The sequence below is a fragment of the Dysidea avara genome, chromosome 14 (assembly GCF_963678975.1).
Source record: "Dysidea avara chromosome 14, odDysAvar1.4, whole genome shotgun sequence".
Classification (NCBI taxonomy): domain Eukaryota; kingdom Metazoa; phylum Porifera; class Demospongiae; order Dictyoceratida; family Dysideidae; genus Dysidea; species Dysidea avara.
Window position 1 is genome coordinate 4,710,700 of NC_089285.1, and position 72,089 is coordinate 4,782,788.

The window sequence follows — 72,089 nt, forward strand, 5'->3', positions numbered from 1 at the left end:
CACTCCCGTCTTTGCCATTCTCAGCCTAACAAGTGCTATCAGGGTCTCCTTCGAAAAGCCTAACACAGTGTTGAAATTCACCACAAATAAAACAGAGAGTATAGGTCTAAATTGGCCAATAAAAGTCTTTGATGCCTGTTCACCACTAGTAGACTAAAATCATATCTTTTATTATACCATCAGATCTGTCAGTGTCATCTGGAGAAATTGGTATTTATACTTGCAAGATGGACAATCCTCTTTCATTGCTGGCGAAGTCCACATAATCCTGATATACCTTTCAAAATCATATCCTTTGTTTTTCAAGAATGTTGCAAGCTTAGGACTGAACAGATGTTCAGCATTTACCACCGACTGTTTCTGTGAGCCTATTATGGTTGGATGTGTTGGACCAGAACTGGGATCACTGAGTGCCTCTGGTTATTGCTCTAGTTTCAGCTTTGCTGGTCCACCACTTCTAGCATGACTTACAATACACTACAATTTAAATATACCATATTGTCATGAGCACACATATTTCTAAGTTTCGTTGATTAAGTGTGCCTCATCTTCTCTTTCAAAAAATACATCATTTGTCAATGGAATTCCAGGACATACATATACACGTTAAATAATATCCTTTACCTTCAAATTTTCTGACTTCATGTGCATAATGAAACTGCCAAAACTGATCGTAACTTGTCTCCAATGCTCCTCTTTACCTAAATTTGTTATATCCAATAATAACCCATGAGTATCAGACATGCATCATTTACATGTTTTAGCAGGTACGGTAATTATTCACGCATCAGAGTATCGGGATGTATCATTGCATATCGCACCTTCAATACATGTATGATATTCATAACCTGATGGCATGGCCCTGGCCACAAGCATTCCGCAATATCTTTCATGTCAATGTCCTGTCCCATCCATCTGTTATTATCATGAAGAACGTGCTGTGGAACAATCTGACATTATCTTCTGTTGATATCATACCATCTGCTAGTTGTTCTATTGAAGCTACAATGTTAGATGCAATTTGCCATGAGCAGTACGTAAAACTCATGTTTGGGTGTGATTATTGCCAACATTCTGCATACGGACATTTGCTGTACTTATTACGAACCATACACCTTATCTGCAACACAGACAGCGGATGAGTTATATACACACACATACACACACATAGTGAGTACACTGCAAATAAATGATACAGTATTCATACCAACTTTGGTGTTTGTCATATGCCTCTTTACCCATGTATGTTGCTAGAGATACCTACAAGTGGACAAAATAGCAAGTGAAGTGTGTTGTTGGATTCTCACTCACATGCTCACACTTACCTATCCATAACTGTACATGTCTGCTTTTACAGAAACATATGCCATGTCAGTTTCATGTGCTGCGTATCCTGATGAATGAGAAACCAAAGCAGCAGTGATCACAGATCAGCAGTAATCACAGATCGTCCATCTGTTAGTTTCACTACCATAATTATTTCATCTCACATTTTCACATCACCATGCATAATGGGAGATTCGGCTGCATGAAGCATCTTTTACATATTCTACTTCCTTCCTTCCCGCCAAGGTATCCGAAATGCTGTGTAACGAGTTGAACATAGCTGACAATAAAGCGTAATGGATATGTCACTTTTCAGATGATAATTGGTGTGCGCAGCGTCATTTTAAATGCAGTATGCGTGGGTTCACCAGTCATAATAATTGTTTACAAAAAAAAGATAACAAGCAAGTACACAGAAAAATTTGGAATTTTCAACTAGAGTAGGGACCATAGCACATCAATAAAAAGTACTGAAACAAGTTGGAGTAGTGCATGATATTAAATCACAGTAAAACAATAAGAAGTGTTATATCCCTACTGTGCATTTCCATTATGGTATCTTGAACACAGTAGGGATATAAATAATCAACATTCTTCAGTGCCTACATTTTGACAAGTCAGAGGATTAGCAGGTTGATGTATCCATAAAAATATAATAGCTATCACATCAACATTTTTATAGTATGCTTTTTGGTAGGAGGGACGGGGTAAGTAAAAGAGTACTCTCTGTACGCTTGTGAAAATGCTGATAATTATGGATGACCCCTTAAATAATAGTTATACGGGCACAGTGTGGAGTCTATGAAATTTATTAACCGGAAGGCCCAGGCTGTAGCGCACGAGCGAAGTGAGAGCGCTACTAAGGGCCTGAGGGTTTATAAATTTCATAGACTCCACATTGTGCCCGTATAACTGTTTTAGACTCTATTTCACATTACACTCAGATTACTTACCTCATCCACGGCTGTTTCTGCTGTAGGCTCGGCAAAAGCGGCTGGTTTTCTTGCGATAATACTTGCGCCATGGCAACTATGCGTCCTCACGTGACAAAATAATAACGCTCGTTAAATCACTGCTCGTGAACAATGCATAGCGATTGGATAAACCTAGATTTTGAGCATATGTTATATTGTGCCTGAAGGCGTGGAGTATATTAGAAAACAAGGTGGAGTATATGAGATTTATTACCCACCCAAAACAGCCTAAGTAGAGTCTAACTACATGTATTGTACAACTGATCTAAACATACTGTAATGGTAATAAAAAATTTGTTATTCCTGACTGTAGGAGGTATATGTTGTAAAATAGCACAAAGTTCCAGTAAAGTGTGAGGTCACTAGATGTCATGATGCTTATTAAAGAAGGAACCATGTGTTGTTGTCTGTTGACCATATTTGGCTACAAACAGTATAATAGTGAACATCATGTATCTAGCTTTAAAATGACACAGTAGGATTTACTCCAAATACACTTTTAAATTTTAAGGTCTTGGTTGACATTTTCATGGAATTGCCCATATGCTGTGTGCCTGTATTTGCCAGGCTCAGCAAACTTGGTTGCTGTTATTATAGTTCAATTTGTTATTTCACAGGATAAGATCTCCTATAAATTTTTTTGTTGGTGATCATCGGATAGACAAGAGGCTGAAGGAGACACTGGAACAGTTAGAAGATGTCCAAACAGAGAAGCTGGTTGAGATACAATACCAACCACAGGCCAGGTTTAAGGTTCAAGCAGTGACGAGGTGTACCAGTAATATGCCAGGTGCGTCTGTCTGTGTGTATGTCCATTTGTAGTGTGTGCATTAGTATATGCTTGTTCACCATGCAAGATGGTTTTTACTGAGTCTGTACAGCATACAAGAATAACCAGGAAAATAATGGAAAAATACGGAATAATGCAACATTTTAGTGCTGGCAGTAAAGAGATGCAGGTGGTGGATGCGAAACAGAGAATTTATTTGGAGTGGCCTACACAGTATACCGTAATCTGAATGAAGTGTGTATATGCTGGACTGGGATTATCATGTGATGTGTTTAGTTGTAAACATGTCCACATTTTGTGGGGAGTCTCAGAGGTGTTCCTGTTAGACTATTACTACAGCTAAAAGTTCATACTATGAACTTGTATGATAAAGAGCACTTCATATTGATAGTGATTACTATGTTCCTGTTGTTACACACAGGTCACAGTGAGGCTGTCATAGCAGTATCATTTAGTCCTGATGGAAGGTGAGTGTGTGTAGGACATTGTGTAGGTATGAAATGTTGGAAGTTTATGTGTAAAATAGATGTGTGTGTACTTCTGCTGTATTATATCTTGCAATACATGTAGCTTTTTCCAGGTCACTGTTAAAAGTTATCTTGATAACATAGAATTACATACATATCTTACAGTACAATAGTACTGTATAGTAGGGACCACAAAGGAGTAGGGACCTCAAAGGAGTAGGCATGGCCCACAAAATAACATCATCCAAAAACCAGCCGCATTTCCCTGACAACGATGAGACAGTACTGGTTAGGTAAAACTAATCCCAAACAAGCTTTCAGATCGACCCTAAACACTTTCAACAAGTTGCTATGGAATTTAAAATAATATTTATTTAACCGAATTTTCTACTGACTGAGTAACTGACTGACTGATGCCTTTAGACAAGCATAACTCGACAACGCTACAGGCTTGATTTTTTCACTGTTCAATGTTGCTTTGGCCCAACAGGTGCCTTTTGGCATACCGCAGTACATACAATGCATTCTTCGTGGACTTACCGGTGTCCTCCTTTGTGTCCCATTCATCTTTGCTGACAACAAAAAGTGTCAATTTGGTGGTAGCACATGATGGCTTCCCTTCGTAACGGCAATAGTCTGTATTTGTCATAGTGGCTATTTTGATTGCAGAGGTGCTTTTCAAACAGTTCTTGATTCATACTGCTGTGTAACTGGTTGAACATAGCTAACAACGAAGTATAATGGATACTTCACTTATCAGACGATAATTGATATAGATAGCTACAGTGCGCTGCACCATTTCAGATGCGGTGTGCGTGGGTTCACCATTCATAATAAAATAAAAGTTAACAAGCAACTACACAGAAAAATTTGGAATTTTCAACTAGAGTAGGGACCATAGCACATCAATAAAAAGTACTGAAACAAGCTGGAGTAGTGCATGATGTTAAATCACAATAAAACAATAAGAAGTGTTATATCCCTACTGTGCTGATATCATAATGGAAATGCACAGTAGGGATATAACACTTCTTATTGTTTTACTGTGATTTAATATCGTGCACTAACTCTGGATTGTTTCAGTACTTTTTATTGATGTACTATTCTCCCTACTCTAGTTGAAAATTCCAAATTTTTTGTGTACTTGTATACATTATCTGATTATTACACCATTACACTGACTACTACGGGAGTTAAAGCTGCCAAGTTGTTTATATCAAAGTATTGTGTAGTAGTTACCTGTTCCTTGGTTATGTATGGTTTTGTCAGTTAGTGATTGTAACTACAGTCCAGCTCCATCCTTAGTATTACAATTGGGCTCTTTTAAAACCAATCACTGCAAAGGACGTACATGTGTGTGTGTGTGTGTTGTGTGTGTGTGTGTGTGTGTGTGTGTGTGTGTGTGTGTGTGTGTGTGTGTGTGTGTGTGTGTGTGTGTGTGTGTGTGTGTGTGTGTGTGTGTGTGTGTGTGTGTGTGTGTGTGTGTGTGTGTGTGTGTGTGTGTGTGTGTGTGTGTGTGTGTGTGTGTGTGTGTGTGTGTGTGTGTGTGTGTGTGTGTGTGTGTGTGTGTGTGTGTGTGTGTGTGTGTGTGTTCATATAATTTATCATTATGTTATACAGGGGTCTAGCTAGTGGATCAGGTGACTGTACTGTTAGATTATGGGATAGCAGTACTGAGACTCCTCATCATGTTTGTAAAGGTGTGTATAGTGTAGTGTGTACTGTGTACATGTGTTGAAGATACAGATCACATGGTAGACACTGTGTATAACAAGGATACAATCATATAATAGTCTCCATAGCTGTATAATACAAATCATTAATGTACAATAGAATTTACAAACTAGTGTTGGGCGGTATGGCATTTTTGATCATGGTATTTGGTATTGAGAAAATACCCCGGTATCCGGTATTTCATGGTGTCCTGGCAGTCAGCTAATAACACACTTTTAATCAACTTGGTATTGCTTTATTTGTGATAACAACAGTTAAGTGTTAATCTGTAGTTACTATCCAAAGTTGGGCAAGTAAAAGTTACTCATGGCTAACAGGTTATAAATGCATTTTACTAACATCTATACAGTTGATACCAGGGGCGGAGGAGACGCCTTTATTTAAGAGGGGCTGGGGGTCTAGCTTGGTGATGTCATGGCCTAGCTGAAAGTCGAAGACCAAAAGAAAAAGGATTACTACCTGCTGACATAGCTACCCTCCATCAACCACATCTCTTTAATTCATAGCTTGCTATACTGCTACTCTGAAGAATACTGTGACTGCTCTATTAGAGTATCTAGATCGTGACTGCTCTATTAGAGTATCTCGAATTATTGATGCTATTGAACTAGGCTCTCAATGACAGCTATAGATAATTTTAGGGTGACTAAGCCTCTCCATAATCTTTTTGACAGGGGTACAGCCCTCCTTTCCCCCCTGGTTGATAAAAGTAGGCTGGCACTAGGTTGTATCCTGATACCTCACGGTTTACTGTTAGGCTGGTCTTGTGGTCACATCCTAACCATTAACATATTACTTAATTAAATGCCAACATCTGATGTCTGGCTTTCCTCATAGCACAATACACTCATTCCAATATTTCCGGTATATTTGAAAGTAAATGCGTTTCAGACTGTTTGATGAAAATACCATGACATATGGTATTTTTGGTATACTGCCCAACACTAATACAAACAGTTCAGTTATCACATGCCGTCTTAGTGTCCTGCCAAACCTCTGAACTGTCTTGACAACTTGTCCAGTAGTCACAAGATGTGGTCTAGTTGTGGAGGAGATGATATCTAATGTAGAAAGAGTGTTGTCTAGATGACTGTGTCTGAGTTCACTCATAAGTAAACAGGAGAGTTCTACAGTCTTGTTCCACCATGGTATTCTGTGTAGGCACTACCAAATGCTATGTCTACACTCAAATGAATGCACCTGCCAATATTCTAGTTGGTAATCCTTTTATTATTATAACGATCCAAGCTTTGTTGCCAGGACTTGTTGTTCAGGGGCTAACTGGTTATACTCTTTTATGAGTGTTGCTGTTATTTCATTTTGCTGAAAGAGGTTTCTCCTCAGCTCCTCACTGTAGTCAGACTGATAGATCAGTACTGGTTAGGTAGCCACTGACAGTTAAACAGGATCTCATAAGGAGGACAGTTCAGTAGTGACATGTTTGGTATGTAGTTGCATGAGCAGTAGGAGCTGTGAGTGTTCCTCCTGTTCCACAATCAATAACTGACTATTGTTGAGTAGTGGAAGACTTGACTTTGTGACAAAAGATGGACTAGTATAATCAGCTACGATCATCATCGTCTGTATTGGTTGAAGGGACTTAACCACTCTGGTGGGTAACTTTGGGTTCTAAAGGTATATTTACTACCCAAAACACAGGAGATCTGCTCTTTGAGCTTGTACTGTTTGTGATACTGTATAGTGGGTTTTTATAGCGAGGAATTTTGGGGTCATTCACTAAAATTTAATTCGCGAGAATTTTGGCACCGTGATAATAACCTTATCGCGTGATTTAGTGAGGCTGCAACTTCATCACTGAGCACTCTGGAAAGATACGTTTGCCTAGGAATAAAGCTGTGTACGGTTAATACGAGTCGAAGCAAGAAGTGCGGATAAGGAAAGGTGCTCGTGACCCAAGCAAACTAATGGCTTGAACTAAACGGGATTGCGATTTAGTCTGCAGGCCTGCTAGCAAGGGTCCAGTTCTCAGTTAAATCTTTCTCCCAGCCCATGAAGAGTATAGTTAACGATGGATACGACTGGGGATGCGAAAGACAGCAGACAAATCGATGCAACGGTTGCGTGTATGACGTCATGCACTATGTTTTCACTCTATTAGTTAAAACAAAACTGGTTTAAGCTTGTTACAAGTGTTTCCACATCGGATTTTTGCATGTATCTTAATTAAAAGCAAGATTAAAATTTTAGTGTTGCCATTCAATCGCTAAATTCTCTGCCACTATTTTTAAACTTCGTGGGAAATTTCGGACGCTACAATAACCCGCTATACGGTACTTCTACTGTGTACATACAAATTTTCGAGGGGCGTAGTTTTGCGGTTGCTTGCTTTCCACGAAATTTTCATCCTTGAAAATTAACGATTATCACTAATAGGTAACCTAAGTGAAAAACAAGTGTTCCTTGAAAATCGTGGAATTTGTTGATCCGCGAAAATTATGTCCCTCGAAAACTTGTATGTATACAGTAAAACGCTGCTAAAGCATTAGGTAGTTTGGACAGAGAATTGGCAGGTATTTTAATGGTACACAAAAGAGCTATTGTGACTCACTATTGAGTCACTAATAGGGCAAATGCAAATATTTCTTCCACAAGATAGATACCCTTTGAAAATGCTTTATCAGTGAAAAAGCCAGCCACCTTTAACATGTTTACACATGTCCTTCTTTTCAAATGAACCATGTGGTAGTGTATCTGTTATCACAAAGTTTTTGCTAGCAATATCTTTGATAGTTCTTTACAAATCTTTCATTAAGGGGGATATTTGGAATCTAGATTAAAGCTTTCATATGGAGTTTCTTGTCATCTGATTCGCTAGTGCATTCATCAAACATTTTCTTCATGTCTGTATAGGTCACTAACTCATTAATCTCAGGGTTCTTCCCAGGAATTCCCGAGTGGTGGCACAAAGTTAACATGAGCTGATATGCTGTTTGTTGTATTAAAATATTTGTGTGGTATATTAGAGTATATTGCATGTGCATCAGTGATATATGTAAGAATTGTACTGGTCAGTTTTAAGAAGGTAATGGTCTCTTTTAACCACTGCTGACCAGTGCTAGAGCTGTGGTTTTTGGCATGTACTGATATCTGATATGGATACCACCAAAAGAAGTCGATAACTGATAGTCGACCCGATATTTGCATTACAAACAAAAGTCATAGATAATCTATGCAAAAGTGTATATTTACCTACTCTACAACAACATGTGGATATATTCATTGCTCGCTCTATGCCTGTGGTAATAGTGGCTTGGGTTTCTATTGTGCAATCCAGACAATTAGGTACCCACAAACATTTTTATGCATACTCCCCATGAAGCCTTAAACGGATATTTCTGCATTACTCTGCATTTTATTGGCTTGTGCGAAGGCTGGTACAGTAGGTTTCCTTGGTTATCCTGTGACTGTTCTTTTATATTACAAAGGTACTATATAACTGCTTCATTTAAGACTGATAAGCTTTAATTTCTAGCAAGAAGCACTAGAATCGCGTCCATTTGTATGCCTTCTCATAGCGTAGTGCTTGCTGTACAGTGAACAATAAGCCACTGGCACTAAACAGCCACATGGATAATGTAGAAAACCAATATATAATCCGTTTATGTACAAACTATTGCTGTATAAATATCGGTAGCGATATCGGTCCTCCTACTGTTCTGTACCGATACCGATATTGGTAAAAAATGCCACATTGGTGGCCAATATTTTGGCCAATCTGATTATCAGTACAGCTCTAGCAGAACTCTGTACTCTCTATATGAAACTTCTGCTGCTAAAAGTCTATCCACTCTTGGCACTGTGTACAGTCCTTCTTTGTGGTCTTGTTCAGCTGATGAAATCAGCATAATGCACACTTCACCATTTGCCTTTGGCACAAAGATACCAGGAGTACACCAAGTACTATTACTAGGTACAGCTACTATTACCTGTAGTTGGATATACACACATTTGATCAAATAAAATGAGTTTGCCACACACTTTAACAGGGAGGGGCATCCACTGTGTCAATCACATGTTCGGTCACACTAGTGTGTCTGTTTCTGAAGATGGTGCTGTGTTCCAGTAGGACAAAGTCAAGTAAAAGATGGATAGTCAATGAGTATATCAAGGTCTGTATTTGACATTGGAAGTAGCTGGGAGATAATTTGGATTAAAAGATTATCTATAGATAGCTAAATCACTTATCATAAATTAGATAATAATTTTGATTATTGAGATAATAGTAAATCTTTGTAATCTATTGTATATCAACCACATCAGATGGAAACTTGTGGAAATGTGTCATATTAGTTGAGTAAGTCGTAAAATGTGTCCACAAATATGTAAAGCTGTGCTTACAATACTACATTATTATCAAGGTAATATCGATCTAATCCAAAACAGCCAAGCTGTAAAAAAAAGAGTGTGGCCCTCAGAAAGGCTATGGTGAAAAAAGATATGAAATCCAAGGTGGTGGCCAAGAAATGGCTGCTGTGATGGTAGGTTAATGGTAAAAATTTTAATAATGACAATTCAGGTGAATTTTGGTGCGCTTGGTCTTGGCACAAAATTCACCTGAATTGTCATTATTAAAATTTTTACCATTAACTTACCATCACAGCCATTTCTTGGCCGCTACCTTGGATTTCACATCTTTTTTCACCATAGCCTTTCTGATTGCCGCACTCTTTTTTTACAGCTTAGCTGTTTTGGATTAGGTTTCACTTCTTTTGTATTTGTATACCCCAAAGCCGGCCTATGGCTGGCTTTAGGGCTTTTTAACCTGTCATTTTTTTCTTTACCACAGGAAGAAGAACAAGATGAAGCAGATTTTAAATACTCAGATTTTATCAGTAATTGTACAAATTATATTATATAATACAAATACATACACACATTTATTACATGTCCTATAGATAACTTGTTAGCAGCTGATCTCTCTACTGGGTGACTTGAAATGTAGCTGAACTATCTGCAGGGTGATTTCTTTGTATCTGAACTCTCTACAAGGTGATTCTTCTAGCTGATCTCTCTACCGGATGACTTGTTGGTAGCTGAACTCTCTACAGGGTGATTTGTTTGTAGCTGAACTCTCTACAGGGTGATTTATTTGTAGCTGAATTCTCTACAGGGCGATTTGTTTGCAGCTGAACTCTCTACATGATGGTTTCTTTGTAGCTGAACTCTCTATTAGGTACCTTCTTCTAGCTGATCTGACTACAGGGTGACTTGTTTGTAGCTGAATTCCCTACAGAATAACTTGCAATGTAATATAATTGTAAATGCAGCTGAATGCTCTATTAGGGTGACTGTTCTATTAGAGTATCTTGATCTCGCATTTGCTACACGTAGTTGCCTTTCGAATCATAACTCAGTGGTTTGTAATCTGATTCTACTGTGCTACTGCAAGGACTTTCTACGATGATTATTCCAGCTACATACTGATATTCAGCTCATTGCTCTAAGCGGTTTGCCTGGTAGACATGAAAATTAATAGTATTTTTATTCATAAAAATTGATCGCGTAATTGTGACACAGGTTGGGTTTTGTGTCATATCTCCATGGTCTTTATCCCGATTCCTTTTCAAACCACAAAAAGGCACTCCTATGATAGTTGCTCCATCTACATATCAATTTTCAACTGATTCCTCCAAGGGGTTTACCCTGTAGACGTGACAGACCTTCGACCTTATTTTACACAAATAATCGGTCATAACTCCGTGAATGTTCATTAGATTCCTACCAAAGTTGGTACTGAGATCTGCCTTAATGAGCCCTTTACGTGTGCCAAATTTCAGCCCGATCTGAGCACGCATTTGTGTTTTATGGCGGATTTTGTGAAGTGTGCGAAATGAAGATGAAGAAGAAGAAAAAACCAAGAAATTAAAACAAAATTTTGTTCGCTCGTATCTCGGAAATGGCTGGAGCGATTTTCTTCAAATTTGGTATGTAGACTCCCCTAACTGGCCAGCACTTTTCTAGCAAATTTGGTTCCAATCGGATTAGGGACCACAGAGCTACATAGGTGTGAAGATTGCGTTTTCTTCCTGTTAATATACTCACAGTGTGGTGCGCCGGCTTCTTGGGCTGCACGACACACTACCGTGTGTCTTGATTATCGAGATAAAATGGTTATCACTTATCGAGATATAGGTTTTACTATTATCACACAGCCTTAGTTAGAGGTCACTATCAATTACAAACATGCAGTGGCATTGAACATATTTCCACAGATCCTAGGATTTGTGTTTATCATGTGTCTTTGATGCAACGTGCTATCTTGTCAATACTCTCTCTGTCCTCCTCAAATTTTCTTTTGTTCACAATTATTCCTGTGATGCTCAGAATAGTCACTGCACAGCTAACATAATTTTGTTATTTATACATATATGTGCATACCAAAGAGTTGATTATCTCCCTCTCTCATCCTACATACACAGCTCACTCCCACTGGATCCTCAGTATTGCCTGGTCACCTGATGGGAAGAAGATTGCATCAGGATGTAAAGCTGGCAAGGTGGGTGAAATGTGTGAAGTTGTCCACCTCATTTCCTTCTACCACCCTTAATCTTACTACTACTACACAGTTATACACAGTATTACATACTCTACTACATACACAGTGTGAGAAATATCCAATCCTTATGTGAAAAATATGACCCTCTTCTACACACCATGATACAATTGTTATTAGTTTATATCTACAGGTGTGTATATGGGACCCAGTAACTGGCAAGCAATTAGGGAAATCGCTAACTGGCCACAGGCAGTGGATAACATGGTTGTCATGGAGACCAATGCATCAGTAAGTAAGTAAGCTCATATACGGACCTTGTGTCTGGAATTTCTGCAATGAATCTGTTGATGCTCTGTTCTGTCGTTTTGTTGGTGCCAATGGAAAGTATAGTCAATTAGATACTTGTGAAAGCTACTTTATGTAGGTCTAACAACCACTGTAACATTTGCACTTTGTGTATAGCGATCATAGCAGCCTATTTATTGTGTATACACCATATTTTGCATTGAAAATTACGTACGTAATATTTTATGGTACATAATTTCTGGTAGGGATCCTGACTGTCGTCTGTTGGCCAGCTCATCTAAGGTCAGTGTCAGAACACAATAACTCAAGATTGTATAGTACACAATGAGTAATATACTGTATGTATTACCGTATAGCAGGTTTTTACCGCAAGGACTTTATTTTCGCGAACAGTGGCTAGCCGCGGTAATTAAATTTGCGCTTATTTTATCTCGTGTGTTTTCAACCTTTGTGTGTTTGCGATATGTATTATGATTGTGCCACAATGAAACGAAAACAAACTGCATATCCTTGAGAGGGCGTGCAGTAAGTGCCCCACCGACTCACACATTCTCACTTTTAAATGCAAGTAAGTTCCTTGCCAATGACAGGAATCCAAAATGTCTTTATAAACGTGGTAGCCATGTATACAACTGCTTAACAACGTTTCCATTTCCTCTTTCAAGCTTCAATGCGTTTCTAGTAATTGAAATAAAATTAAAAAATCAGCAGAATTTATTTTCGCGGATAGTTGCATTTGCGGAAATTTGTGTCGCACTTTTAAGATTCGTGATAAATTATAGACGCAGTAAAAACCCGCTATACAGTTTTAGTAGTGTATGTACTCCACATTATAGGATAGTAGTGTATGTACTCCACACTATAGGATAGTAGTGTATGTACTCCACACTATAGGATAGTAGTGTATGTACTCCACACTATAGGATAGTAGTGTATGTACTCCACACTATAGGATAGTAGTGTATGTACTCCACACTATAGGATAGTAGTGTATGTACTCCACACTATAGGATAGTAGTGTATGTACTCCACACTATAGGATAGTAGTGTATGTACTCCACACTATAGGATAGTAGTGTATGTACTCCACACTATAGGATAGTAGTGTATGTACTCCACACTATAGGATAGTAGTGTATGTACTCCACACTATAGGATAGTAGTGTATGTACTCCACACTATAGGATAGTAGTGTATGTACTCCAGTGTATGTACTCCACACTATAGGATAGTAGTGTATGTACTCCACACTATAGGATGGTAGTGTATGTACTCCACACTATAGGATAGTAGTGTATGTACTCCACACTATAGGATAGTAGTGTATGTACTCCACACTATAGGATAGTACAGTTCACATATGGGATACAAGGCTAGCTCATTCAGTGATGATATTAACTGGTCACAGTCAGTCAGTGACTTGTGTACGATGGGGTGGAGAGGGACTGATATATACCTCATCACAAATAGGACTGTGAAAGTGTGGAGAGACCGTGATGTGAGTGTGTGTGTATGTTTGTGCGTGCATGCATGTGTGGGTGATGTGTATGTTTGTGTGTGTGCGTGCGTCCGTGAGCGTTTGTGTTTGTGTGTGTGTGTGTGTGTGTGTGTGTGTGTGTGTGTGTGTGTGTGTGTGTGTGTGTGTGTGTGTATTATCCATACCCACATTGCAGAGTTGACATATTCCCTTTCCATAGGGAATATTATGTAGGACACTATCAGGACATGGTCACTGGGTTAGTGGTGTACATGTAGTAGTAACTGGATCATGTGAGCTCCTGTCAGGTGAACACACTATGTCTCAACACTGACTATATGTTAAGGACTGGACCATATGAACCAGCTAATGACAGACTGTCTAAACCAGAAGGTATTGTGTAGTAGTTCTCTTTTGTATGACCTACTATAGATCTCATACGATCTGTGCTTATCGGTAAAATGTCTTGAAGCCATTTTGGCTTTTCATGACGTTACATTTACTGTATGTGTCAATGAATACAGAAGACTCCCTTGATTGATACGTAATGATGTTATTTAGCATTACATAATGTGCTATTTATTTACATCTCTACACAGGTGACCTCCACCAGTTGTCATTAACAAGGTATAACAAGTTGAAGGTGAGCACCAGTAATAGATACTGATGGTACATTGGTTATTACCGTATTAGGAAGTGATCAGTAAGAACTACTTGTGTCAGGATCTGATGACTTTACACTGTTCCTATGGCAACCATCCACCGGCAAAAAACCATTGGCTAGAATGACAGGTAGGTACAGTGAAATACAATATTATTTAAACAGCACTTACTGGAGAACATGTAGTTGACCTTATTATATACACTAACCTAAAATTTCCCATTTGGAGGGTCACAGTTGGCTATAAAAGTATGTGTGGTCACATGTCAGTGCAACTAGTAAGAAAATTCATCACACATGACCTTAGTAATGATGTCAAGTGTTCTAATGTGCACGTTGTAGTTGATTATTTGACGAGGGCCCAAGAGGCCTGAAGTTGTATCGTAATTATATGAGTGAGATGAGCAAATGTAACACTGGTATTTCTCTCTTACTACACAATAGTACAGCAGTTAGTAGCTCTAAGATAAAAAAATACAACAAATAAAAAGGGAAAAATAGTCACATTTCCGGTTGCGCATGTGCTCCAACACCCGCTTGTGATTTTGCTGCTAGAGTAGCGAGTCATACAGAGTAAATAACACAGGAGGGAAAGAGACATAATGGGTGGGTAGGGTTACATTTGCTCATCTCACTCATATAATTATGGTAGGGTAGAGACAAATAGTTGAAAGCTTCAAAGCTTCATTCGGTTTCATAATATTCGGAAGCCCCACAAACTTTTGTTACCATGGATACTAACAAGGTAAACTAGTTGTACAAGTAGTCACTCCTTGTGGAAGCTGCCATTAACATATTTTATGGTTAGTTATAGTTTAAACAATGGTTGTACTGGAGCTGTAAGTGTAGGAGTTTGTAATAACTATCATTTGTGTTAATCAATTGTCAACATGACATTTGTAACAAAGCTTTGAAGCTTTGGAAACATTTTCGAAAGAAGCTTCGGAGGATGTATTTGTACATTTGTTTCAGCCCTAAATTACGATTTAACTTCAGGCCCCTTGGGCTCTCGTCAAATCATCAATTATATTTCATGAGATTCACTGCATGTAACACTGGTAGATTTCAAAGCATACAACAATCAATACAGCGAACATATGAGCACGTAACACAACACTATAGGTATTGTAAATCCAATGCTTGAAGCTCTGAAACTCTGCTGGCCTCCACTAAGGCCATCAGTAAAGCCATTTTCTGACCTAACAGGTTCAGCAGCAAGGCCTCATTGTTGCCCATTGCTTGGAAGAATCTGAGCACTATGTCCATATCCCATGTGGTTGAGTATCTTAGTTACGGGGGTCGTGAGTTGTATATCCCTTTCAGGAGTCTATACACTAGTGGGTGCTGCCCAATAGGAGTTCCTTCATTACAATCATGAGTCATTGATATTGCTGATTGTATGGTATTAATTGATTGATATTGCATACTGTTCCTGTACAAGTTTGTCAGAAACTCTAGGAAGTTCTGGACAGAATATGAAAGGGGATTAACTTGTTGTTTTGTACATCAGTTGTCCCATTTCTTCCAAGCACTCTCATAAGTTTTGTTTGTTCCAGTGCTCCATCCTGCTGCCAATAGTATGAAAGTTTCTCCAGAAATTCCTACTGTTTGCTCTCTATGCCAGATGGTTTCTAGGTGACTAGGTGCAGCTTTCCTGTTACTACTAGAGGGTGTGGGTTGTCGGAGGGGTCCATCAAAAGCTCTGGGTCCTGTGGAGGTAGTCTATCAGAAGCTCCAGCAGGGCTGGGTACGATGGTTGGGACCTCCATACTGGAGCTACCAGTACCAGTGAAGCCTTCTCATCTGACTTTCTTGAGGTAACTGCCTATTAGGCAGAACGGTGGAAAAGCATATTCTGTCCACTTGGTCTGTGGAATTTGCAGGACATCTGTAGCCATTGCGTTGAGGTCAGGTCTCCAACTCACATATTGCTTCCGCTGAGCGTTAAGCCGTGAGGCAAACAAGGTGCCACTTTGCTGATAACTGGACTCCTGGTCTGCTATGCAGTGGGTAGATAATCTGCCGATAGGAACAGGTTCCCTATCTAGATACCATTGCCATAGCTGGATGTCCAGTCTGCTCATAGTCAGGGATCATGTTCCTCCCATGCGGTTCACATAAAATACGGCTGTCCGATTGTCCATATGCAGATGATTGTGTATGTTCTGGCTCTTGGTGAATGCTTTCACAGTAAATGTGGCTATCATTGAATCAGGAAGCCCAGCTGGAGTTACAATGGTTGTCAACCAGAAAGGTGCAAGCGAATGGGAGGAGCATGCTGACACGGGAGCCAGACTTGACTGTGGAGACAGATGCATCATTGCAGGGCTGGGGTGCCATCTGCAGGGGCATACAAACAGGGGCCAATGGTCTCCAGATAGAGTGGGAGCATCACATAAATTACCTAGAACTGTTAGCAGAACGACTGAGACTGTTGAATGGCTTGGTTCTTCAAGCGTTGCAATTCCCGGTACCACAGTAGGGCCTGGCAGACAGCTGGGAGAGTGGCTGTCTCTTCCCTATTAGCTGGACTAACTCTTGGTTTGAGAAGGACTGTTCTGTTGGGCCTCCCTGCATAGCCTCACTAACTGTGTCACCTTCTCCATTAGCCTGATTTCATTTCTCTGGAGTCAATCAGGAAACTAAGGTATTGGATTGTCTGTGACGTAGCCAGCTGTGAATTCTCTTGGTTCACTACAAAACCCAAGGTCTCTAGCAGCGATGTTATCTGTTGCAATTGCCCCTCCAGCTCTTCACTCCTCTGGGCTATCACCAGCATATCGTCCAAGTGCATAACTAATCTGACTCCTTGGTGGAGGAGACGTGCTTGTACAGGCTTCAGCAGCTTGGTGATACATAATCCAAAAGGGAGACATTGGAACTCGTAAAGTTTGCTGCTCCATGCAAACTGCAGATATATTTCCGATGCTCCTCCCAGATTGCCACCGACAGGTAAGCATCTTTCAAGTCGATTGAAGCCACCCAATCTCCTGGTCTCAGAAGATTCCTCAGCATGGCCAGACTCTCCATCTTGAAGTGTGTGGTTGTCATGAACTGATTCAATGGTTTGAGATTGATTACTGGCCTGAAGGAGCTGTCCTTCTTGGGAACCAGGAAAATCCTGCTGACAAACTGATTGGGGCATGGGTTGACAACATTTATTGCTCCTTTGTCCAGCAGTTTCAGCATTTCCTCTGTCACCGGTGTCTGGTCGTCCTTGGCTACTACTGTCAAAGGCTGAGATCGCTGAAGTGGGGTAGACATTAACTCAAGCTTGTAACCCTTGACAACCTGCAGTATCCATTGGTCGGTTGTTATGGTTTGCCAGGTCTTGAGTCTCAACACAATACGGGAGCTGCCCCGCAGCCAGAAGTGGGTAAGTGAAATAGGGGTAAAAATGTTTTTCAAAAATCATTGGTCTTGCATACATACAGTATGTGTTTGCTGTACTAATTGTTCCCTTCCTTTTAAAAAACTTGGGGTTGGGCTGTTGCTAGGAGTATGGCTGGTGGCACTGCCGCCATACTTTGCAGGGACGCCCTTCTTCAAAAAATGCCTCGAATCATTGGGGTCTTGTTGCCGTTTCTTGAAGGTTGAGCTTCCTCCTTGACCTGGCATAGCAAACTTGCAGAACCAGGGAGGGACTGACCCACACCAGTGGGCACGGTAGCCGCTGGTTCCCAAAATAGTGGGAACAGCGTGGTGATGGGAAATGGAAACATCAGCCAGGGGTTGTGATTAGTAGTGCTGCTACGCATTTGAGGAATCATGTTACTTATTGAAGGGAACATGAATGCTTCAGCCCCAGTACTCGGCAGATCCCTCGCCACCTTCTCTAAGCTTCTGGATCAACAAATCCCTAGCTTCCCTATCATCCAGGAGTTCAGATGCTTTTCTTGTGCTCTGACTGGTCATTCTCAACTAACAGTCTTCTCTGAGTTTTCTTCAGACACCATGACACGAGCTACCAACTGCGTGCAGCAAAAGAAAAAAGCGGGTGTTGGAGCACATGCGCAACCGGAAATGTGACTATTTTTCCTTTTATTTGTTGTATTTTTCATCTTGGAGCTACTAACTGCTGTACTATTGTGTAGTAAGAGAGAAATACCAGTGTTACATGCAGTGAATCTCACGAAATATAATTCCATGCTGTATCCATCACAAGTCTCCATGTTTGGTATATCATCACATATAGTAGAATATCATCACATAATGGTGTGACCACCTCTGAGTGGTCACTAACATCAGATAAGAGTTTTATAATGGTGTAGGGAGAGTATTGAACTTTGCTATACCCAATGAAAAAGTAGCCCACATATCTTTGTGTCCTCTCTAAATCTGACTGCTGTTGATTGCCCAGATTTAACACCTTCTTAGTTTGGCTGGGTGGTCCCATTGATAGCTAAAACCCATCTAGACGTGTCATTTTCACTATATAGGACTTGTACTGCTCATTTTTCACAGGGTATAGTAGTTTAGCACTGTCCCTACACCATTATAAACTGTTGCTATTATGATATTGTTTAGGTCGTCAACAACTTATTAATCAAGTCAGTTTCTCTCCTGATGCTCGTCTCATTGCTAGTGCTTCATTTGACAAGTCAGTGAAGTTATGGAATGGCAGGATGGGCAAGTCAGTGAGGAGGTAGTTACACTAGTCATGTTACTAGTATACACACCACACAGGTACATTACCAGTTTGAGGTCATGTCAGTGCTATATATCAGGTGAGCTGTACTGGTATTGTGTATGTGAAGATGTCAACTAACTAGTGTCATATATACAGGCACCGATACCATTTCCATTCATAGAACATTGCGAGGAATGATTGCCTAACATAATATTGTACTAGTTGTTTATACTATTTCAAGTTCTGTACTAAACATTTGTACACACGTGATCTCCTCCCATACAGATCTCCTGGTCAGCAGACAGCAGGTTATTGTGTAGTGGTAGTTCAGATAGTACACTAAAGGTGACCTGCACTATCAGCCCCACCCACTCATTACCCACCCTTCCCTACAGGTGTGGGATATTAAGAACAGGAAGTTACTGATGGATCTACCAGGTCATGTTGATGAAGTGTTTAGTGTTGACTGGAGTACTAATGGGGAACAAGTGGCTAGTGGTGGACGAGGTAGACATATTAAAATGTGAGCAATTATCATGTGTGGATATTGTGTGACCATGTTGTCTTCTTGTGTAGATGGAGAAGATGATAATGAATATTTTAACTTTTTATTGAATACGAAGTACAGTGAAACCTCATTAACAGAGACCATCTTTAATATAATCATTGACATTGAAGGATGGTCTTATTTGAGAGGTCACTGTTAAGTGAGGTTTTGCTGTACTAGTAAATAAAGTGTTTGTAATTTCATATAAATACTTATGATAACATGTATTATAAAATCTTGATGTATTTACAACATTTCTTTTTCACTAAATTTTGGTTCATTCAATAGTAGTCCCTCACTTCTCACACCACTGATGAATGACACTACCTAGTGAGATAGAACACAACTGATAATTTAATATTGTATTAGACACTCCCCCTTACCCGTATGTACTAGGGTTAGGACAAAGCTTTGGAGGCACCTTCAACGGTGCCTCCAAAGCTTAGTAACCATGGATACTGGTATGACTAATCAGTCCAAAAGCCATGGGCATACAACTATTATTGACAAATTTGTGGCACATTTGCAATCTACTAGATCCTGTAACAAAGCGTGACACCATATGGGTGTACACCAATTATGATCATTAATTACTAACATGACATAATCTTTGGTAGCTTTCTAGAAAGAAGCTTGGCATGGGAGGTTAAAGTTTGACCTTCATTCCAGCCCTAGTGTGTACACCAACACACACATGTACAGTACCTTAGGATTATTCTTGATGGTCCAGTCTTCTTCCCACAACACTCGATACAATCCAGTCTCAAAACATCGATGAGCTAGTACCCTACCAATATTGTGACTGGCTGACACATCAGTTGTCTTGTACAAGTGTCTTGCTATACAGAACTCTCTGGTTGATGCCTCCACCACTGTAGTACCATTATTATGAGTAACTGACCCTGTGATGTGATAGTTGGTGATCTCCAGCTGTAAGTGTAAGGGATGTGTGGATAATTTGAAATAAATGAAATATGTATTAGCAGCAGACAACATTTGAAGGAATTATGTCACATACAGGTGGTCTTGAATTTTACAGATGTGTAGCTAAAATATGAACAACCACAACTTCCACTGGAACTGTAAAATGAATTGTATAATGTTCTTTTAGCTACGATGTTTATTGGCATCACTTCATGGGCTGTGGTTTGTCAGTTTTGATGACGTGTTGCCATACACATTATAATATGTGACCCACTGAGCAAATGTCCTAATTTAAAAAAGTAGAATATGGCACAGCATAATTTGTATACAAATACTGACTGTATTTATTCTGTCTATGTTTACGTGTTGGAATCAAAAGTCCAAAAATTCTCAAACAAAAATAGACCTCAGCCTTCAATAGAGAATAACATCAGAGTTATTTATAGATTTTAGGTTCGTTTTGTCTCGTTATAGGGATTTTTAAAAAAATAGTTGTTTCAATACTGAATAAAGACGGGGTTAGAATAAGTAGTATTGGAACACTATTTTTGCTGTGTGGCTCTCAACTGAATGTAGGGATTTATAAAACAATAAGATTACTAGCTGACTATATAGTATGCTCTAAGATTACTAGCTGACTATATAGTATGCTCATGTGTTGAGCTGATTCCCCAAAAACATTAAGAAAATTTTGGGATTTGGCTCATTTGTAGTACTGCTTAAAAATTTCAAGTTTCATTCAGAATCATTTGTGACCGGATCTGCAAAAACCTGGCATAATGGTGCAACAACTAGAATACTTGTGTAATAAAGTTTTAAAATGCTTTTTTTCTTTGTGAAGAAAGAGTCTAACAGTAAAAGCTTTGATATCTTATTTGCCTACTCAAGGGTGTTTGAAACTTTGTTTTGTTGCAGTAGACTGATGTGATACATGAGTCATGGGCATTGTTTGCGTCATGTCAGAGTGATCGTACATGATCAATCTTTCTTCATGGATATCATAGGATTCCCCCATTCATGATAAACATGATGGTACAAGTTGCAACTCTGTATATCATTGTGTTTGTAAGTTACAACTGCTGTTGTAAGCATCTGTAATCATACAGTTTAGTAGGGACCACAAAGGTGTGGGCGTGGCTATGAAAAACATCACCCAAAAACCAGCCTCACTTTTCCCTGATGATGATGAAACAGTGTTGGTTAGCAAGCCTTCAGATCGACCTGAAATACTTTCAACAAGTTGCTATGGAATTTTAAAAGAAATTATTAAATGGAATTTTCTAGTGACTGACTGACTGACTGATGCCTTCAGGCAAGCGTAACTCAATAACGGCTAAGGCTACGGGCTAGATTTTTCACTGTTCGACGTCGCTTTGGCCTGAGAAGTACCTTTTGGCATACCGCAGTACGTACAATGCTGGACTTACTGTACCAGTGTCCTCCTTTGTGTACTATTTATCTTTGTTGACAACAAAAAGTGTCAATTTGACAGTAGCACATGATGGCTTCTGAAATTGTCCATATTTTTCATAGGGGCTACTTTGATTGCAGAGATGCTTTTCAAAAAGTTCTTGATTGAAGTTGATTCATAATGCTGTGTAACGGGTTGAACATAGTTGACAATGAAGCATAATGGATACTTCACTTTTCAGACAATAATTGATAGCTGGGACGCGGCACCATTTCTTTCTTTTGATGTGGTATACATGGGTTTACCAGTCATAATTTTATTTTACAAAAAAAGTTAACAAGTATGCAAAAAAATTTCAACTAGAGTAGGGACCATAGCACATTGATAAAAAGTACTGAAACAAACTGAAGTAGTGCATATTAAATCACAATAAAACAATAAGAAGTGTTATATCCCTACTGTGCTCAAGATACCACAATGGAAATGCACAGTAGGGATATAAAATTTACTGTGATTTAATATCATGCACTGCTCCAGCTTGTTTCAGTACTTTTTATCGATGTGTTATGGTCCCTACTCTAGTTGAAAATTCCATTTTTTTTGTGTACTTGTCTATAGAGGACTTGCAGCGTGGCGTAAATCATCGTAATTGCTAAGCAACCGTAGCTGTCGGCCATGTTTCGGGACAGTGTTTTGGCTGAAAAGCGCTTTCTCAGGATTTGGTACAGGCTGTAATGAAGCGAATCAGTGTTGAATTGTGTTGTAAATACCACACAGCTCGTTAAAAAAGGCGACGAAGTTAGAATTGGTGAGTAATGTATCAAAATTTAATTAGCCACCTATTTCACGAAGCCAATGATAAGATCTTCTATTTCGAAACCAGCCCCGCTTCCCAGTGCCACTATACCCAGCGCTTAGTGAATAAATCTCGTTACCTTCATTCTGACCCAATATGCGCCATAGAAAGTTGTCCCGAAACATGTCTGCCTAGCAACAGTTGCTTCACGCGTGCAAGTCCTCTATATATACTTGTAAGCCGTACAAATGCAAGTTATTTTTTCTAGTCTACTTATCATCATCACTAACCATCTGGGTGGCTAAAGTATTGTCTCTCATTTTAATAATTTAAAAAAAACACCAAAAAACACCATTTTTTCTTTTATAGGAATCAGCTCTATGAACATTTTATACAGGTGATTTTTGCATTTCATGTAGGTTAGTGGGTGAATGACCATTAACATGAAAGTCACCCACATAAAGAGTACACTAGCAATAAGTCTCAATGGTGTACAGTAGCTGAAATGTTTCTAAAAGTCTCCTTAAGGTTACGGAATAGTTTAAAATGCATAGGCGGAACAAATTACAAAACCTGCTTTAAACCAAGCAGGGATAAATAATTTCAACAACTGTGTTGTGTTAGCAATACAACTAATTGTGCTTGTTTGTTTTTACTACAGAACAATGACTGTTCTTGGGTGTGTGGTCGCGATGTTTTATAAAAAAACACACCGTCAAAATCCAGACTAACAGATTACTGAATCCTTATAATTTCAACACAAGTGGCTAAACAACTAAAATATCTAGGTCCTGTGGAAGCGATTTTTTAGGTTACTGGTAGTATAGACATTTTATTGACCTTTTAGTAATTTTTTCGAGTGAAACAAGCTCTTTGAAGGCTTGTATCTGAGTCACTGGGGAGAAACACACCAAAAACGCTTCCACAGGATCTAATAAATTTAATATACAGTATCACTATGCCCCAGAAAAGCCAATAGAGCCTACAGCTTTTGCTGTATTTGGCAGCGGAAAAACATGGTAGTGACAGCTGGAGCTGAGTGTATGGGCTGGCTTACTTGTGTCACTACAACAAATTGTAATGTTCCACCTGCCTCAAACTACACTGTAGCTACATAAAAACATTAAATATGAAGAGCTTCACCTTCATTTAAAACTTTTCACGCTGCTAGACTGGTTTTATGGGCTTCTCAAAAAGTATCAATAGGCATTCAAAATTTTGAATGATTGCCCGTGACTATACTGTAACCTTAACAATATCGGCTTACAATGAAGGCAGTTTATAAACACAATAGAAATGCTTTCTCATAAAACTAAAGATTCATTCATTCACAAAAACTGCTATTAAAGTTATTTCATATGATGCAGGATGGAAATTGAATATTAAATATGTGCCAATATTGGTGCTAAAGCAGTTAGTGAGAAGGCCATGTCAGAAGTAATGGTATGGTTACTAAAGGATATTATTGGACTAACTAATGACTCAGAGGACTTGAAGGAGTTCACACAGCCAATGTTAGTGATTACTGTAGTTAACACTAGAGATACTGTATGTTGTGCAGTAAACAGATTAACAAGCTGGGTAAGGTATTTTCCAGGCACTTTTTAATCCTTAAATGCGCATAAGCCTATATATAGGCAGATTATGCATGCCCCTGGAAAACGCATGAGCCTATATATAGGCTTTTACGCATGGCTGTAAACAAAGCACTGTAACTTTCGAAGCGTTCATCATATGGCTTTGTAATTTGTGCCATTCTACTCGTGATGTAATAAGGATTAAAATGATACCTAGGGGTTTACCCTACGATCAAAGTATAGGAACTAAAACTCACTGTTAAAATAATTCTTACCAAAGAACTACAAAAATGTGCTACATACCTTTAGAAAATGATCTATAACTCCTTGCCAGTTTGTCCAAATCGCTGCAAACAAGTATTAGTCGAATCGCCATCAATGGCGAATCAGGCCATATACAGCTCACGTGATTAAACCCACAATCAATATGACAGGCAAGACAAAGAATGTTCTGTTGCGATAAAGTGAGATGTTATTCTTCTTCGCTTTATAACAAGTAAGCCTTTGGTGTTACAGTGGTTATTTAGCCTTCCCCAAGTAGGCCAATGAATAAGCTTTCTATTGATATCTTGTTTTAGGCTAATAGAGTTAGGAAAGGCTATCTTTCCTCACCATATAAGTTTGCTTTGTCTAAACATGTATTCCTTAAAAGTTACATGTGCATTCACAGTTCAATTCCTTAAAAGTTTCATGCGCGTTTAAGGGTTAAAAGCATTAAAACAAACTGTTGGTGTATTTAGGGTTACCATGCAGTGTAAAAAAATTGGCATTTTCAAAATAAGTTGCTAACTGCTGTTACATGTTGGACTAAAAATACAGCTGCAGTAGCAGTTGCTTTCTTGGATTGGAAATATCTGCAAATCACAAGATTACGAGCTCTAACTCCCTGAAATGATGATCTTTTATCACAATACTGCACTTCAGTCTTTGACCCTTGCTCTGTGAGCAAACCTTTACCAAAAAGTATTGGTAGTTTAATTGGTGAAGCATGATTGCCGTTGCTGCATCATTAGACAAGATTTTGGGGTCCAAAAACGGGTTTTTGTCCACGAAGACCAAACGAACGATAGCCAAAACTTCTTCATCCCACAGTAGTCATCCATCAGCAAAGAAGTCACATACCAAGTATGACTAATTTCTGAGATTGTTAACTATCTGGGTGAGCCTGGTATCAGGCAAAAATCACCCAAAATGGCATCTTTTTCTCATCACTTGCTCTCTCAACAGCTTAATACCATAATTCTTGGTGTAAACAACTTCAAGATCCACAACATATCACTAGCACCCAGAGTTTCGGTGTTAGAAACTGTAGAAATAAACTAATAGGTGTTTCTTCAAACTCACATGATTGAGTATGGCTACTAGTTGTACCAAATTCATGTCGAGTTATGGCTGCTACAACTACTAGACAAGACATCAAATACGGGATCAAATGTTAAATCACTGTAAGGATGGAAATCACGTGAGCCTTTAAGTTATTTGGATATATACCTATTAGTTTATTTTTGCAGTTTCTAACAGCAGTACTCACCCAGATAGTTAACAACCTCAGAAATTGGCACTTGACTTCTTTGCTGATGGGTGAATACTGTGATGTGAGGAAGTTTTGGCTATCATTCGTTTGGTCTTTGTGGACAAAAATCCGTTTTTGGGTCTAAACGATGCAATGGGGGAAATCATGCTTCACCAATCAAACTACCAATACTTTTTGGTAAATGTTTGCTCACAGAGGTTGAAGTACAGTATTGTGATAAAAGGTCATAATTTCCGGGAGTTAGAGCTCGTAATCTTGTGATCAGAAGATATTTCAATCGATTTCCACCCCAAGAAGGCAATAGAATTTACTGCCACTGTTCAAGTGAGCGTCAGTCCACCAAGTAACAGCAGTTAGCAAATTATTTTGAAGATGCCAATTTTTACGTTAAAAATCTGCAAGAGATCAGTTATTTGTTCCATTCATACAAATCTCTTTAATCCTGTATTGATCGTACAAGATTTGATAATTACTCACTTGTGATAGTAATCTATTCTTCCAACTCGTTTTCGCTGTCGGTGAAACCCCTTAGGCTTTTCAACTGCTCCAAAGCTACGCGGGTTCCTGTTATAGTACCACTCGGAGCATCCCTCCTGTAGTGGCGCCTTACCCCATTGTGATAGTGGAGTAATTTTAGCTAGTTCTTCTCTGTATGGTTTATCTGCAGGTTTCTTCGTCCTCATGAATGGTCTACATGAATGTAGCAGTCTTATAAATTGTACACGTGAAGTCATCTTTATTCTAATTATTTCGTCCACTGAACTCGTAGTCTCGTGCGCAGACCATATTATGTGTAATATCTATGGTCGGGCGCACGAGACTAGAAAGAGAAGCTACTTCGCTTACAGAGGGTACTACTATTAGCTGAGGCTGTGATCGAGTATCAGCCGGGCCTCGGTGTCGGTTTTCCGAAGATGGACAAGGAGACACAAGAGCAATCTGAAGAAGTCGAGGATGATTCGTCCTCGGATTCGTCAGGTGAGTTGAGGTTCAAGTGTATGTACGCTATATTAATGAAAGAATTAGGGTAGCAAAAGCGGTCAATGCCTAGAGGGATTTACTGTTACAGGTGTACTATCAAGTTCTTATCCCCTATTAGGAGATCCCAGTTGTCGCTCCTTTATGCCTGTCAATGCACTAATGGTCTGGGCATATAAGGACCTTATATGTTGACATAATTGGTCTGGCCGGACCACTTGTGCTTGCATAACTGGTCCAAGGGGACAACTTGTGCTAAAGCAAAAATGGTCCGGGCTGAACAAAAAGGTCTGCATTTGCTACACAGTTATAATTATAATCATGGTACATATTAGAGCTGGGCGATATACCGGTATTGTTAGTAATCTGTGATACCAAGAGTTCATAATAATATATATACTGAGGAGAGTATCCTACTCTCATATATCCCTGTAGAAGGGTGTATTATGAAGTTATGACATAACGACAAGATGTAGCGGTTTGTGACGTAGAGGAAGCCATAAAAGTGCAAGAATCATTAGCAGCGTTTCACACTTGCGATGCTCAAGATAGCCGTATTCGCGAATGGCCTAGTAAGAAACGCCTACGAAGCGGTCTTAACCCATGAAGGAACGATTGTAGTTGGGTGAGAAACGCTTAGAGCTGGAGTTAATTTGGTTGCTAGCGACATTGGTAGGCACGCGTTCAATTGATACCATGTTCAACTAATGACATCATTAATTATACAAAGAAAAACGGATGAACTCAGAAGTGTTACATCATAACTTCACGATACGCCCTTCTACAGGGGTATATGAGAGTAGGATACTCTCCTCAGTATATATACAGTGGAACCTGTGTTACGGTCACCTGGATTAAGTGGTCACCTCTGCATAACGGCCATGGACACGAGGTCCCAAATATTTTCCCATACAAATGTATGTATTGTTGTCTGCATTAACGGCCAACCAAGAATTCGCTTATGAATCACTGTATACATAACTTTCTCCTTCATATAGGGTCGCTACCTTTTATGGTGGCTTGTTAAGCCAACTGTCTGGCACCACGGCACCACTTCAAATAATGCACAATTATCACACCTCCTGCCTTTCAATGAATACTATATAATCTATCAGGCTTCATTGCTTAAGTGTATTCAATAGCTATAACCAACATTCATAACAAGCTCACCTTGTCCTTTCTGTGCTAAATATTACTGCATTGCGGTTGGCGCGAGCCTCTTAATAATAATGACTCATTTATAACGGCCATAGCCACTGAATGCTGCTGACCACCTTATACAGGTTTTCTCTATAACAGCCACCTGTATATAAAGGTCAGATATATCTGGTCCCAAGGTGACCATTATAGACAGGTTCCACTGTATTATGAACTCTTGGTGATACTTAAGTCATACTGGTTTTGATACCGCCTGTTTTTTAAAGGAGGCCGTAAAATACAGGGTAAACTCTGCAAGCTTCTTATTATTTGGGACGATAACGTGTGTATCGATTAGCGAAATGTGATATCGGGAGTGTGGTTGAAACATAGAGTTTTGTGACTTCTCTTACAGGTGACAATGTTTATTGTGCTGTTGTATAGACTTTGTGTGGTACCTAACTGCTATGTGGGTTATAGTCTACGGTTTCCTTGACTTTTTTTGCTGGTTTGTACATATGCTTTTACCTTTATGAAAGCCCAGGCAGTGGAAGGTGAAAAAGTCGGGAGAGGTTAGCTCAAAATTATTTGAGGGTTGTATGGAAGCTGGAGGCTTGTTCATGGTTGCAGTGATTACAGCAGTGGCTGGCATAGCTACTCAGCATACTCCTTTCAGAGTCTGGAGGCATGCCCCCCTAGAAAAGTTTTGAAAAGTAGGTACCACGAGATTGAATCTGGTGGCACTTTTTGTTTGCTAAAGTATTGTAAATCTTTCAGGTACAACATAACATACAATGAATCCTTCCACTATAGTTATGATATAATTATAGCTACCAGTTTGGAAACCATGATGATATTTAATCTCGTGATACACTCATGACATCACACAAGCTAATTATTGGAGGAGCTCTGCCCCTCTCATCTGAAAGTAGGGGGGTTCCAGCCCCCCCTTCTGCCACCACTGCTACAAAGGATGCCACTGCTTGGATCTGATTTATTTAACGGAATTTTCTACTGACGGATGTCTTCAGCCTGCATGCCAGACCCTAGGGTGTTATTACAGTATACCTAGTTATCCCATGCTATTCATTATACATGCAGTTAAGTAGATACAGGTCTTATTTCCTTCCTCTATATGTAGGTAATCATGAGGATGTAGTGGTTTTGGGATACTGTATTAGCTGCTTTACTGGCAAATGGGGGGAGGGACTGAATATTGCAGAATTGTTAAGGAACATATAGATGATATAGAGCCTCAGTTTGTGCAGAGTTGTCAAAGTAAAGATGCTGCTGTTACCAGGAATTGTCTCAAAGAAATAAAGAAATAATGTTGCAAAACTATATAGAAGTGTGTGTTTCGCTAATGCCACCATGTTCCATTTAAAGCGATAAGCAGAAACCTTGTCATTTACATGCAGCTATCAGCCTATCTGTCCTTACACAGAAATTCCCATCCAGAGCCACCTACATTTTGTACTATGAAATGACTCAGTCGATGTGTCACTGTGTGTGTGTGCGTACGTGTGCGTGCCCAGCTGACCCATGCATGCCATGCATTGTAGCTATATACAAACACGGTATTTATCATGACACATCAATCATAACTATATTGATACTTTTGATAGCAAGCTACATTGTGTACTTATAGTACGTCAACATGTTGGTACACTTTTCCTTCCAGTACAGGTCGTACCGTAGGCACTTCTTTACTTTTTAAGTCTATTATGACGTCAAAATGAACAGAAGAGCTATGAGCCAATTGCATATGAGTAAAAAATTTTCTGAATAATTTTCTTTGAAACTTGGGTTAGTAGATGCTGCACAACATATCCAGTGATAATCTGTTTTGCTGGGTTTTTCTGTCAAAACATACAAATCAGTCCCATAAAAATCAGCAGCAGCTTGTAGTTCAACTTGAGTTGCCCAAGTGCCAGGTTTGGCCATATGTTTCAAGTGATGAGCCATGGAATTATTGAACAAAAGGGTGCTGTGCACATCTTGATTGGCAGTGATATGAGAGCATAATTTCTTCCGTACATTCATATGATAATCTTCATCTCCATGTACATACACTGCTACACTTCTAAAAAAGCAGTTGCCATCTGGCAACACATTTTTTATCATCTTTCCTTCTGTTAGCAATTTTCTGGTAATATTAGATATGTTTGCTGATGACAAATATCTGGGTGGAATTGGATCATCAGGAAAGTTTCCACATTTTGTGAACATCGAACCAGTATAAACAGCCTATAAATTTAGTAAATCAAAGCAATGTTGAAACTTTATAGTAAAACACCTTCATGATCTCATCTTTAGAGAGTGAAAACTTCTCCTGCTTTGTTTCCAGGAATGCTTTATTCCCTACAGAAAAACAATTTAAATAGAGTATCATGAACCACGATAGTGGGTTCATAATAGGGATTGCCCATGTGTTTTGCAAAAATCCTAATAGAACGCACACCTAAAACCACCTTGAAAAGCATCCTTCAGCTCAAAACAACCCTCTGGTGGTTCTTTGCAATGAGTATAGGTCCACTAGTAAGTATCAAGTGAAAAGGAAACAGTTTGTGTATTTCAGACAAAACTGAAACATGCCAGTTTGTTCATATTATTATTATTATTCTTACTAGGCCTGGGGCACATACAACCAAGTACAACCACCAATGGGGCAAGTACAACAGTGCATGACCAGCGCAGAATGTGTGGATGGAAAAGATACACATAGCTACAGTAAACTTAAGCGATGCATGCAATCACAATCATGCTGGTCTGCTACTATTACATTGTATTGAATACCTGACCATGGAAGACCACATAATGCATTGTCACCGCCCCTCCTCCACGATTCTCACAAGTTGAGGTGCAAGTGCATGCTCTCATATCTACAGTATTGAATCTCATGCCTGCAAGCAATGAAGCTTATACATCCATTAAACAGTCCTAAAATTATAATGTTTAATGAGATTAAGACATGCATGGCTGCTGAAGTTTCCAAAAGCAGACCTCAATGGTTAAAGAAGCAGGGTATTTCACTAGAAACTATTATCTGAGTTTTTTTAATATGAGCTGGCCATATGTCCTAAAATGATAACATGATCATAGTATACTACAAGATGAAATTGAATTTTGGAGAACAAACGGCTGCGTGCAGCTGATCACTGTAAAAGATGGCAGTACCTTCAATAGGATAAAAATCCAATACCAGAAAATAAAGGATATGCCACCAAGAAAAAGTACAATTCCATTGTGTGGTAGCATTGCAGACTGTAACTATGTGTAGACACAATAATATAGTTTACAGTATGTAGGTATATAAACAGCAGCAAGCACAACCACACAGCAATTATCAGCCTAAGGGCACATTTTGTGTATGTAGTGTTTGATATCTCAATCACGTTGTATGGGATGTAATTACGGCAATGTTTATAATTTTTGTCTCAGTAAAATAATGCATGGTGATGACAAAACAACGTAAATTAAAAAAACAAACAAAACCACAATTGTTCTAATCAACAAGAATACGGCTTTCCACTAAATGCAGCTCATTGTAGACAGCAGGAAGCTCTGTTGACTAGCTTTCTGCTCCCACAAATAGCCAGAACGTAATAGTGAAAACGACAAAGCACAGCGTATCCAAGAAAGTGTCTGGCTAGAGATATTGTGCTTCTGTGATAAAGTGATCTCACTCCTGGCACTGAAAGGCTTCAGGTTGAGAGCTATGTATTTTCACACACAAATTTATTAGCTGAAAACTGTGCCGGCGTTAACGTTCTCCACACAATGGCTTGCCAGGGCCAATGCAAAACTACTGGTAGCTGAGTGCCAGTACATTAATGGTGTGGCAATGGCATAATGATATGTAACACAATACTGTAGAACATCATGCAGTTTATACCATAGAACTGTAGCTATGCAGCAATGTATTATTGACACTGAACACTGGAGATGGAAATAATTCAGCTAGCAAGGATGAACAGAAGTACTACAAATACACAACAAACAATCATGTTAACATACTCTTAATCTTGTTCATCACCTGTAATGTGTCCACTGGCACCTGGCATGGCGACTTGGAACTCAATGTGCCACCTGAACGTACTTGTAACCTTGTTATTATACGTTTGTGCCTTTTGTGCCTTGGTTCACAGGCGAATCGATCCCTGGTTAGTTTATGTCTCTAGGCCTCATAGTTTTCTCAAACATTAATTATTAATTCATTATTTATTTATTTATGATGTAATTGTAACCGCATTTCATATTATTCTTAGTACTTGGTTGTATAATTATTCATAATATTATTATTATTCTTTCACAGGCATAGCGAAGTTTACAAGGAGAATCCTGGGATAAAAAGTAGCAAGGCTTGCTGAATGGATCATTGTGCGTGTCCATGACCTATTTTTCATTTCGTTTTCGGATGGAAACAGCCCAAACTGGACCGTTTCTTCTTGCCAAAATGCCATTACGCTCGAGAAGCCGTACAAGATCATACTCAGAATTAAGTTTTTTGGTGTGCGCTGCTTGTGGCTAATAGAATCTGTCTTTATTAAACTCAGTATAGGCAAGGAAGCTTAATCTGGGCTGATAACTTTGTTGTAAGGTGGCTTTTTTTCGCTCCGTGATTATTGTACGTGGGCGGGTTATCCAGATTAAATACTCTAATAGAGCAGTCATGTAAATACTCTAATAATGCAGTCAAGTGTATAACAACAATCCTTGCACTGAATTTGACAGCTATTAAAGGCACCAGTAATGTAAATTGTATCTCATATTGGGAAACTCTCAGTCTGTATGCACATTGCAATTTGATCAGTTTCATGTTTGTACTGAAACGTTGACAGCATTACTATGCAGAATGCAAAATTACACTATTCACCACAGTTTTCATTATCAATCAAAGACATCCATGTTAATTTGTACACATGATATTGTAGTCAATAGAGTGAGAAGATATGGCTGAGGAGATGATGTGTTCCAACAACTTGCAGCAAATGATATAGGTCTATAGTTTGATGGATTAGTACACGGGCCTTTCTTGTATACTGGTGTTACATATGCCCTATTCCAGTCTGAAGGGAGTTCACCCTGATGTATAATGCAGTCAAGTGTATAACAACAATCCTTGCACTGAATTTGACAGCTATTAAAGGCACCAGTAATGTACATTGTAGCTCATATTAGGAGACTCTCGGTCTGTATGCACATTGCAATTTGATCAATTTCATGTGTGTACTGAAATGTTGACAGTGTTACTATGCAGAATACAAAATTACACAATTCACAACAGTCTTCTTCATAATCCATTACTGAATTAATAAAAAGTACACAAACTAGATGAATAAAAAATTGGAAATTTTAAAATAGGAATAAGGATCGCTGAAAAAAGCTACAAAACAAGAAGGGATCGCTGGGGTGGTAATGTAAACCACAAATCCCTATTTTGACTCTCTGTCGGTGGTAATGCAAACCACAAATCCTTATTTTGACTCACTTCAAAATGACAGAGCATGTAAGTAAAGATTTATGACAGAGTCAAAATAGGGATTTGTGGTTTACATTACCACCCCAGCGATCCCTTCTTGTTTTGTGGCTTTTTTCAGGGATTAAAGTTGTAGTAAAGAAAAAGGCTGGCCATAGCAACCTTGCCAATTGTAAATAGAAGTGATATTATACAGTACGATAGTACTGACCACAGAATATTGGGCATGGCCCATGATAAGACATCACCCAAAAACCAGCCTCGCTTTTCCCTGATGACGATGAAACGGTTTAGGTTAAAACTTAGCCTTCCAAAAACAAGCCTTTAGATTGACTCAAAACACTTTCAACAAGTTGCTATGAAATTGTTTAAATAGAATTCTCTAGTGACTTGCTGACTTACGTAGTAACTGACTGATGCCTTCAGACAAGTGTAACTCGATAGCAATGCTTGATTTTTTCACTGTTTGATATCGCTTTAGCCGGACACATGCCTTTTGGTATATCGTAATTCGTACAATGCATTCTTCATGGACTTACCAGTGTCCTCCTTTGTGTCTCATTCATCTTTGCTGATGGCAAAAAGTGTCAATTTGGCAGTAGCTAGTGCATGATACATGTGGCTTTCCTTCGCAATGAAAATTATGCATATTTTTCATAGTGGCTACTTTAATTGCAGTGGTGCTTTTTGAACAGTCCTTGATTCGTACAGTAATACTGTGTAACGAACATAGCTGATAATTAAGTGTTACAGCGTAATGGATACTTTGTTTTTCAGATGATAATTGATAGGGACGCCATTTCTTTCTTTTGATGTGGTATGTGTGAGTTCACCAGTCATAATAATTTTATTTTACAAAAAAAAGTTAACAAACAAGTAGAGCTGGGCAATATCACAATCTCCTACCAGCGATATACACCACCTGAAACATCACGATGAATATCACAATATCCATACTTAAGTGGTATAGCAAGAATACTTTCATAAAGAACACTTTTTTTTGGACATAATTTGACTGGCACTTCCATCTAAGAGTTACATTGATATGTGTAAATATATAGAATTACACTAAATACAGAAAACTACTGAAATACGATATTGCAATTTGAAGATGATATCAGAGGTAAATATCCCGATATACGGTAATATCGTGATATTGCCAAGCACTACAAACAAGTACACAAAAAATTAGAATGTTCAACTAGAGTAGGGACCATAGCACATCGGAAAAAAAGTACTTGGTCATTGGTTTTGCTAGTGACTTGGCCTAGCTAACCTAGCAGAAGAAAGCTGATAGGATAAGGGAGAAAACTGGCTGCTCCTAGTCTGGGGATACAATATACCACTTAAAGCACTGCCTATGCTTGTGTGTACAAAAAATACAGCACTCAGGGGAAGGGGGGAGATCTCGAGGCAAATGCAACACTCAGCTTCACCTCGTGCTGTATTAGCCTCTCAACACACCCCCTCATACTGTATTTTCCGTACACACGTGTGGCGGTGCTTTAACTATAACATAAAGCACATTTTGTGGGCTATAAAGTACTCTTTGCCCTAAAGTGTACTTTTTGAGATATAAAGTACACTTTCTTTGATCTCGCCCACCCAAAGATACTCTCCATGAACACGAATGCCGTTATAAGTTAAATTTGTTTTTTTGTACCACATTCATGTGTTACACAATGCATTCCAATAAAAAAAACAGAATATGCAAACAAGTCAGATTTTCAATCAATCAGCAGGTCATATTAACTGAGCTCTGCCCAATTATAAATATACTGGTAGACATTTAAAAGTCTTTCGTTATCTACTGGTAACAGTAATTACCTGCCTATTAAAGAGTGATAATAAATACTTACAGGTTTGCAGTTAAGCCACTGGTTTATCAAGTATTCTTGTAATTGCAAGTTTTCTTTGTACCAGCTCAATGTTTGAATCTGTGTTAACATCTCATCAAATTTCTCATCTGTGTGACAATAAAGTTTATAACACAGTATAATACTATGCTCATAAAATTTATCACTAAGCATATAACAAGGTTCTAAATGATGATTTAACTGTTGCCTTATCTTCAAACTTTACACCATTTGATGATTTGTTTATCCATCTTTCCATTGCCTGCAAACTATGGAAGTCACACACCAATCGAAAACACTTTGGATGTACCACACCAATAGCACCTAGAACAGTTCCAACTCAAAGACAATTAGCCATGTTAGTGAAACCATACCTAATTCTTGTGAGCTCTTATCAGTCATGAAGAATTTTGGACTCCACCGTGGGTTCCACTGCTTAATAATCTTAAGCCCTTCAGCAATAAGCTCCTCTGTTTCATATTGGGGAATAATAGTGCCAACAACTCTACCTATTCCAATTGATGTCTTGACAACAAGGAAGTAACAAGGAAATCCATATCTCAGAGTTTTATAAACTCCATCCATGCAAGTAATTACGTTACCATAACATTCTAACCATTCTTTCTACTTTTTAGTTACGTAGGTAAACAAGTAAAAATGAGTCTTCCTTACTAAGATCAATATCTTCAGCTGTCTTCAAAACGCTAACACTTTCATTTATTTCAGAAAGTAGGTTTTGATTCCTAATAGTGAACACACAGTAGTGAAGTATAACATTTTAGAGTACAAAACAATAAATTGTGTCATGATAGTGATCATACAGTATCATTACAGTAAGTTATACCCTTAAACATAAACCAACAGTACATGCAGTAAAGCATTCAGCTGAAGTAAGATAAAATGCATACAGAGTACAGCTTAACTGTAGGTTTTATTCTATATAACACACACACAATGGCTGCATTTAGCACAAATGCTGCACAACCAACACCATATACAGGTATGCATGTTTTTCGGAAAATGATTCAAGAAAACCAGGCACGCATCCCAGCCAGCTACAGGCCATGATGCCAACTGTGGGCATGAGTTGGCTACAGGCATGTGCCTGGTTAAAAACTGTGGGTATTTTATAGGGTTATAGGCACATTCCATTGGCCCAGTGGGAACACAAAAATGGTCCACACTCCTTTATTTTTCTCATACTAGTTCAGTTTTGTGGAATACACTTTAATAGTGCGTTTACACTAGTAGCTCGGTACGCTACGTTTTAAGTGTGCGTTTACATTGGTAAGGAAATAATCGTGTTGGGCAAGTTTATACATAAGCACGCGATGGCTAAAGTATCGTCCTACGAGATGCCTTTGCTGTTTTCAAGCTGTTGCTGTCATACAAGTTATCAACAATCCGTTTGAGGGACAATATCAGCGGCTACCGCTCAATGGACAGCTCATTTCAAGTCGAACGTGGTAACTGGACTTTGTTTCACATTTGGCCTTGGTAGAAGCCATCATATTTACGTACAGCAGCCAAGGATATAGCAAGGTTTGTTTCAATTTGTCTACCGTGCCGTGCCGTGCCGTGCCGTGCCGTACCGAGCCAGCGCGGTTGAAGTAGCAGGGCCAGGTGAGCCCGGCACGTAACGGTTTGGCTCGGACCGATATCCGTTTACACTAGCAAAATTAAGCGTACCGTGCCGTGCTGTACTTTACCGTACCGTGCCCAACTGCTAGTGTAAACGTACTATAAATGGTTGGCCAAGTGGTATGCTACTGGTGGAACAGTAGATGTCTGGGTTAGGCCAGTTTGGCAGAGATCTATATAGATTTTGAATACTTATGAAAACCCTAGCTAACCCCATTATGAACCACTAGCGTGGTATTGTACAATGTGCTTTGCAATCTAGCAACAATACATTTTACACATTTTAGAACAAATCATTGCTCACGTGCAGTACTGGATATTACAAACAGTTGCAGTACAGTAAAGGTCTTTTGTGAGCATACACATTTCTGAAAATTTTATGTACATATGGGATAGCTTGTAGACTAGAAATACCACTTGCATGTCAGCTTGAATGCAAACTTTGGACCATCAAGTGAGGATAAAACAAAGCAGATATAATACTGTACGGTTTATTTGAAGGGAAAATATCTGGTGTGGGAAACTTTTGCATGATAGCTGCTGATAGTTGCTTGCCAAATACTCCAACAATAACATTTTGATAGAGTTCTGACAGAACTGCCAATACAAAATTTAGAGTTGTCAATACAAAAGCTTTTCCTCCATAGCCACCAACTGCTATTCTGATTATACTGGTAAGAACACAATTATTATGAAATGCTTATAAAAGGTCATAAACTGCTAGCAACCTGCTACGTTTATACATATATACTGCATATATGCATGATGTAACTTACTGTTCTCCATAAGTGATATACTTTTCGTCTTCAACCAATGCATCAGATTTTTCAATAATAGCCTTGCTTTCTTCACCTAATAAAATGGATTTGCCTTCTTCACCTGATGAAATAGTGCTGTCTCTTTCTCCTAAGTTGTCTCTTTGACTTTATGAAGTAGAGCCGTCATTATTACCAGAGTTGTCTTTTTCATCTGAAGAAGTAAATTTGTTAGAAGCCATCTTGTATTCACGAAAGAAAAAATTAAGCTGATTTTTGTCTTTTTCTTCACATAGCAGGTGTAATACAGCTCCTTGGTCAAATTGTGAATTTCGTTCTTGGATAATAGCCTTCTTCACCATAATTCGTACATCTTCAGCATTGGGATAGTATGCTCTATTGAACAAAGATGGCTCTTTGTCAATCACACCAGTCTCAATGTCCAGTGGTATAAGTTCGTTATTTACCCACGTTTTCAAAGCCATTCTAAGAGCCCTTTGATTCAAAAGTGAGTCTTGCACCAATTCAGATACTTTAGCCTCTATCTGTTGCAAAGGTTTGAGGCAAATTTGATCTGCTACAGATGAAACATCATGAGAATGAGCAGAGTTCATTGGTACTTTAATTTCAAGGACTTCGGTTCCATTGGACATTTTTAGTAACCGCAAACAAATGGCTGCTTCACAGCCAAGCCTTCTTGTTCCAATAGCTCGTCTGTTTTTCTTTGACAGTTTCAAAAGCTAAGTGTATACAACCAATTCATGGAGTTAATGGTGTTCTAAATGAAAGTATAACATCCCACAAAGATCTTGGGATTATATTTGACAATCACCTAAAGTTCGGCAACCATACTACTGAGGTTAATCACCTTCTGGGAGTTAAGAAATATTTTGATTTCTTGGAGCCTGACATGTTGGTGAAGCTATTCACTATATCAGTACGACGTACCTCCTGCACTTGAGTATGGCAACTCTGTTTGGGGACCAGCATTTATTCTGGATCAAAAGAAAGACTGAGAAAAGTGCGACATAGAGCCACTCACTGTTTACCAGATAACTCTTATGATGAAAGATTATGTACATTGCAGTTACCATCGCTATACATCAACTACTTAGAGTGGATCTAATTCTATTGTACAAAATGTGAACAGTTATTTTAGCTCAGACTTTGATACCTGCTTTACCTATGCAAACACCACGGGTGTAACTAATCACTGGACTGGACTACTGGACTGGAACACTGGACTGGACTACTGGACTGCCATATTTTTGGTTTCTACACATTCTGAGGTTGGTTTTATTGATTCTTGCTAGCTAAGGGCCTTCAGAAAACTTGCAGTCTGATACTAAAATGATGAGTGTGAGGAGTGGAGTAAGCAAAAACTGACTTCTCACTACTTGTTATGCTCTACAGCATTTATATGCTTCTTAGTATTGTGTTTTGGAGATTGTAATATATGAAGGTTAATGTAATTAACCGGAGTTAATGGAAGAAGGTCACTGATAATATATGGTGTGTTTATATTAGAATATCCAGCACATGCGCAGGCCAATCTTACCTTCTCACCAGCAAGCGTGTCCCCACCCACCCATCCCATGATCAATTCCATCTAGGAAAGTAGCTCTAGATGTGACAGGGCAGGGAGCCCCCTGAGGGTCTCCTGTTTACCCCCAGACATGATAGTACATTGTAGTGAAGTATGATGTCTGGTAAGCGCTAACTAAGGTGCTAATTGCTGATTTGTACAACTGAAAAGGGAATTGTAATGTCATGCAATCCGGGACCTCCTCCAAATATATCCTACCTAGGTGACAAGCAGCTTTGGGTATAATGACAGACATTAAATAGCAATAGCTAACCAAAAATCATTTTACTATATTTGTACTGCCTATGATACACTGTATTCTTGAACTAAATAGCTCAGACCCCTGGGACACAACCAATCCTTCCTAAGACAATCTATTGTTGCTAAATTCATTCCTACATGCAATATACAAACTCAATACACAACTGTAGGGTTTTTCTGCTATCATGATTAGTTCTTACATGTGCTGGTTGGCGTACTATAATATGATGTAACCAAATTTATTAGCATTGTACAAGCTTGCTACTATCTCCCAAGACATTATCATTGGTTAACCATAACTAACACATTCCCTGCAGCATACTGATAAGGAGCACAGGTATATGTACTATAGAAGAACATAATAAATAGAGGTAAAATCACTAGAAGTCAGTTTTTGCTTACTCCACTCCTCACACTCATCATTTTAGTAGCAGACTGCAAGTTTTCTGTAGGCCCTTGGCTAGCAAGACTCAATAAAACCAACCTCAAAATGTGTAAAAACCATAAATACGTCAGTCCAGTGTTCCAGTCCAATAGTCCAGTCCAGTGATTAGTTACACCCCAAACACCACTAAGGGTACATGAATTTATAAACTATTTAAACCTTTTTCAAGAATGAAATGTAGGGCCGATTATTTCTTCAACAGAATTCTTAATGACTGGAACAGTTCACTTGACTACGTTATGAATCCAGATACAGTGAATAGTTTTAAATCTGTTGGACTCTCACTTAAGATTTAATTTCGTATAGCTATATTTTGTGTTGACCCATATAAAGGTATTGCCTTTACAAGTTACTAATGAAAAATGAAGAAAACATAATTGTAGTTATTGACTGCATGTATAGTGAATAGCAATAAATAATATAAATAACAATACCAGTTGGGATAACTAGGTGTACTGTAATACCCACCCTAGGGTCTGGCATCCTTTGTAGCATGGAATTGCTCACCAGGGCAGACTTAGTACAAAAAAGCTTGGTTACTCACGGAAACCATATAACCCACGTAGCAAATAGGATACCACACAAAAAGGTATATACAACAGCACAATAAACATTGTCACCTGTAAGGGAAGTCATAAAGCCCAACCATGCTTCCGAATCACATTTCGCGGTCAACTAATCGATACGCACATGATTGTCCCAAATAATAAGAAGCTTGCGGAGTTTACCCTGTATTTTATGGCCTCCTTTTTTAAATACCGCCATACCGTCTGGGCACTATGGCCTCCCTGTGGGCTTGTTTCATCCCTTATTTAGAAGGTAACCAGACATGAGACAATGTTTGTAGGCAGGTGCTGATGTAGTCAACTAACCAAACTATGTAAACAAGTTTGTTTGTGGTAATTTGTACCTGAGGTTTACTGAGCTACCATGGGCATTTGGTGCTTTTGTTGAGATAAAATGGCAGTTACTGTAATAACAATGGCTTTACATTAATACCGTGATATTTAGAATACTGTGATACTTTTTATGGAAGGTATACCGTTTACTATTTTTCAATACCGCCCAGTACTAGTACATATATATATGTTAACACATCATCGTCAGAACCTTCACTTAATAGCTACAATAGCTACAGCTACATAGTAGCTGTGACTCGTCGGTTTCGATTTTTTTGTTGTGCTTACACTTGCAGCCAGGGGCAGCAGAGAAGGAGGGCTGTATCCCCTGTCAAAAAGATTAGCCCCTCAAAAATATCTGCGGCATTAGCAATAATCGTGCTGGTTGTATATATTAGACCAAATATAGCTGAGATCAGTATACCCAAATAGAGTAGTCACCCTAATACAGCAGTCAAATAAATAATTAGCTACTAGAATCACTCTCAGGTTCAATCTCAGAGGATCTAATTTTCAAAATTTCCTGGTGGGATGAGAGGCATGCTTCCTACCTCCCCCCAGGTTGGCATGTTTTGCATGCTAGTGTGCATCCCTGGAAAAGTCTACCTGCCTCCAGTCCCCCCTAAATAAAATTGCATCCTCCACAATTGTCAGGTGTTGCATGCAACAGCTTCTGCCCACTTTGTAAAATAGTCCATGATTGTTAGGATGTAGTGATTTCCTGCTAAGCAATTGGCCTAATGAAATCTACTCCCAATTGGTACCAGGGAGACTTCACTGGGACTGGGTGCAATGCTGGAGCTATGTTTTTAGCTTTCTGTGACATGTTGACATATCACATCGCTGAACTATTTTTTTTGTACCTCTAACCACACCTTTCCATAAAAATCTTTCTGTGATCCGTGCTAAGGTCTTCCTCTAGTCAAGATGTCCTGATAATTCTTCTACGTGGCATGCTTGAACAATTCTAAGTTGCTCCTTTTGATCTCAAACTTCCCGCACCTTATTATCATCTCACCATCAGAAACGTAATTTCTCATAAAATGCTTTTGATTGATAGTAATGCCATCCCTGTACTGGTTATTGGTAACATATTGATACACGTCCTCTAGTAGTGTATCGTCATTATCACTATTCAACTCTCTGTTCAACGGTTGGTCCAATGAATCTCCGTCCAAGGCATGATCCATAATCCATCGTCCTGCACTCTCTTGCTACAGTTAATTACACTGCATGGTCACTATAACTAGTTTAGTTGACATCATGCATGAAGTGAAAGAGGAGCCAATACAACTAGCTACTAGCTAAACTTCTGGAGAATAACTGATTTTCCTGTGGAGAAACAGCAGACTGTGTGAGATATATAATTACGTGAATATCATGTTTTTATACTTGAAAGGGTATATGTGGATACACTTAGCGACCATACTTAGCAATACCTCATGAAATTTTAACCTGGACCATTTAATGGTAGGATCATTTTTATTGTCGCAATTGGTCCAGCTGGACTGTTCATGCACCCAGACACCACCGCCTACATCCTCTACATATGTGGCTCAATATGACACCCTCCCCTGGTCCTCTTTGCACAGAGTGAGGATCTAAACACTCTAGCATTCGAATACCTTGTCATAATGGGATTCTGCTGTTTGTTTGGACTGAAGTTTAGATTTTGCCTTAAATAATACACTGATGTAAATTGAGATAAGGGTGTAACTAATTGCTGGACTGGACTACCGGACTGACCTATTTTTATTGTTTTGACACATGCTAAGGTTGGATTTATTGAGTGTTGCTAGCTAAGGGCCTTCAGGGGACCTTCCTTCAGCCTGTTGTGGAATAAGCGAAAACTTTCTTCTAAGGATCTCACTACTTATTATGATCTATAGCACTTATACACTCCTTACTATTGTGCTGCACGGAATATGATAGCAATGGTTATCCAAAACTCAACTTACCAATGATATTCGTGAATAAAATAAAGTGATGCAGACCATCTGAGACACAGTCCTAGAACAATCTGTCTTACCCAATTACTACACAACTCTGCCATCATGGTAGTTCTTACATGTGCAAGCTGGCCTATGCACAGTAAAAACAGGTGTGTTACAGGGGCGGATCCAGGAGGGGGCACGTGCCCCCCCCCCCTTAAAAAGATGTATATAAGATCGAGATACTCTAATAGAGCAGTCAATCACCAATCACTCTAATAAAGCAGTCACAGTGTTCATGGGGAAGTGTAGCTTACTTAGGAAGCTATAAATTACATAACACACGTGATATAATATATTTGATAAGGATAACTAGCTATTATTGTTGTGACCTTTTTTTTTTTTTTTTTTTGCTCTTCAACTTTTTTTCAGCAAGGTGCCCCCCCTCTTTCCAGACTCTGGATCCGCCCCTGTGTTAAAATAGCACATTTAGGTGTGCTAAAGTAATGTCTCCAGTTTTAGCACAGTGCACATGTGCTGTTTTGATAAGTGTGCTGTTTTAGCAAATTTAGTGTTACACAAAAGTAAGATAAAAAGCACACAGAGCATAAACAGAGTTTTGTAAGTAACCAAGTTCCATCTTTCTCCTACTGTAGCTATGTTAGTATTGTTGCAGGTATGTTGATCACCTCAAAACTACAAAAAGATAGTGGTACAGAGTGTAGCTACTACATACAATTAAGTTTTGATTCCTCACCTGTTAAAAGTTCAGTGATAGACATAACACTTCATTATAGCTGCCCAAAAATGATTTACGCAAGGCTCCAAGTGTAGAAGAATTGATACAGGATATGATGCCAAACCTAACGAAGAATAATGAGAACAGTTGTCACAGCTCAAATCCTGAGAAAAATATTGAAATATAAACACAGATCTTATAGTATGAATTTGATCACACATGGCATCTTTGTTAACGACAAGTTTTGCGACATTGTCTTGAGTGGTAGTCTGGCTTGTTTATTCCTTACAAACACTGTACACAGGGTACAGCACTTACATAGTGACATTTAATTGCAGTTGTAATGAACACTCACTTGATGCTAGGGCACTAGTTGAGCCTGCCTGAGTGTGCATTTTGATAGAGTGGTACATTCATACAGTATGATATATGAGGAAATCGTCACTGCTCAATATCTGAAAAACAATATTGTAAAGATAGGTTACAGTTTGAATATTCATCACACCTGGTGTCTATGTTAATGGCAATGCTGTGTGATGCTGCCCTAGCCATAAGTAATGATCTGGCTGTTTAGGTCCCTACAAACACAGAGTGGTTAAAGTATTGCTGCATTTACAGTGTACTCACTGGATTTTTGCACTGTCTGAGTGTGGCACAAACTGTTTAACTGTTGACAGAAAAACATGTAGACCATATAAACATTGTATTGTATTGTATTATTGTATTGCGAGTCATTTTGATATATTTTGAAGAGCATCAACTGTCAACAATCTCGTCCACTAAATTCACGACAAAAATTGGATAATTGCATTAAACTACAATCATTTGTATACAACGTTGCATATATTATGGCATCAGAACTACATTCACAAACAGCCATAACAACATGTTATTATTTATAACCCTATAGATAAGGATAGCCTGGTGGCAGACACCGGACTAAAATGCACTACAATTATACCTGTGAAACATACGGTGTACATACGTATACATACATACATTCACCCATATAATATATACTGTATATAATATGATGGCAGAGCATTTTGCAGAATATATTATTATTTAAACAGTTACGTGATCAAATGCTATATATTATACTGATAATGTCTTGCTAAATGTTCCAATTTGGTAAGCTGTATATTATCATTCAACAATTGAGTTAATTAATGAAGCATACGTTGAGGTTTTCTTAGACCTCTCAGGTGATTCCAATATAATCTCCTGTAAAAATAGGAGAAAACCAGCAGCAGGAGTGGATTTGGGATATTTTACATAAAATATATAATACGCTGCTAGCAGGGCGATTAACCCATCCACAACCGAGAAGCCATTGATGTCTACTTCAAAACAGCAGTTCCTTCTCTGCAATTATCAACCCTTGGCTGTTAACTTTATCATCGTTGTTTCTAAGCTTGAACAACCTTCTTATCTGAAAGTATGGATGGATAGAGGCTGAAAACCACACCTTAATGAATACCCCAGTTTATGACGAACACAATAGCACAAGTCCCATCTCCGTAGCTTGTTGCACTGGTAACTTATCAAAGATTAAACGAGTGCCTGCATTTTATTTTCCGTATAGCCACTGTACAAATAAATTCTTCTCACTGTCTACCGTTATAATAATATAATTCCAAAAGCATTCACCAGATAAGGTTGAAACTTTAACAGCCCATTGGTTTTTCCCTCTCAACAACAAAGGAATCATAAAATGAAGTGTGAGAAAAATGCAAACTAGCCGAGTTTTTGTTCCCAATTGAACATACAGGTATAGACAGGCCACATACAACACGACGCACGCACACACACACACGCACACACACACACACGCACACGCACACACACACACACACACACACACAACCTTATTGCTGGTTTGTACTGTACAGCAATATAGAGTCTCCAATCTTGTGATGTCATTTAGGATAAGGCACTGTACTGCAACAGTATTACTTCACATTACATACATTGCTCTGTAGGGTCAACCATGTGAAAATTTATGGAATTAAATATGCAAATGGAGACGTAATTAGAGCCAAAGGTACCATACAAATTGGTGAACTAGACCCATTTTTTCTATTGTTGTATTAGAGATGTATATGGAGATGAGAAGATTTTTAATGTAGAGGCACTAAATATTCTACAGCACAATGAACACATCAAAGCTATCGAACTCGAGCTGACGGGTCAGACACTGTGGCATGTCTTTGCTGACTTCTTTTGCCATGGAATGTTACATTTAAGGGTGCTAGCGCCTTTTTGAAGCCACACAAATGCTGTCGTTTTTACCTTTGATACAGGCAAAAAGGAAGCTACAGGAATCTAAACTACTGCTTCGAAGATTTACCTAACTTTCTACTATACAGAGACCAAAGTATAAGATTGTACCTTGTTTCATTCACGCGCTATAGTCCCTCAAAGTCAACCCATACATTTTTCTTATTCCGAGATACTAGCTGCTTGCACAGACATCAAATTCGCTGTGAAGATTCTTCAACAAACTTGTGGAAACTTAGCGCAGGGATTTGTCTTTGCACTTCTTCTTTCTTGAGTTATAAAACAAAGAGTGAGTGCCCGCGAGCAAACTTCAACTTCTGGGCCTTGTAACTTCATGCTGGATCACAACAATTATAATTCCATGCGCTAAAAGTTTGCAAATTTATCACTGATGGTCCACCAAAAGTTTGGTAGAGATCCGACTATCGTGTATTCCAGAATATCGCCTTTTACAATGCAGTGTGGAACATGCGCACGCCGACCAGTTATTACAACAAATTCCAATAAACCACAAATGCCAACTTTATCAAATAACAAGTTATAAATGAAGTTCTGAAGAAAAGAAAAGCTCTTGTTCCTTTTCTTTACACACTTGGACACCTTCCTGTTGCTTGTGGAGTCGCCAAGTCTGCTCTTCGATAGGTAACGCCTCGTAATGCACTGCCAGTGTCTTGTTATGTGTGATAAATCCAGCTGGAACATCGTCACTACCTAAGAACAGGTGTACAATACAAATATAACTTACCAGCGTACACTATCACTCGAGAAAACTCAGGAAGAACGTGTGTTCAGTGGCTACTGAAATCAGCTTGTATCTCAGCTTGTTCGCACGTATCTTCAACACTAGCACTAACTTTCAGGCTAATTCACTCTACTGTCACTGTTGGACACCCAGACGATCATTTTCGTGATGGTTTTCAAACGAAACAGGCTGTTTCTTGGCCAATTCCTTTGGCGCAAAACACGGCCGCCTAACACGGATACTTTGAGTATGCGTAATATTGCCAATTATGATGTAACAGCCGCATGTGGTTATGTGGGTTGTCCCTTGAATGGCTTCAAAAACCCGCTAGCACCCTTAACCAACGCTTTTGGATGCATAATGAATAGTATTTTAATATTGAAGTTTTATAACATAGACTATAACTAATAATCATTTCAAGTATCTGTAATCAGTATAGTGCATACGCATATTTATGCATATATGTCATTATATAATAAACTGGACAAACTACTTTTAAGCTGGTGTGTGCATAGCTCATGTTGAGGATTGCAAGTGTATGGATACACATATGTAGTGATGGCAGTGCTTACCAAAATGCTTTAGTCTTTATAGTTGTGAGTGTATTCTGATACTTCCTGTGGTAATAAAAATTGTAGTACTTACTAGAGTAGTAATTCTTGCTAGCATATTAAGAGCATACAGTATTTAAGGTGGCGATAAGGCAATAACGTGTATAGAGAAGTCATAGTAAATACATATTATGTACACATACATTACGCACACTCTGTATTAGCAAGACTTCACTTCATAAGTTGTGACTTGTGTCCACTTCTCTCTGGACTAAGATCAGAATCTGAATCACGTCGAAGTCCTTTGTCTTGTGGTCCAGTCTGTTGATCTACGTTTTGTTTGCTACCAACACAAAACATGTAACATTGTAATAATACATATCCATACATTATATTTACGTATGTAAATCACTCTAATAGTACATACAACTAATTTTAACATCACACACACACACACAATGACCCTAACTCTGATCATGATATAGCTTTTGTTACGATATGATTATCACGAGATGATATATCACGATATACAATATATTGTACCATCACTAGTGTACTCTGACAGTGTAACAGCATACAGTAAACTAGTTTATTATGAATGTAAATCAGTGCAAGGACCACCAGAGGGTTGTTTTGAGTTGGAGGATGCTTTCCAAGGTGGTTTTTAGGTACTGTATGCGTTCCATTAGGATTTTTGCAAACAAGTTGATGTTGTACTACTAAAAAGCCAGGCGCCACTGTGCAGCTATACCTGGATTCATAGATAATATATATACTATGGAGTTATGAGTATTAATTACTGTATTTTGTAATTCATGAATTACTTGTAATTCCCGAAACATGTTGCTATGCGCTGCTAAGGATGCATATTTTTAACAAACCTCTTTAAATAACATTACCCACAGAAGTATCTTTTCAACTGTTTTATAGTGTGTCTACAGTATTATTATCCACTAAAGCCTTGGGGATGCTCTTTATTTTTGTTCGTGCAAGTATGGTCACGTCCATGTTCAAGACGGTTGACGAGATACACATTTCTTGGGAGCCTACAAGGCGTACTACAGTACAATGTTTTTCAGTTGTCAAATGCCTGATAAGTCCTCTGGGAAGGCCACCACCAAAGTCTGTAAAAAGTCGCTACACTCAGTTTTTAAACTCAGAAAAGAAACCACCTTCAAGCCAAAGCTTACCTATGCGGAAGTTTAATACAGGCTTTGTTTAGCCTTTATTTCTTGTGTACAGACTGATTTTACCATTTACTGGTTTGCTCACTTGGGTGTGTACAGACAAAAGATAGGTACACGCACGCACGTACGCACACACACTTTTCCAAAAACAATTTCAGTAAACCAGGTGCGTGCCCCCAGCTGGCCTTCGGCCGGCTGTGGGTGCACATCTGGTTAACAACATATGCAATCCTTATTATGGACCTGCTATTATGGTTCATGATATAATAAAAAGTAAATAAAAAGTGCATTGTGCATAGGGTACCACTAGAAAAGCAACAAATTAATGTACAAGACTACAAGGCCTTGGGTTTCACATTAACTGGGATGTTGAAAAGAAGACACAGACATATGCTGGTAAGTCCACACATGTTACCCTATATAATGCCCATCACAAAGCATTGGTGATCAGGGTAAACAATTAATTGTTGGCCTTGCAGTATGCCAACCTACAGGGATTTCATTTGGAGCAAGATATACACAAACTTTTTATACCCAACAATAAACAATTTAAAATAACCATAGTAGTATAACGTACCATCTTCCAATGCAGTGGCACTCCTCAGCAGCATCCGGTTAAAGGCAGTGGCGTAAGGCATCAGTCATATATTGTCAGTCGACTTCGTTTTAACACTGTCCACTTGATAACTTTGGTACATCAATTATTGAGTTATTTTGCTTGGCATTCCCACACAATTCAAAATTAAATCTTGTCAATAGTACAAAACAGTCTACCACTACTAATTGTAATTCCACCAAAATTTCAAGAAAGTATGTGTGATATTCAAAATACACTCGAATCAATTTCTAATGAAGCAAACACTTGATATTTTAAACTTTAAAATAAATTAAACAGGACCCATTAGAGATACTACAAAATGTCAGCACAGTAATCCTGGTGCTACTGAGAAGAGCTGTAGCTACTTTGTTTCCTGCCGAACCAATGATGTATGCTCTTTATCCACAAATAACAACCAACATCTATCCACTGTGAATGGATCCACTATGCTATGGCTTGCTCCTGAGCAGTGTAACACATCTTCAACCCTTGACAACATGTCACAAACCTTCAAACTACTAAAATCCAAGTGTACGTGAGTCATTGGTGCTTGAAAGTTGTGTAACTTGAATTACAAACACTCTTCCAGCTTACGATTGCTTATGTAGTCAATTCTCCTGTTGTTTAGGTAGCCTTATAAGACTGTGCTATGCTTCACCTTGCTTTGTGAACTATTTCCTTCTAGGTAGCTCTATTGTTCATCACTTCCAATTTACTACAGCAGGTTTTCCATCTTCTTTGTCTGCAGAAATTATTCATAACGGCTGTCACTGTACAGCCACTAATCTAGCACTACCTCACACAATAGCCAGGACACGAATTTCAATTCCTTTCAGTTGTGATTTCCTTGTAACAGATGTTTATTACATTATTCCATCCGGAAGGGTGATTGTGCCAGTACCGCCAATGACTAGAGTCTTTAAATAACTGCAGTTTGTCCCTTAACGTGGTGTATGCTATAACATAAGAAACAACACAGATAAAATTCAGTATGCTACAAATACCATTTTCATGCCAAGAATAACAGACTAGCATACACAAACTAATTCTAACAAACCTCCAGGGCTTCATCTAGGAAATGACTCAGGGGGTGGCAAAATGTAGTCCTCTGTCCCCCCCCCCCCCCCCCCCAACCCAACTGAAACCCTGTAGGTTCGTCATTTACCAACAGTCCAATGTGATTGACAACAATGCGTGTTTGAATCCAGATTCTATGATGATAATAGATTTTGAGTTGGCCAATAATATACGTCAGTCAATAATTGACTGCTTACGCTACATTTTATACGGAACAATTTGATTAAAAGTTGCTAATTATTGTTGGAGGTTCATTTACATTTTAACTTACCGGAGGAGGGCTGACACGATCTAAGCACCACCAAAGTTAATTGCATAACTTTAATCACTTAAGCAATGTGTAACATATTATACTATTGTACAGTAATACTTACTTGGACATATTATATACTGGTACTTCTTAATTAGAACCAGGCTTTTTATTTAGAACTGTGTATATGTTAAAAGTCATGTGACAATATAGTTGTTTCCAGCTGTGTAGTGTCTCTAAGTCTGTCCTTGTAGTTTCGCATCCACCTGGGCTGTTACAAATGTCTAAACCAAAGATGCATGATTATAAGTCTCACTGGAGACACTTAGGGTCTGCTTCAGCCATGATCCTCTCCCTGGCAAATGCTGTCGCTCCATTTCGTCAAGATAGTTTTAGATCACGTGATTGAGTCTCCTATGGATAAACCGTGTATATTGACATCCAACTACTGGGGTTGAATGGGGTTGATGATTACACCGCTGGATTTAGTGGAATGAAAGCCTTCGATTGGCATCTAGTTTTAAACAGAAATAGTTTCTCTATACAAACTTTATGGCTCACATGGAAGTGTTGGCCCTCCTCTGTTTTCTTACCATACATTTGATAGTCTAAGTTGATGTGGTCTGGCAGTCAAATAACATTGCATTGGTTACTCAATATATTACGCTAAACTTAAGGGCACTCAATACTCAATATAAAATTTCTGACAAAATTTGTGTCAGGTGATCATCAGGTATCTGGATTCAAATGTTGCAAAAGAGTACATGACTTTGAGCTGATTCCGTAGCATACAATAGACATGAATGCTGTCCTGGGGGGTCTGGGTGCTCTTTATTTCCAATTTTGCATTTTTTTATGTCTAGTTTCACTATAAGATTATAGCAGCATTTCAAGTTATTTTCTGTTTATATAGCACAACCATACACTGCAGTTGTAGCACACTGCAATTTCATGCTAACTTGATAACATACAGACACATGAGCTGATACCCTTAAAGAACTGTTTTTACAGGGCATGCACAGTATGCAAGTATTATATACTAGGGCTGAGCGATAGTGAATTTTTCACTGCTCGAACGATATTAAGACACTGCAATACACAATAGATGATAGTAAAACGATAGTGATAATTCACCCAATACCTATTTATCACCTTCAAAGAGATTTGTAAGAAGGAATGTACCCATGCATGTTTTCTTGCACAAGATATTAAACAACCTTTTTAGGCTGATTCTTGTTCCAAAAGTTTTTACTTTATAAAGTATTTTGCAGTTATTTCTGTGTAATTTTACTTGTTAATTACTGTCCGATAGTAAATTTTCAAACGATATATCAATATTGATAGTGATACTATCTCGATATTCCGACACGCACATACTATCCCCCAGCCCTTTTATATACTCAGAAAATAATGGAAGAAGACAGAATCAGTGGTGCAGCCACACTGGAGTAAACCAGGGCATTGTACTGGCATCAGGGTTGTCTGCCATACTATCATTTCTTCAAAGTTAAGCCAGCCTCATACGAGCTGTGCATCAAAACACTTTATTCATGTTTTCACAGTAAATATATCAATTATTTTATACTTATAACTCACAAATCAACATGTTTGTCTGGGTGTCGAAGCACAAATGGTAAGAGGTTTTCCATAGGGGTTTTGCTTTTGTCACATATCAGGGGCGTAGCCAGTGGGGGTTTGGACGAAACTCCCTTTTTCAGTAGCAGATTTTTTTTAATAACAATATATACCAAACGTTCAGCCTTGGAGCACTCCAGGTATAGATGCACACTGTCTCAGACCTGCATTAATGAGTCATACCAATGATGAATCATCAACGATATGAATGCTGGTGTATCACATGATTAATCACATACGTGATACCTGGTGTCGATCTTCGGAAGGCAAACATTATTCTTGGTCTCCTGTCAGCAGGCAACATCTTGTACTCCAGTTTATTGGACACATCACGTGCCCTCCTCATGGCCATAAAAACAAGCATACAATGTAAATATATATGAAGTATTCAACATTTTATGCTAACCTGACATGTGTATAACACGACCACCTAAGTTTATTGCAGCTGAAACAGCCTCATCTAAATTCGCGTTCACTTCAGTTTACCGACAACAAATGGGTTGCGGGGGTGTGGAGAAAAGGTGGTGAGTTCCTGAGAAGAGATTGAAGCTATGATGCTGTCCGGAAGTGAAATTACTAATATTACAGTAGGTTTATAGTGTATAAAAACATCAGTGTATAGGTTTCAGCTAGTTTAGTAGTACACACAGAGGCCATTTTAATGTTACTGCCTAAGGGCAAATTTTGTATATGCAATGCTGTATGCATCTAAAAACTGGCTGTGGGTCAGTACTCCACTTCTAATTTGAACCTTCTTCTAGAGAACCCTGGCTACGCCCGTCACATGTAAGGCATTAAATAGAAGTTTAATTATTAGAGATTGCGAGACTCTCAACTGGCCATGGCAAGGTGATTTCAAACCAGGTTTGGGCTAGTGCCAGTCAGCAAGCAAGCCAAAGTGTCATACATATGTATCAGTGTGTTTGGAGTTGTTTACTTTCATAGCATAGAAAGGAGCAGACACGCAGGCTGAAAAAGGCATGGAAACCTAAAATAAAAACTGCATACTTTGTGCTTAAGAGACAGCTATAATGGCATGGAGCATTGTAATTTGTGAACACGTTGCTTGGTTTATTCTGCTTGCAGATTGCAATTGCCATCATATGATAATGTAGTGCGCAGGGCTTTAAGAAGTTTTAGGGCTGTAAGGAAGTGGGTGTTCCACACTGAGGTATTGCATAGAATAGCCATCAACAAAGTAGTTGAGCAATTCCTGCATACAGATAGCTAAGGATAGATTCATGCATAAGCTTGTAGGAACAGCCAGTCACTGCCCCATCATGGCAAAATCTCTGCCACACGACTGAACGGAATATTGCAACATTTAAGCACATGCGGGCAGTGCATTTTAGTGCTGACAGTAAACAGGTGTAGTGGTGGGCAGGAACCATAATTTTTTACTCTATATATGGCTGCCTGGACCTTATCCGCATTGATGTTACAACTTAAAAATAGCATCGATAGTGTGGGGACTTTGTAGAGGGTGCTATTGGGAGAGATGATATTTCACTGTTATATGTTCCAGCATGGATGAAGGTGACGCATAGATATTTACTTACAATACAAATGCCCACTATTTTGCATCCACATCAGAACTTATAATTATGTCTGCTTCCTTTACTAAACGGGTTTATTTTGCATCACAACAACACTCTTATTAGTCTTTTATCTTCATTATCTAATAGCCTTCAAGTTGTGAAAACTGCAAACAAGGCTCGGTCTTGTTGATTTGTGATGAAGTCCCACACCAACAAATTATGACATCATTTATTTTGTCAGTATCCATAGCACAAAGGCAAAAAGATGTTATTTGTTAATTGCCGCATACTGCTACACTGTTTTATTGATACTGGGAGGCCTGAAATTGCTACCAACATGCAGTTCTTTAAACTGGCAGATTGCGCTCCAGTTACCAGAGTTTAGGCTATGCCTAGTCTGGCGCGGCCGCCCCTTTACATAAAGAGGAAGGGTCTGGTCACTCTAACATTCAAAATTTGTAGCGTGTTACAGAAAACAGGTAACACCAATCAAATCGTGTTGTTGGTAATTACTAATTTTAGTGACGTTTGTTTTGGAGATACCATAGATACTAGAGAATTACATAACGTGTGGAAGACAGTTTTGTGAAGATGCGATACGATTGAGGCTGCTTGTAGTCGCCAATAGGGCATTCTTTAAAAGAAGGAAAGATTGAGGTAGTAAAAGTCTTGTGTAGTTGGATTTGATGTACTCGTTCTACTGTCTAATCAATATGGAAAGAAACTTTGATTATGTAGCAGCTGTTTGTTATGAGAACTACTTACTTTGTATGGTCATCAGAAGTGCCATTCTTGCTGCCATTATTGTGATGTAATGCCTACACTGTTACAACTCTGTAATGCTAGAGTGACCAGACCCTTCCTCTTTATGCGAAGGGGCGGCCGCGCCAGACTAGGCTACGTCACTGATCTAGGTAAGGACATTACACAAAATACAGGTTTGAATAAGTGCCATGCGTATCAATCCATGCCACGTGAAAATACATTGCATGCGAGCGGCAAATGGGAAACAATACAGTGGCCTTAACATAGATTAAAATATTTTTTAATGAATTAAAGATAACACTATTTGGAACAGGGGGTTGAATCGAACAAGAGTAAAAAAAAAAACAGCGTACCTCTATTACATCCTGGGGATTATCATCAGAGTTCGATGTACATCACGCCTCAGCCGCCTCTCACCCAATACGTTAACGTAGCCTGCGTAGGGCAGGCGTCCTCCATTTTCACCAGGTGCTTTATACTATTACGTCACGAAACAAATGTATATCAAAGGAATACCGTAAATAACATGCTAATGTGCTAAAATAACACAGTAGTGTGCAGTTTCTGTTAAGAAGCACGCTGGTGTGCTAAAATTGCACGTCTAAGTGTGCTAATTAAAGTGTGCTGTTTTTCAATGTAGTCAATTTAGCACACTGGTGTGTTGAAGTTTCTGAAATAACACACCTAAGTGTTTAAGTGTGTTAAAACAGCACATCTGTTTTACTGTGTGTGACTAGTGTAGTGACTGAATTGCATTGTACAAGTTTACCACTATCTCCAATACTTAATCGTTGGTTAACTATTGCTATCACATTCCCTGCAGCATAATGGTAAGACTTATAAGTGGAGCAGAGCATAATAAATAATAGTGAAATTGATTAACCCTTTGAAGACCAAAGTCCAATGTTTTGGACGCAAGTACATGGGCTGGTATAAGCTGTTATAACTACTTATCAGTACACAATAGAAAGAATTCGCTAACACCATGATACTCACCATGAAATTCCTGACAAAATCACACAAGTATTGCTTTGTTTGAAGAGAATCTGCTGCTAGGCCGCCAAAAAACAGTAGCTCTTCCATTATCGTCGCCATTACTCTACACCTGCTACTTATCTTGATGGTACTTTGTCCTAGTGCATCAAACTAAATGCCACCAGACTTAGCATGTGATGGCGATTCAATTTGTATACAAAAGTAGGGCTAAAACGAATATTCTAAATGAAAGAACGAATATTTTTAGTCAAGAATGAATAATAGAATATTCTATATAGTGTAACACTGAAATACAGCGTATATGTGTTATTTCTTATTATTCAATTGTAAAACATCACTAAAATTTGATATCTTAAAACCTCAGTAGGCAGCTTTTGAAATTGTCTGATGATATAGCTACTAGAGGTGTACCAATAAGGATTTTTCAGTTGTATAGATATCCGATTAATTTGTACCTAAAAGAGCTGATACTGATTATATACCAATTAAATTATTGTATATTCTGTAAATTGTAAATCAAATAGAACTACATGTGTAGCTACTGTATGATGTATATTCTAATGATTTGTAGCATTGAAAAAAGAGAAGTGATGTAACTTTGCTATATTGCACGACTACCTATGGTGGTGTGGCCTCTATTACACAACCCAGACAATGAGGCACCACAAATATTTTAATACATGCTCCCTTGTCCGGATTACTCCGTGTTTTGATTAGTTACTAAGATGGATGTTATACACAGATGATCAGTTTAGTTTTCCTGTAGTGCAGTTTTTTAATCTTATAACAGCTACTGTTCTGGGTAATAATATTTTAACACTAATAGCAACACTCACACGTGCAGTCATATGGCTTATCGTAACTTAGCGTTTCATAGAATAGTATAGAGAGGCTTTCTATTTGTTTATAGTAAGCAAAAAGGCTTTTCATTTACAGCTGGCCATGCAAACTAATGGATTCATACAGCGTTTATGCCCATTATTACTGAATATGGAAGGCATATCGGCAATCGATCTGATCACCCTCATGATCACCAATCCGTACATCTCTCCAGTGTCTGCTGTTGTTGAAGTTGTAGAGACTGACAAGATTCCTCATTACTAGTGTCTGTCATCTTTACTATAATTTCGATGTTTTGAGTTACAATAATTGCTTCGAACGAATTTGAATATTCGGTGCATTCGTTTTAGCCCTATACAAAAGATCACGTGACTACCTTGTGAACTCGCGGTAAAGAAATAACAAAGTGGGCGTTCAGTAGAGATTACATCGCCCGTTCATTGTTCCAAACAATAATCCGTCTTTGTTTTGCAGAAGACCACTGCCTTCCTTACAACACAAAGTTACACATTCCTCCATACTTGAAAATTAATTCAGTCCTTGAAAGGTAATTAATTAACGTTAGTTTCTGCTTATTGCATTGCTCTATGTTGATCATTTAGTAGTGGACTGAAGATTCCCTGAAGGCCCTTAGCTAGCAAGACTCAATAAATAATGTGTGAAAACTAAAATATATTGATCTAGTAGTCCAGCCCAGTGATTAGTTGTATCCCTGGGACAATATGATGATTTTTTTAAAGTAAAGTTTTGAACATTCTTTAGCATTAAAAAAGTAACTAATCTAAAGACTGGATAGTTTCTTAGTTGCAATTCCATTATGGTATCTTGAGCACAGTAGGGATATAACACTTCTAATTGTTTTACTGTGATTTAATATCATGGACTACTCCAACTTGTTTCAGTTCTTTTTATTGATGTGCTATGGTCCCTACTCTAGTTGAAAATTCCAAATTTTTTCGTGTACTTGTAACAGTGAATAATCTCTGGTATCAGCGCTATCACTTCTCATGTCTCTGAAAGAGTGCTTGAATGGTCACTCGTAGCAAATCGCAATCGTGTGCTAACAGGGAGAAGTAGACTATACTCAACACGCAGAGACGCTATGCGCAATCTTCTAAGTCTAATAATGCTGTTGAGTACTTGATTAATGCTACAACAAAACCCAAAGAAGCTTACGCAACGGAATCCTGTAATTTTATTATTATATGGCCTCTTAAGTATACGGAGCTGCTGCCAATAGTGTAATGGTGAAGAGAAAAATTTTCGAGGTGTAGGGTGGTTGGCGATCTGTGGAATACAGGCTTATTAATAGGTCATGGACACTCGGTAAGCATAGCTATATAGTTTTTAGCACGAAAAAGTGGATAACTTTTGCTGTACATGAGTGAAACCAAATAATATGAAGATGAACAAAATGGCAAATTTCAGTTTTGTCCTAAATACACGTACTGTTTCCTTTTCACTTGATACTTACTAGTGGACCAATACTAATTGCAAATAACCACCAGAGGGTTGTTTTGAGTTGGAGGATGCTTTCCAAGGTGGTTTTTAGGTGTGCGTTCTATTAGAGTTTTTGCAAAAAAAGCATGAACAATCCCTATTATGAACCCACTATCGTGGTTCATGATATTAAAGTTTGAGCTCCTTAGTGTATAGCAAGCATTAAGATATGGTTACCATTTACCAAGTAGTTCTGTTTATTTGGTGGTTGGTATAACATGATCCAGCAATTCAACCAATGATTATTGAGAATGTGATGGTTGAAAGAGTTTAGTCTTCTGTGTGATGCTACAGTGTTGAGTACACCTACTGCATTCAATTTATAGACATATGTCACAACTTTAATGATGGGTGGCAGCAGATAATGTTCCTACATTTGTTGTTGATATGAATGATGCAGTATAGTTCACTTGGCTGTTAGCTGCACAGTACAAGCCAACATTATTAAAGATAATATGACATGCTACCATATAATGGATTATTTTCGAAGGAGTTTAATTTTCGAAATATTCGAAAAGCACAGGTTCTATGATAATTTAACTCTTTGAATATAAATCCACCTACACGGCATGAGTATACCACAATCGATTTCTAACTTTACGTGAGACCTCGTGTAGAACAAGAACAGTGTGAAATATTCATTGCGTTATGGCTTTACATTGCTATTTTAAACCCATCTCCAGCAAGTTTCCAGATCCTAATAGACCTTTGTCTAAAAAAAATGCCATCAGTGGCAATCAGGGAGGCAAATAAAAGTGTAGAGCAGGCTACCAAAAATGGCAGCAAGAAGCATAGCAGAGAAAAATATGGCAGGTTTACATCTACATAGGCAGCCCAAGTTGCAAAGTTTGCCGTTGACCATGGGAATCAAGCGGCCATTCTTCGATATAGCAAAGAATTTCATGTGGAGATAAAGGACAGTATGCTTAGTACCTGGAAGTCTAAATATTGTAATGCAATAAAAGAGTGCCAGAAAGAAGGGAAGTATGCTGAATCAGGAGAAATTGTTGTGACCAGTTTATCCAGCAAGAAATGAAGAAGACCACTGTTAATAGGAAACGAGTTTGACAATCAAGTTCAGAGTTACGTTTGTGCTACACGTGATGGAAAAGGAGCTGTTACCACAACAGTGTTTTAGCAGCTGGAGAAGCTATATTAAAGCATTGCAATAAAAAGCTTTCCCATGATAACGGAGGTCCAATTAAATTCACCAGACATTGGGCTAAATCTTTACTTAATCGCATGAATTATGTAAAGCGAAAAGCTACCACCACTGCAAAAATAGATCTATCACATTTTGATGAACTTAAAGAACAGTATATTTTAGATATAAAGGTTGTGGTGGAAATGATGAAGATTCCAAGTGAACTTGTGTTTAACTGGGACCACACTGGGATCAACATTGTCCCTGGATTACAATGGATCATGGAGCCAAAAAGCTCAAAAAGGGTTGAATTAGCCGGTCTTAATGATAAGCGCCAAATAACTGCAGTATTTTGTGCTTCATTGGCTGGTGAATTTTTACCAGTACAGTTGATTTACCAGGGCAAGACTACAGCCTGCTTGCCAAATTTCTGTTCCCAGACAATTGGGATGTCACATATACTCCCAACCATTGGAGTAATGAAGACAAGATTAAGGAGTACATTGACAATATAATTGTACCGTATGTCCAAAGAAAAAGGAAGGGCCTCAAAGTTGCACCTAAACATCCAGCACTGGCTATATACGATGAGTTTAAAGGCCAGCTTATCCCTGGTATATTTTCCTTGTTGGATTCTAATCACATCTTTGTTATTAAAGTGCCTCCAAATTGTACTGACCGTCTTCAACCCATGGACTTGTCAGTGAGCAAAGCTGTAAAAGAATTCTTAAAGAAGAAATTTCAACAGTGGTACTCTAGTGAGGTAGAAAGCCTTTTCCGCTAGAATGAGAAATTCACTCCTGTGGGTCTACACATGAGTAAGCTGAAACCACTTGGAGCAGACTGGCTTGTGGAAGCACACCATTACTTGCAGAATAACCCTTCATTGGCAAAGAATGGATTTCGTGCTGCGGGAATCACAAGTGCTCTGGAATTATAATTAAACTGTGTTCTGTGTTTGTTAACATTTTTGCTGATTAAGTTGATATGATCATGATGTACGTTTTATTGCAATAATTATTGGTATAATTTTACATAGCTAAATACAATTAAACGTGTTGTACAAGCATTAAGAATTCTGTACAACTGGGAATGGTAAACAAGCACTCTTTTCAAAGCACTGGACTAGGTGGTCACGCATCAAGCCTTAGTTAAAAGGAGCAAGTTTCTGTTTAAAACAAATGGCCATTGCAAATGCAATAGCAAAGACTCCACAGTCTGCAGTTCCATGCTGCTATTGTACTTCAACAATTTCTGGCATAGCTGTTGGTCCAAACAAACCATGTATGACTGTCAGTGTTACAGCATCATACAGTGAATCATATATCATTACCCTGTCTGAGCTGTCATCATGGACAGTGGAGGTAAGGATCCAGTGATTGCTATGACAATGTACCACCTGCAGTCGTTATGATTTCTCTCCATCCACCTGTTTCTTTGCTTGTAGCAGTTTATTTTGAAGTCCACTTTTGTTAGGAAACTGCTTTTTAAGTAACTTTTGAGCAAAGCTTACAGTATGATGGCGTCATCTAACTTGTTGCCGTGTAATATTGCTTTCTTGTCAGAGTCAAGTAAAGTTGTGTGGCCAGTTTTAACCCACCATGTGTCAATATCTTTCTTTTCAGCAGCCATAAAACTAAAGTGGAGCCACTACTGCAATCCCGAGTTGTCACCTGCAATCATCACTTCATCAGATGATACCGGTATGGGGTAACTCTCGGGGTGACTGGTACTTGGTATCAGTATAGTGGGTACTTCCACAGGCTCTAGCTTGATCTTCTTAAGTGGCATTTCCAAATCAGACTTCTTTAGAGCGAGATCCAACAATTTGCATTTAGTCTTCAGGAGTTCTTGATCTGAACAGGTACATCTCGATTTGCACGGAATATGCATGCCACCTGCTCTAGGTCATAAGAATACTGTCTACTACCAGTAACTTCACACGTTATTGTCCCGGACAAAAGAAATACAGAACAAATTGATGAGATTTCTCTCCACATGTGGCCAACAACTTGACTTCTTCAACGATGGCTACAGTTTCCCGTTGGCAAAACAAAATTTCTCCTACAGGAACAGCCCATATGTCTTTATAAACATGATATCCCCTGACGACTGTAGCAATTTTGATCGCACCGCTACACATGCTAGCTTAATTGAACACACACTAGCGAAATTATTTTTAGTGGCGCTAATGCTAGGCAATTGAGTATTCGAAATTTAAACTTTTAAAATTTATTTTAGCAGTTGCTCTTTGACAATTTCCCCTTCGAAAATAACCCGTTATACGGTATTCTGATGCTCTACACCTATAGCATGTACGTGTTCAGTTTGATCCTCAAAACATTTAAAGGTCCACTAAAATGGTAAAATACACTTTGGCTATTATCAACCCTTGCTATTGATGGGATAGGTTGGTACATGTCAGATTTTGTTCTGTTTAGTAGATATAACACAATTTAGTGTGTTGTGGTTTGTCACTTATATTACATCATAATGCATCAGACAAAGAAACTTTAGTACTTGTAGGGTGCCATTAAAGCGATGGGAGCGTCCATGTACAACTAGATTCAATGTAATTTCAGGTCATATCTAACATAACAACTTGAAAGATCTTGTACTGCAACCAGTTACAAGCCTATGGGAGATAGTAAGTGAATTTACGCTGGTCTCGTGGTAAAGAACGCTCGAGAACGCCCGTTTAAGGGACTGTAAATCAACAGTACAGTGGTTGAAACACATTTATGTTTATTTTTAAAATGTTTTGAATACATTTAGGGTCCAATACAGTGAATGGAGGTAGAGAAATGCGAGGAAAAACAATTGCAATAATGCCACTGGCAAGATATACACGAGATATTATCCCTACCAGGTGGAGAAATTACTCAGGAAAGTATAACATAGATACCATTGTTTGTTTCGCGGTACTGCTATCCCAGCTTTGTAAACAAATCGAACAAATCTTAGTTCAGTGAAGCATAATGAAACGTGAGCTTCGAGGTGAGCCAAGCTTTGAAGTGCGAAACACACAGGATGAACTGTTACAGGCAACTACAGAACAACTCCGCTATTGTCTTCCAGCAAAACGTTCAAGTAATCTTGGAACACTATGAAGTTGAAAAGGAGAGCTTGGTATTGCCACCTGTACATTTATAGACTTTCACTGTTTATCTACCTTTCCCACTGTGAAGTGTGTAATAGCGGTACTTCCAGTTCTTTGTTAAGTCACAACGTGACGCAACTAGACTTTGTGGTTTAATATCTCGGAACATAATTAAATTATTAAAAGGTGTTTTTTGTGCATTGTATGATACAAACAACCTATTTGTTCAATAAAATGGCGATCCATTTTCAGTGGACCTTTAATAACTCAAGGATGCAATTACACATGATCTTGAAATTTGGCTCATTTGTAGCACTGCTTGACCCGCTAAAAGTATTTCTTCATTCAAATTCCTGACAATATTTACAACCAATCAAAATTTCCACTATACATCTTAGGGAAACCTTAATAATGCAGTACCTATTTCCCAAACTTGTAATGGAGCCAAACCACACATGTGTTGTTGTTTTGTGTAGATAAATAATATAGATTAATCGTGAGAGCCCTATTGAGAACCTTGGTCTAATGTCCTATGAATATCTTCAAAAACAGTGATAGGTTGTGTTTCACATAAGTGGCCAGGAAACTATTGATTCATCAGAATATGATTATCTTCAATATGGTTTGATATATGGTGTGTATGTGTTCTAGTAACTTACAACACACTGACATTAAGGAAATGGGTCTATAGTTGCTTGGATTACTGCAATCCCTTTTCTTAAATATGGGAATTACATTTGCTATTAACCAGTCTCTTGGAATGCGACCATAATTTAGGGATTGGGTATAGATCACTGCTGGCGCTATTTCCTCAACACAAAGTTTCAGAACATAGGTTAGAATATTAGCTTTTTTTAGTATCAAGAGTTACAAGTAACTTTGTACACCATTGATGGAGATAGCAATGTCAGGTATATGGGTGTGGGGGAATCATCACAATTAGGCTGATAAGTGAGGTCTTCATTGATAAATACAGCATAAAAATTGATTGCTTACTTTAGCTTTATCTTCAGATGTAGTGATCAAGACACACGATAGTGTGTCGTGCGGCCCAAGAAGCCGGCGCGCCACACCGTGAGTATATTAACAGGAAGAAAGAAAACGCAATTTTCACACCTATGTAGCTCTGTGATCCCTTATCTGATTGGAACCAAATTTGCTAGAGACGTGCCGCCCAGTTAGGGGAGTCTACATACCAAATTTGAAGAAAATCGCTCCAGCCATTTCCGAGATACGAGCGAGCAAAATTTCGTTTTAATTTCTTCGTTTTTTTTCTTCTTCTTCATCTTCATTTCGCACACTTCGCAAAATTTGCCATAAAACACGAATGCGTGCTTGGATTGGGCTGAACTTTGGCACACTTAAAGGGCTCATTTATGCGGATCTCCGTACCAACTTTGGTAGGAATCCGATGAACATTCACGGAGTTATGACCGATTATTTGCGTAAAATAAGGTCGAAGGTCTGTCACGCCTACAGGGTAAACCCCTTGGAGGAATCAGTTGAAAATTGATATGTAGATGGAGCAACCATCGTAGGAGTGCCTTTTTGTGGTTTGAAAAGAATCGAGATAAAGACCATGGAAATATGACACAAAACCCAACCTGTGTCAAAATTACGCGATCGATTTTTATGAATAAAAAAACTATTAGTTTTCGTGTCTACCAGGCAAACCGCTTTGAGAAACAAGCTGAAAATCTGTATGTAGCTGGAATAATCATCATAGAAAGTTCTTGCAGTAGTACAGAAGAATCGGATTACAAATCACTGAGTTATGATTCGAAAGGCAACTATGTGCAGCAAATGCGAGATTGAGATACTCTAATAGAACAGTCACCCTAATAAAGCATTCAGCTGCATGTATACATTGCAAGTTATTCTGTAGGGAATTCAGCTACAAACATGTCACCCTGTAGTCAGATCAGCTAGAAGAAGGTACCTAATAGAGAGTCCAGCTACAAAGAAGCCATCATGTAGAGAGTTCAGCTCAAATAAATCACTCTGTAGAAAATTCAGCTACAAACAAATTGCCCTGTAGAGAGATCAGCTAGAAGAAGTTACCTTGTAGAGAGTTCAGTTACAAAGAAACAATCATGCAAAGAGTTTAGCTGCAAACAAATCACCCAGTAGAAAGTTCTGCTATGAACAGATCATACTATAGAGAGTTCAGTTAGAAACAAGTCATCCTGTAGAGAGATCAGCTACAAGAAGTTACCTCGTAGAGAGTTCAGTTACGAAGAAACAATCATACAAAGAGTTTAGCTGCAAACAAATCACCCAGTAGAAAGTTCTGCTATGAACAGATCATACTATAGAGAGTTCAGTTAGAAACAAGTCATCCTGTAGAGAGATCAGCTAGAAGAAGTCACATTGTAGAGAGTTCAGTTACAAAGAAACAATCATGCAAAGAGTTTAGCTGCAAACGAATCACCCAGTAGAAAGTTCCGCTATGAACAGATCACACTATAGAGAATTCAGTTAGAAACAAGTCATCCTGTAGAAAGATCAGCTAGAAGAAGTTACCTTGTAGAGAGTTCAGTTACAAAGAAACAATCATGCAAAGAGTTTAGCTGCAAACAAATCACCCAGTAGAAAGTTCCGCTATGAACAGATCACACTGTAAAGAGTTCAGTTAGAAACAAGTCATCCTGTAGATAGATCAGCTAGAAGAAGTCACTTTGTAGAGAGTTCAGCTACAAAGAAACCACCATGTAAGAGAGTTCAGCTGCAAACAAACCACTCTGTACAGAGTTCAGCTACGAACAGATCACCCTGTAGAGAGATCAGCTAGAAACAAGTCATCCTGTAGAGAGTTCAGCTAGAAGAAGTTACATTGTAGAGAGTTCAGCTACAAAGAAACCACCATGTAAGAGAGTTCAGCTGCAAACAAATCACCTGTAGAGAGTTCAGCTAGGAACAAATCACCCTGTACAGAGATCAGCTAGAAACAAGTCATCCTGTAGAGAGTTCAGCTAGAAGAAGTTACATTGTAGAGAGTTCAGCTACAAAGAAACTACCATGTAGAGAGTTCAGCTGCAAACAAATCGCCCTGTAGAGAATTCAGCTACAAACAAATCACCCTGTAGAAAGATCAGCTAGAAGAAGTTACCTTGTAGAGAGTTCAGCTACAAACAAATCACCCTGTAGAGGGTTCAGCTAGAAACAAGTCACCCTGTAGAGAGTTCAGCTAGAAACAAGTCACCCTGTAGAGAGTTCAGCTAGAAGAAGTTACATTGTAGAGAGTTCAGCTACAAATAAACTACCATGTAGAGAGTTCAGCTGCAAACAAATTGCCCTGTAGAGACAAACACATCACCCTGTAGAAAGATCAGCTAGAAGAAGTTACCTTGTAGAGAGTTTAGCTACAAACAAATCACCCTGTAGAGGGTTCAACTACAAACAAGTCACCCTGTAGAGAGTTCAGCTAGAAGAAGTTACATTGTAGAGAGTTCAGCTACAAAGAAACTACCATGTAGAGAGTTCAGCTGCAAACAAATTGCCCTGTAGAGAATTCAGCTACAAACAAATCACCCTGTAGAAAGATCAGCTAGAAGAAGTTACCTTGTAGAGAGTTCAGCTACAAACAAATCACCCTGTAGAGAGTTCAGCTAGAAACAAGTCACCCTGTAGAGAGTTCAGCTAGAAGAAGTTACATTGTAGAGAGTTCAGCTACAAAGAAACTACCATTTAGAGAGTTCAGCTGCAAACAAATCGCCCTGTAGAGAATTCAGCTACAAACAAATTATCCTGTAGAAAGATCAGCAGCTAGAAGAAGTTACCTTGTAGAGAGTTCAGCTACAAACAAATCACCCTGTAGAGAGTTCAGCTAGAAACAAGTCACCCTGCAGAGAGATCAGCTAGAAACAAGCCACCCGTAGAGAGTTCAGCTAGAAGAAGTTACATTGTAGAGAGTTCAGCAGTTTAGCTGCAAACAAATCGCCCTGTAGAGAATTCAGCTACAAACAAATCACCCTGTAGAAAGATCAGCTAGAAGAAGTTACCTGGTAGAGAGTTCAGCTACAAACAAATCACCCTGTAGAGAGTTCAGCTGCAAACAAGTCTTCCGGTAAAGAGATCAGCTAGAAGGATCACCTTGCAGAGAGGTCAGCTACAAAGAAATCACCCTGCTTCATCTTTTCTTCTTCCTGTAGTAAAGAAAAAAATGACAGGTTAAAAAGCCCTAAAGCCGGCCATAGGCCGGCTTTGGGGTATACAAATACAAAAAGAAGTGAAATCTAATCCAAAACAGCCAAGCTGTAAAAAAAGAGTGCGGCCCTGAGAAAGGCTATGGTGAATAAAGATGTGAAATCTAAGGTGGCGGCCAAGAAATGGCTGTGATGGTAGGTTAATGGTAAAAATTTTAATAACAACAATTCAGTGAATTTGGTGCCGCTTGGTCTTGGCACAAAATTCACCTGAATTGTCGTTATTAAAATTTTACCGTTAACCTACCATCACAGCCATTTCTTGGCCGCCACCTTAGATTTCACATCTTTTTTCACCATAGCCTTTCTCAGGGCCACACTCTTTTTTTACAGCTTGGCTGTTTTGGATTAGATAGTCTTACCATTCACATTTAGTGAAGGTATTCCATGTTGATCTTTGTGAGTGGCTTTAATGTACTTCCAGAATTTTTTTTTTTTGATTCAACTCTCCAGCATGAGTCAACAGACAGTTTTGATGAAAATCATGGATACTTTCTATAATGTAGTTTCTTATAGCTCTGTAGTTGGATCAAGCATCCTCAGTTTGGAGGTGTCTGGCTTTTTCTATAGTCGAGTGCGTTGATTCATTAGTTTTTTAATTGGAGGAGATATCTATGGGAGGTCAGTTGTTGGTTTGGATGGTCTCTGTGGTATATGAGTTAATATACGTAGCTTTGTGGATGGCACTTTTAAATCTTTGCCAGTTTTCTTCAGCAGAATTGAGATATGGATTATAGTATGTTCACGTTGAGCTGAATCCTCAAAAACATTTAATAACTCATGGATGATGCAATTACACACGATCTTGTCATTTGGCTCATTTGTAGTACTGCTTGACCTGCTAAAAATATTTCAAAATCTTTTTGTTCAAATATTTGACGTAATATTTACAACCAATTCAATATTTTCACAATACGTTTCCTATGGGTAAGCCATATAAGTACAGTATCTATTACAGGCCTTTCCTGAAATTGTAATGGAGCCATACTGTACATATCTGTTGTTGACACCTTTGCTGTTACCAATAATCATCTGGTTGGTTGGCTGAAATGTTAACTTTGTTGAGAAAAATCCACTTATAATAATTTTTAGGTTTTTTTCAGGATTCAGCTCAATGGGAACATACTATAGCAGTAAGAAACAGGGATTGAAAGTCTATTATTTTTGCTCTTAAATAAGTTGTATTGTGTTTGTAGTATAAGTAAATAGGTTATGCGATTTCATCAGATGGGGGTTTGCCATGAAAGTTGAGTTGGTAAGGAACAGCTTCATGATTGAATATTCCAGGAATTGTTTGGACATTAGTTATTAAGTAGAGGTACACGTGAAATAAACAGCAATTCAAGTATGTTATTGGCATGAGTGGGAAACAATTCGGGTAGTGCTAAAAGCTGAAATGGAATGGAATGGAACTAATTGGGGAGTGGGCCTAGTAAAAAAATTGTTTTTAATGGATTTTGCACTGTTTCCAATTGCTACACAGTGACTAGAATTGTGCTAGAGTTAGTTTTCTTCCATGCTAGAAATTGCACTCTCCAAAGTTTCTATTTAATGCCCGCCACATAGCATATTGTGTTCTTCCCATTCCATCAAATTCTGTTTAATCCTGAGTAGAATTACTTCCTTATCATTCTGCAGCTGAAAGGTATAGAGTCTACTATTGTAGTATTTTTATTTAATAGTTGTGTCCAAGGCTTTAGTAACACCGAGGATGGTTTACTGAATTAAGTCTGCCAAGGATTTACAAGAAGTAACCACTGTGTATGTTAGTGGCTGTGTGAATTATATGTTTACAACACTTGCAAAATAGTAGTTTAGCAGGTTAAATGATAGTTTTCCAGCATAGTTGATTGCAAAATGCATTCTTGCAGTGGGCATTGAATAGAAACTTTGAGCGAGTGATTTCTATAGCAGGCCTACAAGTAGAAGAAAACTAAATTCAGCACAATTCTACTTACTATGTGACAGTAGGAAACGGTGTAGTGCTGTGAAACGGTGTAGTGCTGTACACCGGTGTCCAATTAACCGGTTATTAACTGGTGTTGTCTAGGTCAGCCAATAACTGGTGAAGAAACCTTTAAACCAGTTATTGCCCACCCGCTTGGTAAACCATAAATTACCCCTGCTGATAAGTGTTAACATCATAACATAACCTCAAAGAATGTGTAAATATGTGATTGTAATAACTGTTATTGCTAGACAAGATGTTGATGGTCACTTTGGTACCACCCTAAACCTTCCAGCAGGCTTGTTGACTCGCATTATGTCTGCCAATATACAAACAAACCAATTAACCGGTTATTGCCAATTATTGGTTAGGCAATTAACAGGTGACAAAAATTTTGTAGGTGTACAGCACTAAAACGGTGTACAATCTGCAAATACAATTTTTCAACTTGGCGTGTGTCCCATTCCGTTTCATTCTGTTCCAGCTTTTAGCTCTACCCATTAATAGTTGATTAGTTGTGGTTCCATAAGTTGGACTTGGTTGTAAGTAGCCATTACCATCTTCCCATGTTTTGTCTGGAAAATTGAAATCACCACCTAATATGATTTGAGGTGAAGTACGTTGTTGAATCATTATTAACAAGTTTAGTAAAGAATTGTTAAAAACATCTATAGGAGTATGATTATTGTTTGGTAGTCTGTAGAATAAATATAAATACAAAGGCTTGTGTTTCTGAACTTGATGTTTGCCTCAAATAATCATAGGATTTTCTTTTTGTCATATCCTCATTTTCAGATTCATCCAAGTTGTGAACTATGATGTTTAACCTTCGTTTATCTTTTTCTCTCTTTTCATTGATTACTGAGGTGGCCGTAGCAGCAATGTCAGCAGCATTACAAGGGATGTTAGCAGATGAATCTATTACCATAGATTCACTTTACTTAGGGAGGTTATTTAGAAGTCATCGTCACGTTGTTTTAGCCTTTGTTCAAGTGATTCCTGTCTTTTGCTGAAATCATTGAAGAATTTTAGTGCTAGTGATGCCTTTGGACGGCAAATAGAACCAAAGAACATGATACAAGATGATGGCGCTTTAATTAGCACTTCAAATGCTTCTACAGAGATACCTGAACACATGTGATTATTCCTTTTTTTAAAAATCAATTTAGTCATGAGACAAGGTCTACACCTATAGGAATACAACCTGAACAAAAAGAAAAGACAATACAAACACACACAAATAGAACAGTACAAGACAATAAAACGAAACAGTACTACAAAAATCAGGTGGTCAAAAATGAATATAGATGATGATTACAATTGGATATGCATAAAATAGATTCATGAATCTTGTTCAAGAGAAAATAGTATTTGCATACAAAAAACGAGTATCTATAACCATCAATTGAAGATGATTTGCAATGATAGAAAGTGAATGTGATCTTGTACATGTTGAAGTAAAAGAAAAATAATCACTAAATTTCAGAACAATATGTCCATGTACGATATCATGTACTGTTAACATAGACAAGTACTAACGGTGGGTAGACAGCTCAGGCCAGTTCAGGTGGCTAAAGCATTCCAGTGATGGTTTGGACCATTTAAAAGTATTTCAGTTAAAACGGCTGTCAGCCACCCAACGGGCAGCACGAAGTTACACAGCTTCTAGTTTCATAACGTTCTGATGTTCCTTAGTTAAGATTACAAAACTCACATTCGAGGCTCTAGCTCTTTTGCAGCATTCTTTGAACAGGTGACACACTGGTTTGACATATTTCCTTTGGATTTCTTTGTTGGAGGTGTTCTGTCAGTTTCTCTATCTCGTTTGGACACCATCTTGCTTGTGAATTCTAAATAATGAGCACCCCACAATACAATAGTCACAATAAAGGGGTAATTACTAACTGGCCTTTAATGTCCTTTTTACCACAGTACAACAGCATTATTGTGTATGAACAGTAGAACAAACCAGGATAACAATATATAGAGAATTGTTGAGAATTTTAATACAATAAATTACCGCAATTATATTGCAGTACAAGTATGCCAGTCTAATAAGTTGAGAGAAATCCAAGAATGATGTTAAAGTTGTACTTGGAATAATGCTTTGCCAACAAAAAGAGCTCAGGAGTGGATCCTGGAGAAGTGCGGTGTGCTAGAAGATTAAGTTGGGAATCAGTATGCTATCTGGAAGTGAAGATTAGCTAGTTTCATTAATAATACAGTAGGATTATAGTATTCATAAGCTGCATAAACAGCAGTGTAGGTTTTGATGCACACAGAGCTAATTTTAATGTTTTTACTTAAGGGCAACCGGACAGAGCATAATTTTTGTCTAGAAACTGGCTGTGAGGGAATATTCTGGGAATTTCCCTCATATTCCACTTCCAAATTTGAACCTCGTTCCAAATCTTCCTGGCTACGCCCCTGCAGCTCAACTTGTACAAATTATAGTATATTTTCTTGATTATACCAACAGGCGGCAGAGACTTTTGTGAGATCAATCACTATGTACATGTAAGCAATAAAATCAGGATGAATACATGTGTTCTCAAATTAACTCTCTAATGATATATTAATAAGTAATACCATGACAGAAAAAAAGTAGTCTGCAAATGCTAAACTGCAAAAGCCTTTGTGCTTAAAAAATGAACTTTTCTTTTACTGCTTATCGATATGTTCTATAGTTCCAGAGAATTGACCTAAACTTAGGAAGTTCAATGTCGAAATTTCAACCAACCCCTTGCACAGGAGACTGATCAACAGATTTGCCAAATACTAACCATTGCTCAGGTTTCTAATATACGTACAGTATACGTCTCCTTTACAACAAAACACAAATGCTAACCTGAAGTAACCGAGGAATCATCTAACAGATTTGATATTCCATGCATTTCATAACATAGTTGGAGCTTTTCAGTGTGGTGGCCTACACACATGAATCTATAATGTGTAGAGATCTTGCTGTTTGCTATGGGTCTGCTTTGTCATCAGTAAACAATCCTAGTAGCTACCCCTGTCAAGTTCAGTGTGTAACAATGCCATTTCACAAACTACCTACTAATGGAGATACGGTATAATGTAACTTAGCTGATTTCATGTTGTAACTTTCCTTATGGCTTCTTGGTTGCAAGGACAACATAGATGTGCTTTAACCATAAATCACTAGTAATCTGAATGCTGTTACAAGTAACTTACAACAAAGCAATGCCTAGCCATAAGATGTTCATAAACCCCCTTGATAGATGGGCTGCAATCACAAATCATTTCACAGCCTGCAAAACGATTGCAGAGTTAGTTATTATACATTTTTATGGTCAGAACACCAGGTTTATGGTTATCCAACAGGTAAAAGCACCAGTGAAACAATTCTGTGGCAAACATTTAAACAGGCTACTCATGAAAAAAATTGTGACTATGTAATGTATTGCTTCATATCAGTGCTGTCAAGTTTTCCTTGTGATGAACTTAGGCACATCTGGTCATCCAGATTATATTTTACTGTTAGGCATACACTGTATGTGGAACCATCATGCCTGTTTGTCACCACATGTGTACCAGCCAGAAGATAAACTTCATCCTGATTGGCAACTTGGTCGTCGTGCTGATGTCGATATCTTATATGCAGCACTACTTAACCTGCTCATATTTCTTTCTCCGCTTCCTGTGCTGGGGTGGCTGCTGCAACTGGAGAGGTGGCAAAGAATACGAAGAACCTGGCTATTGTGGAGAAGGCAGGAAGTGATTTATTTCACTAGTTGTGAGGTCTGGACACTATTTGCTGTTAATTCTTCATTCGATTGCTGATCGTACCACTACCTGTAGTGATATTTAACCTAACGTAAAGTGGTAAAGGATCATTCTGTGGGCATGCCTTCTGTAAAATTGTACATTTTGAGATGCTATTTGGAGGAACTTTTTGGGTCTGTGCAAGGTGCTAGTTAGCTACCTGGTATTCTGTGAATGCTATCCCACTAGAGACCTACCGTTGTGAGAAAACTTAAAATTAATGATAGAACCAGAGACTGACCAAAAGCACTTCCATAATACTATTTGACTATCATTTGAGTTTATTAATTATGAACTGTATAAGGGATGTTTCCAAAGCAGAGAAACAAAGCCAAAGCTAGTATAACGTAAATTATTTTAGAGGCACTTAATACAGACAAAGTCAAAGTGAAGCTGTTCTGAGTGAAAGACAAGTTAGATAAGTGTTGTTTTTGTCAATTTTGCTGTTAAATAAATACCAAGTATTGCATGTTAACTACTTTTTATTTAGCTTCATCAAATTTAAAAGTTTTTTATTTGTGGCAAGGCTGTGACCTCACTGGTCGCACCTACCCTGACACCAGATAT

General features: G+C 38.4%; 1 protein-coding gene, 1 long non-coding RNA gene and 1 pseudogene across 2 annotated transcripts; 1 reads left to right on the forward strand and 2 right to left on the reverse strand.

The window, feature by feature from the left end:
• The first annotated feature begins 851 nt into the window (after positions 1 to 851).
• Positions 852 to 19,704, forward strand: LOC136243972 (notchless protein homolog 1-like; annotated as a pseudogene).
• On the reverse strand, positions 19,621 to 25,610 carry LOC136244885 (large ribosomal subunit protein uL18m-like). The gene is made up of 3 exons (XM_066036433.1): positions 25,482 to 25,610; positions 20,135 to 20,359; positions 19,621 to 19,756 (listed from the first exon to the last, which is right to left on the reverse strand). The coding sequence occupies exons 1-3, from the start codon at positions 25,515 to 25,517 to the stop codon at positions 19,676 to 19,678; spliced, it is 342 nt and encodes a 113-aa protein (XP_065892505.1). The 5' UTR covers positions 25,518 to 25,610; the 3' UTR covers positions 19,621 to 19,675.
• A 17,620-nt stretch (positions 25,611 to 43,230) lies between these two features.
• Positions 43,231 to 43,851, reverse strand: LOC136244967 (uncharacterized). The gene is made up of 4 exons (XR_010695673.1): positions 43,733 to 43,851; positions 43,597 to 43,661; positions 43,396 to 43,541; positions 43,231 to 43,334 (listed from the first exon to the last, which is right to left on the reverse strand). It is a non-coding gene; the product is annotated as an uncharacterized lncRNA (long non-coding RNA).
• Between the last annotated feature and the right edge of the window lie 28,238 nt (positions 43,852 to 72,089).

Excerpts from the sequence above, each read along its gene's own strand:
- LOC136244885 (XM_066036433.1), bottom strand. The coding sequence starts at position 25,517 with ATGAATTTGGTACAACTAGTAGCCATACTCAATCAT. Across the intron at positions 20,360-25,481 it reads TAGTAGCCATACTCAATCAT|CTGGAGATCACCAACTATCA; the intron begins GTGAGTTTGAAG and ends TTACACTTACAG. Across the intron at positions 19,757-20,134 it reads CCATCAAGAATAATCCTAAG|GTAGTGTCATTCATCAGTGG; the intron begins GTACTGTACATG and ends CTATCTCACTAG.